Genomic DNA, 72,089 nt, shown 5'->3' with positions numbered 1-72,089 from the left:
TAGTATTATACTAGTATATATTATGACCATCATGATCATAAGGTAAGTAGATAAACAAAACATTCTAAAGTATTATCGTGTGTATAATTGTATATATATTTTTCAAATAATCTTTATTTCTATCGTATAACGTATAACCGTCACAGTATTTCTTTACAAATATAATAATTATAAGACAAACAAAACAAACGATAGATCAATTTGATTTGATATATTAGAATAAAATACGGACATCGTTCAAGGGATAAAATTTGTTTTATCTTCTTTTATTATATTAATACAAATTTAAAATTAAAATATTGTTTCGCATTATATTATCGTAAATATATTACTAGTGCTACGTGCGTAGACGCTTCATAGGCTTCATATTGCCTTCGTTAACATTTTTTTATGGTATTCAATTTTCTATCTTCATCTACATAATACACACACAAGTTTGTAAATATTAACGTACCGCAAGATGCATTTTTTTTCTAGATAAATATCAGTCAAGTTTAATAAAGATTTATGTTCTCTGTGATCTGTTTTCGACATTTTTTTATAAATCTAAAACCGAAAAACACGTAAACTATTCACATATTATTTCAATATATTATGTGTATATTATTTTATTTATTTAAAACATTATATTGATATAAGCGTTGTACAATATTATATTATTAGTGCACGTGATCATAGTTTTATTATCAATAATGAACGAGTCGTGGTTTGAAATTACGTCATACTGTGAAATAACTACCAACTGAGATGTTTTTCCCATGTGCAAAGTTTACTATTATTTTTATTTTTAGGCACAGATAATTTTTAGTCTTTTACTCGATTGGTTTTAATTTTTTTATTTTGCAACACCTACTTTATATTATGAGTCTCCAGTAACAATACTAGAAACTCAAACACATTGTGAAAATAATAAAACTTGCAGGTCAATGGATGTTAATTGAGTTGATATATTTTAATATAAAAATTGTTATACACATATATACCTAACCTTGGTATATATGTTTTAATTAATATAGATACTCCAGTGTGGACACTATACGTCATAATATTAATTAACATCGCATTATTATTTTTCCAGACAAATAAATTATAAAAAAAAAAACCATAATATTTTATTTATTTATTATAAATTACATAATTTATATCATACTTAATTGTTAATGAATCATAAGATAAAAATCTCAAAGATACAAAAACTGTATCCAAATTCCAAGTACTAGCACTAGTAGAATATTCTTATAGGACATATGTATTATATTATTAATTAAACATCAATATTTAAAAGGACGCTACACCCGTACCTATGTGTTGTTTCCGTCTTACAAACGTACGACACAGCAAATTTTCTTTCAGTAGAAACGATTTTGTGTTGTTATTTTTAATTTAGATCTAATTGAATTACTATCAAAATTTAAGGTAAGAATTTATCTGTTATTTCTCGTCGGTTTTTACGATATTTAAATTTTTAAGCAGGTTATAAGTACTTTTATACTTTGGTATTATACATAATAGATACCCATAATTTGTTAAAAAAAAAAAACAAAATATTGTGAAAATTCAACGAGAAATAACAGATATGCCTTACCTTTAAGTTTGATTTAAAGTCAATTTTCTCCAAAAATTAAAAACAACAACATTGGTTGTCCTGAAATTTGCTATGTTGTACGTTTTTAAAACGGATACAACACATACAGGTGTTGAAGTGTACTATTCTTTTAATCGTTAATATCTAATAGATGTGTCTCCAAAATGTTTTTGACGAATGGGGTAACAGATGTAACTCCGTTGTTATGTATTATAGCATTGTGTATTTAAAGTCATTGTGTTGGATTTAAAATAAAATACGACTACATCTACGATATTATACATATTATAGATTTTGAATAAATATGGTATATGGATGGTATGTAACTAATTTGTCAAACACATTCTATTTTTTACATCGCATTAATAATAAAAAAAAAAACTACTTTCAGTAAGTTATGGAATCTTTCAAAACCTACTGAATTAGGGGTCATCCTTGAAAATACGATATCTGAAAGAGAAATGTCTTTCACTCCATAAATGTCAATTTCAGTGGCCAAATGCAATAAAATAGAGGTGTCGGCTTCCCCAAGTTAAACCTTAAAATATTCCGAAGGGATGCGTATACCCTGATCGAGTTTGGAAGGGGCGATACCGTTAACTTAACGTGGTCACACAAAGATATTTTATGAAAATTATTTACATGATTAAACCATCGATTTAAAACGCAATAAAATACTCTATTTAAAATGAAAAAACAATTAATTTATTAAAACCTATACAGGTATAATTAAACAATGGTATAGTTATTATCATTATTCTGGAAATAGAAATATCATTATAAAAATCAAAATAATACATAATCTATAGACTACATATCTTAATGAACTACAATCATATTCATTGACATTTTCGTAGTTCAAAATAATGTACCTACATAATTAATATTATAAGCATACATATCGTAATAAACATATATCACATAATACCATAATACAATAAATATATGTATGTGATGATTATTTTTCTACGTTAATTCATAGACATGGATCACTTCTAAGAAACTCTTTACAAAACATTGCCAATCAATCTTTTTATGTAACAAAAACTCGTATTTTTTCCGTACATTTTTCATTAAAATAATTAAACCTTTTTTTAAATTAAATTGGTTATATTTTAAATCTAGTTAAGATATATCGTAAAAAATTGTTTTTTAATTTATTGTATTGTTTAATATTAAAAATGTTACTCGAAATCGTTTTTAAAAAAAATGATATTTATTTTTATTTATATTTATATAATACATGCCTCACTGTGCACAATTCAATTGCATCCTAGTGGCAAATTTCAATAATAGTCCATATCAGAAAACAAAACAATTTAAGTAAAAATTCAGATTTAAGTTAAAGTTTATGATCAAATTTTTATAGAAAAAAAAATAATATATAAGCTTGTTTTAAATTTAAATTGTTTGTTAATTAAAATTTCCAATTGTATAAAACAATAATTGTAAGGGAAACAACAAAAAATTAAAATTGTATAATTGTATAATGGACCTAAAAATAATTCGATTTCAATACATATAAACTAGAATAAGATACATATAAATCGAGGTTTAGTCATACTTAATTTTTGATTAGTTGTTTAGGCCGAATTCCACCCCCAAAAAAAATTACAAAAATTACCTCTCTAAAATATCGTGTTAGTATTATATCGTACTAATCAATTGAAATAAAACAGTTTTGATCTCTCATTGTATCAAAAATGTATAACAGACACAACTAGAAAATTTAAAATAAATTAAAACAATAACAAGTCATTGTAAGATTCCTCATGAGTTCAAAATCTAAAAGCATACATTATATTATTATAATACTAAGTTTAGAGCGATAGGTATTATGAAAAACAAAAACAAGTTTGGTTTTTTTGTGTGATGTATAAAATGATAACTATAATTTAAATAATCTGTCAACAAAATTACATAATTATTGCTGAACAAAAATATATTAAAACAAAATGCTATATGATTTATTTAATATTTTATTATTTATTTTGTATTCCTATAAAGTAACAAAATCACGTCAAGTTCGCTGCACCCCATATAATAATACAAATTTAGTCATGTACTCGTGTTAAACGTCAAGGAAAACAACAATCAGTGTTCTTAAAAAATAGACACTGTTGGGGATAGAGAAAAAGAATTTTTTTCCAACATATACACCTACCTGCTGGTAATAATTTGTCACATACGCCACACACGTACCTAACCGAAATGTAAACGTGTGTGGAGTATATCTTCCACGATAAAATACACAAACCGGAGGGGAATCGTGTTTGCCAATGCCCCATAATAAATATAATAATTTGATTTCGTAATTTCTGTTAGAGATGTCCAGGACGGCGTAGGGACAACCGTTTCTCGCCGCTTTCCCAAACATTATATATATATATATACGTATAGTATTATATTATGAAATTCAATAAGTGTAACCGAATCCGTTTTTCCAGACGACGACGCCGTCGCTGCCGACGCACCGCACTGGCAGGGTTGATCGAAACGGCACTCGTGAATTATACGTGCAAGAAAAATGTTCCCCTGAACGCGTATTACTCGAGTTCAGCTAAACCCTTCACGAAAAGATTCGATTGACTAGCGGTTCAGAAAGTGAGCACACTTGAACGTCTACTCCGTGGTCAGTTTAAGCCATAAATATGTAATTATTACATTACAAACCTAACCTTACTAACAATATCGTACGTGACGTTGGACAGGTAATATAGTAAAGCGATTTAAATACCAGTCACTTAAAACTTTTGTAAAAAAATATAAAAAATAAATAAATAAATATGATAATATAATAAAATTTTATATAAATAAATTATATCAAATAATTAAATAATATTTAATTATAACAACTGGCATGTGTTAGATATACAAGACAATAACTATACCATCGTGTGAAATGGACTTTAATAAAATAAGCATATCCAAATGGAAGTTTTAAAGTAAATAAAAACTATAAGAACGTAATCTAAATTATAATTTTTTTTGAAATAGCTGTAATTTTTAAAATGGCATTGTCTTAATTTTATAGACAATAATAAATTTATTCGAAAATTAATGACAAATCAATCAGATATTTTATTAAACTACTATATAACTAAAAAGGAATTTATATAGAAGAAAATGCATATAATATTATAAAATATCTATACATTTTTCTAAATTCTTAAAATTTAAAACTTTATTTGGTAATATTAAATGCAACAAAAATAAAAAAAACATTGCGTATAAATATTTCATCATTTTAAAGTGTTTTATATCGATATCTATTTTAAACGGCAAATAACTAACATACCCATTTGAATTTAAAACGAATAAAAATAAAATCAAAAAAATGAAATCATGCCAAAGCCAAACAATAAAAGAAAGGAGCTATATTCATGAACATTTAAATAAATTTGAACCATTTAACTATATTATATAAGTAAAGAAACCTAAACGATAGAGAGATGATTTAAAACATATATAGGGTTTCTTGACATCATTTTCCGTTTATTTTGTTGTAGCATATAATATGTTGAAATATATAGATGCATGTATAATATTTTTGAGTACCTACTTTTATTCAAAGTTAAATTATATTTTTTTTTAATTTAATGGGAGGTTCCGCAGTGCATGGTTAAAACCTTGCAAAAATGGAACTTTCCTCAGAAGTACTTTCCTTGCATTGTCATGCAGTTTTATTTATTATTTAAGTGGAAATGAATAAGAATGAGTTCTCGAATCTGAATATTAATATGTTATACATAATCTTGTTTTAAAAACTATTCATAATTTTTCATATCTTTATTTATGTAAAAATGTTGATTTATTTATGCAAATTTAAATACATAGAAAAATCGAAATTCTCCGTATACGTCATTATTCTATTGAGCAACAAAAGATGTTGTATAATCATACACAATTTATCGTGACTATTTAAGTATTGTCATATTTAAAAAACAAAGTTTAGTTACTAAAGAGTAAATTTATTTTCATTTAAATAATTTGGGGTAACAATATAAGTTAACAAGTTGTATGCAGTATAGGTATATTAAAGATTATAACTTAAATATTTCAGATATCTGGTACACTCAAACATTAGATTTATTTTTAAATTGTTAACTATAATTTCTATTAAATGAAGGAAACCGTTACCGAAGTTAATTAATACTTAAAAACCTTAAAATATGTATTATGCATTTATGCATTTAAAAAACAAAAATGCGCAATAAATAGAAAATATATGCTCTAAAAATTTGTAATATATAAAAATATATTGTACCTATTCATTATAATACCTATGTATATAAAAAAAAACTAAAATATAATGTTTTAATTAATTAATATTGTTTACTATCTTTAATATTTAATATACATTACCGAAATACTCCTTTATGACTTTATGATTTCAAATTAAAATAAGTGTCTGTTGTCTGCTAACAATGTTAATATGTCGAAAAAGATCTTTCTACGCTAACAGAATTATAGGTATATTATACTGGAAAAATAATAATTAATTTATCATGTCACTGTTATTTCATAAACTCTTCGGGTAATATATCTATTGAAGTAAATTTTCCATTCAATATTTTTAAATTTGTATTTAATTGTTTGTACCCGTAGCATTTTGTACTAAAAAAAATTTTTTTTTTTTTTATTATATTTTTCACTTTCCAATTGCACCTAGAGCTCTAATATTATTTGAAAAAATAATGTTTTTTATACAGATCGTTATATCTATATTATGCTATATAATTTTACCTAATATAAAAACTATCCAAGTGACGTGTATCTATATGATCTTCATTTATTTGAATACTCAAGTATACATGTATACACAATAACAATAAAATATGCAAAAATATGCAAATTAAAATTTTAAATACAATACCTTCTTGTGTTATGAAACATATTTGTATACCACTTACATATTTCTGCGATCTTCCTAGTCAAATATGAAAAACTAGAAGTATTCAGCTCTACTAATTATAAGTACCTGTCCTAGACAACTCTATCATATTATTTACCACGTTTTAGTAAATGGAGAAGCTTTAAATAATTTCTCAATTTTAATTATTTTATTTATTCAAGTGCTTTCAATAATATAAACTTAAAATTCCTAATTGTAGTATTGTCATTTTTTTAGTAAATTATCGTATAAATAATTAAATTATAAGTATACTCTTAATAGATACTTAGATATTAAGATATATATATATATATATATATATATATTTATAATTTAGACAAATATAACATTACACTTTAAACAACATTGTTGAACTATTATATTTTAGAATTACATAATAAGTTACATAATTTTATCAGTTAATAATAAGCATACAGTTAAATTGATATATGTATATAATTATTCCATCTGTTGCCAGTTACTACGGTAACTTTGTCAATATAAATTAAAAATGGCTTCGTTATTTCGTACATTACTCATTCATGAATGATTGCAGCAATACTAAAATCGAATGCCCGTGGAGTAAGTACCCAGAATCTCAGGGGTACAACGCCCACTATTAACTACAATAATGATGAGTCTCTAAGGGATCATATAATATGTAATGAACACCGCTAAAAATTATATTGCAAACAAGTTAGTAAAACTAATTTAAAACATTTTAGTACAATTTAAGCAAATCGATAATAAAATCAAATGATGATTTAAAATTCTGATCACTTTTAATTAACAACCAAAACTGTTAAATAAAATATTATGTGAGTTAAAAAAAAAATAATTTCGTTGAAAGAAGTATTATTTTTTACAAAAAAGTTTTCTAAACTTAAACATTCTGATTTTTAAAAAATATTTAAATTATACCAATCAATTTGTTGTTAACGGTTAAGTCATTATAATACTAAACGATATTACGTTAGTACCCATAGTTTAATGATATTACATATACACCTATATATAATCGTATACTTATACATTATATAGCGTAATAATATTTTCTAAGTATATAAATCAAATATACATGTATTAAATGTATCTGTATACGTAACAAAGATAATAAATTAACCGAAGAGTAAAATGAGTAAAAAAAAAAAATTGTAATTATTTATAATTTTTAAATTGATAACGTTCTTTTAAAAGAAATTGAAAATAATTTAAAAAAATAAAGAGAAATAAGAAATTAATTGTATTTTAATTCAATTTATATTATTACATAATATAATATGCTCATTATTCGTTTTCGGTTTTTGTTATCATTTCAATATTATGTAATTATATAGCTCTAATTAAAAATCTCTTTTCTGTTGTGAACTAAAAAAACGAAATCATATTTGAATCAATCCCAGATTTTGTCGAAATATATGTATTATTTGTTTATTGTTACTGAGTTTAATGAAGGATAAACACAGTTTATTAGCCGTAAAACAAGGTATAATTTATGTATAGGTTAAATAAAACTAAAAAATAAAAGCTTTTTATAAATCCAAGCAAAGCACAAATACAATAATCGTTATTGCCAAATAATCAAAAATATAGTAGCTAATTGATTGTATTATTTTGTGTGTAAGAAATTAAACATATTTAAAAAATAAAAACTTTTTCAAATATACGCTATGTAAGTGAATAATGATGAACTTGATTCGAGAGTGAACGCAATTGTAAGTCGTAGAAAAATGAATAGCAAATCGACAATAAATATTAAAAATATAGTATAGTACAGTGTTTGTCCTTATCGTCAATGGTATAATTTAAATGGGATTTTCCAAAAAAAATTTTTGTTAATCATTTCATATTTGATTAAATAGATCTATACTTGGTGCTTTCATAGTTAAACACTATTCACACGAATACGACATATTTTGTGTTGTTTTTTTTTAGTTAATCAATCGCATTTGTTTATATTCTACTATCAGATACCATAGTTTCGGTAGGTATATATATTTTAATAAATCAAAAAAAATTACACAAGTTATTCAGACACAACCAGGTATTACCTACCTATGTAATAATTACTCCAATGCGAAATCCGAAAAATACTATGCGTGATAAAAATTGTAATTACACTCCGTCCAGAAAAAACAATCCACAGAAAATATATTGTTATTTGTCAGTATAGGTCGCCTAATATTGTACTTAGTATGTAATAAAAATTAACGCGATTATTTTCAACTTACATAAGAAATCGCATTGCTTGGAAATACTTTCGTCTATATTTATATAATATACAATATACAGTGCGTCAATGCGCGTATAATAAGGTACCCATATAATATGTATGCATATATTTTTTTAAATCTATATAATATAAATAACATGAAATATTTCTACGGTGGAGATGGCGGGTCGCCGCACGCGCGTTAAGGCTGTAAGAGTGGGTTTTCCGTGGTGGTGGTGGTGGGGTGGTGATGTGATGGTGGTGGTGGCAGTAGCAAAGGGTCGGGAAAAACGTGTTAATTTTATCGGTGTCCTGTGTAAAATTAAATGGCAAAAGAAGAACTGACCACCACATCCCTCGGTCTACGCGCACACGGCACGTATAAACATGTATACATAATGTAATATATATATATATATTATATAAGCCCGTTTAGTGACCGTTTACCGGCGTGTGACACAAACTGATAAACAAAATGAAAAGGGCCAATTTCACAGAGGGCTGTGGGTGGAGGGCAGTGGCGAGAGGGTGCTGCTCTGCTGATGTGATCACCGGCCACTGGCACAGATCCCATAACCATGTCTATCCGAGCAAGCCACCGCCGCCGCAGCCAGTTTTCAAGAATACACGCGCTAGGTCGAGCGCACGTACAAACACACGCACACCGTTCACGCACATAAATTCCCCACTTACACGCGTCCACACACACACACGTATATGTATATATTGTATATATTAATTCGCACACACAGACGAACAAACGGACGGACTTCGGAGGCGGTGGCCCTTTAACCCTTTCGCCGGTTTAGCTTACAAATTATTATTATTATTATAATAATATTCTCCCAGGAGAAATGTAGAAAGAGAGAGAAAATGTTTACCCGCGCGTCCCGACGACTCGTTAAAACAACAAAATGAGCCCTTTAATGGATTAGTTCATTAGTCGGAAGTCATTGTTGTGTATGTTCAACTGATAAACTTTCGCCCACCGCACCCGGTTACCGGGGCGGCCGTGCAGGAACCGTTCGCGATGCCGTACACTCTCTCGCCGCCGATTGCAATTTTATGTAATATTCTCAGCAACCGCCGTACGTGTTTAACAAGCATTATAATAATATAACCCGACCACTTCGTTTTATTTTACAAATCGGTCTATTTGAATAGTTATTTAAATACGAGCACTCGGAATTACTCGTTAATTAGAGATAACCGATTTAATTACGGATTTTTCTTGCTAACGCCATCATTGCCAGTCGGAGGGCTGTAAAATCGTTTTGTTCGTCACGATGTTTGTCATTGATTTCAATTCACAACCAACAACCATTTCCGGCGTTTTTAAATTTAATTCATTTTAATTCCACTTCATGAATATTTTAAATTTCTTATATTTTTAAAGTTTTAAAATAAAATGTAGGAAAGACCGGAATGTATAAAAACACCGGGAAATTCGATCCCGAACAAACTTCGTCCAAAAATTCAGTTATATTTTCTGGAATTATATTGTTTTATATAAGTGTGATCGATACTATATGGACAAGATATGTACATATTTTAGTAAAAAAATTATATCTGTCTGCAATCCTTAACGTGTAATAATTGAAAATTATGAAGCGTACATTTTATACATCTACTCGTGTATACACATATTATATTATGCGTGTATGGCATAATATGTCAACGTGTATAAGACTAACTTTGAAAAAACAATTTACAAAATCATTAGCATTTAACTAGAACATAAGTGTCACTAAAGTTACACAAATTTATGGAATTTATAAAACCTATTTTGGTTTACTATATAGTCCTATGTAAACTGTGCATACGGATTTACCTAAAAGCCCATTGACTGCATACACCCCAATACCAATAACAATAATGATAAAATCTTTTCAGCCTTGAAGAGGATGTTTCGGGCTCTATAACTTAACGCATGTAATAGTGTAAAACATAACGCAGTGCCGAATAAGATCATTAATTTATCACTATCAATTATCACATTAGCCAGCATTGATATTTTATAGAACATATAAATACTATTATGACATTGTTATAAAATAATAATAATAATAATAATATGTAACATTGTTGTAGACATGTACTATGTTTATTGTACATTGTATACATTCGAATTGTCATATAATATATATATTTTTAAATACAAATGAAAATTTTAATGATGAAATATTATGTAATTAATAAAATCAACAACAATTAATCTAAACAATAATATATAATAATACCTATATAATAAAATTGTTATTTTGATGACAACATTGAGAACAATAATGTCTTATATACTTTAAATTTTTAATTACAAATATGTGTATTTAGGTTTACTATAAAATTTCAATTGCGTATATTATCTACCATTTGTATGTATACGTTATCCTTGTATAATATTGAAAATTTAAAACCGTAGGATATTAATTAATGTATAAGTTTAAAATAGTTAATATACAATTTGTGTACCTAAATTCACACTATCTATAATTGAAAAACATTTATGTTATACTATGTACGTGTCTATAATCGTTTGATGATAAATCATGAATTTAATGCGATTCATTCGTACCATTATGAATGAAAAGTATGTGATTCTCTGGGTCTGTTAAAAACACATCAATGAAATCCCTCTTTAATGTAGGGAAGGGATATTTAGGACCCTTGTAATAAACGCGGTTTAATCATTTAAAAGGATGATTCCGTAATAGGGTTATAATACAGTAGCAGTCCATAGAAATTATTTTCAGTGCGGTGTACCTACTGGTTAATGTCTATTAATTTGCAATGTTTAACCAGTAATTGGCTTTTGTAATTATTCAGGGTGGTACGTTCTCAATACCATTGTGTGACAAAAATACAAAATTATTCTTTAATTTGTATTTACAGCATAAACGTGATTACAAATATTATATCTTTGATACGACAAAAAAAATTAAATATTACAACTTGTATATTAAACGACTTAAACAGTTATGCTGAAAAAAATAAGACGATTATAAAATGTTTAGGAAAAAAATCGAAAGATACTTTGTGCACTACGCTTATCCTAACACTTATTGTAACATCACAAACCACGGATAATAAACGAATTAAAACTTATTGTTAACTTAAATATGTACCTAATAACTGGCTTTCCAATTATGGAAACTATTATAAGACATACATAATTATAAATATAAGTTTTAAACTGTTTAATATAGTTGGTATAGTGTATGCAATTAATTAGGCAATATTTAATAGAATGATGGTATATTACTCTCAAAATATAATATATTTATCAATAATAATAATATATTCAAATTAATAAAGTACATTAAGCACTTCAATATTTTCAAATACAATCAAAAGCAGAATCTCTGAATATATTACACTTAATACAATATTGTGTGAGGTCTTCTTTCAAATTATACATTTTCAATTTAACATATCGACTTATTACTGATGTCTTTAAATAAAAACTTAAACATTTTACGTTATAACCGTGGTTAGAATAATATAAATATATCAAAAGCATAACATTTTCGTAAAATTATTATATCAAAATTCATTAGTACACGAAAAAGGAGTTCCTAGTTCCTACCTAAATTTCAAATGACCATTTGAATTTCACACTATACGAAAATGTGAACAAAAGTGTGTTTTCAATAAAAAATAAATAAATAAATAACATTTAACACGTCTTCTGGAAATGTGAAATTCGTTTATATTATCAAGAGTTGTAAAAATCATAGGTATCCAACGCAAAACATTAGCTGTTGACGTAAAAAATAAAGCAAGTATAACTGGCGACTCTGGAATAAAAGGGGAAAAAACTAATAATAAATATGCTATACCACACGGTACAGAGTGGAAGGGCCATCGCCGTCGGTACTTTGTAAAGTACATAAAGCGTTTACAACGATGGTTAGGGGACTTATATAGGGTGGGTTTATTGTCGGATACGTACATACCTCCTCGTATCTTATCTTCCGGACCGTCTCAATTTTATAGCTTTCCAATCTGCAATCCCTTCCTTTTATAGTTTCCCCTCACCTTTGGCCACTGCACTGCTTTTTAAAAAAAAAATAAAGAATCGACCTCACTGATCGCACACACTCGCACAACTACGCCACACATATCCATACAAACACATATAATTCTACGTCTCCATTATATTATTACATTAATGCTCTTTATTACCGTGGTAATTTATCGGTAAAAAGAAACACTTTTTTTTAACGAAATACTTAAAAAAATGTCTTTACTTCACTATTTTACTATAAATTATACACTTAATACCTACACATATATCTATCAAAGTTATTTAAATATTGACATATATAATATAATATAATATAATATTTTATACTTTATTAGTCATTATACATTTTAAATAATCAAGAATTTCAATTGTTGTCGATTGTATTGAACAATAACAGTACAGCAAAATTGCGAGCTTTCTTTCTTTTTTTGACCCGAAAAATCAAACTATATTAGTATCATCATTTCGGAAACATCTTTATATAATATCATCTTATAACTGTTTTTAATCTAATACTATTGGAAATACGACTATGATTGTAAATATAATGAAAAAAAGTTAACTGACATAGTTTAGTTGAGCAATAATTATATTATACAAAGTGATTTTTTTCAACTTTAGATTTTATATTATTTAAGTAGTATGTTGTGGTGATAACAACTTATTTTTATTTTTTAATCATAATCACCCATTCTCCTGTACATTTTTAAATAAAACATTTTATTTAAAATGCATAAATATTCAAATAAATACGAGTAGCTTTAGAGTTATTTATTTTACTTTTTGTAATATGGTCAATAGCTCTATGATAATAAGTATGGACGATAAGAACACTATGTCTATGGCAATTTGAAAATCATAGTAATCTATCAACATTTTATACTATATAAAAATTATTTGGCTCTAATAAATAGTAAATACTAAATTAAATATTATATCTACTTCAGAATTTCGTAAAACTATTTTCAAAACAAAAATCTAACAATTAGCGTGTAATACAATGCTTAACGTTATTTCTATATGAGTTGTTAGTTAGTATTACTTATCAAGTTAAGTAAAATGTTTGTCCAATTTATAAGGTCCAAATAATTTTTGGTTCGTGTAATAATTAAAAATAATCGGGTTTTTTATTTTATCAAAATTGATTATTTATTCCATACCACACATCTAAATCAGCGTTTCTTAAACCGTGTTCCGCGGAACCCCGGGGTTCCGCGGAGATCACTTCAGGGTTCCGCGAAGCTTAAGTAATTTTTTTCAAAATTTTCAAGAAAATTACTTAAAAATGCCAAACTAAATATTAGGGTTCTCCACCTATGTATCGACAAAAACAAAATACCGCAACAGACTTGATGCTGAACCTAATATGTTAATACAACTTTCATCAATAAAGCCCAATATTAAGAATATTTGTAATGATAAAAAGCAATTTCACGCATCTCATTAAGTAATTATTATTAAAGTAATATTATATACAATTATTATTATTTTTATTATTTTTTTTAACACATTTTTTTTAATTAAATACCTGTAACACAATATTAGTATATGAAATAATTGTATTTTTTTTTTGCAAATAATCCTAAAAAAAAATCTTAAAAGCTAAAAAACAAAGTAGGGGTTCCACGATAAAAGTGGACATCAAAAAGGGTTACACGGATAAAAAAGTTTAAGAAACGCTGATCTAAATCAACAGTGGTTTTATCCGATTTAGTTACCCAAATTCCGTATTTGTCAATCGATTATCCATTTGAATCATGATTGTCATCAAACTTCCCAAAATCGTGACTGAACTACTGAAGCCAAATTTACCAACAACAATTTAGTTTTGTGATTGATCACCTAGGTGGTCGATCATCCAGTAATATTGCTTCCCGATGTTCAGAAAGATCACCTGCCCCGCTGCTTAATATTCAATTAGTTATTATTTGATTAGTCGGGCGATAATACATTGTTTCTAATCATTATTATTCACTACTATTGAAAATAAGATGACGATACAGACGTACTTAACCTTATTATCTTACATACGACACAAAAAAAATTAATTCTTAACCACAATAATATCCTTAACATTCAATAAATAGAAACCACAAAAAAATAAAGTTATTGCAGGATTCTTATTTGGATAAGTACAAAAATGTTTAAAATACCAGGCCAATAGGTTACTTTAAAAATTATTAATTATTGTACTACGTGTATTTGTAATTTTTTTTTTTCATTGTTCATTAAATATATGTTATAATAATATATTCTATCTATCACAAGAAATTTTTAAAAAATATGGTTATGAATGTTGGTATCTTACAATATTAGTATACCAATATCTTTTTTAAATTTGAGATATTAACTTATATGTTATAAATGTATTATGTATATTTTCATGTTACTTTATTTTTTCAATTGATAATATACATTGCTAATATAATACTTATTTGAGTTGACGTTTTTATAAATAAACTGTTAACTCGTATTGAGCGTTTTTATGCGCTGTGCCAATGTGTATGGAAATACGAACTGGTATCGACGAATTTTATTTTTTTATGGTTTTGGCCTTTTGTACTATTTAAAGACTTTTGATGTTTTCAAATATTTTTTGGTTCATATGGAAACGGTTTTTTCTTAGTCTGTATGTACTCTGTAACTTAAAAATATCATGTATAATATGTTTTCATCATTTTTTTTTTCAAAAATATCACTTTAACATTATTATTATATTTTCGTTTGTATTGGTAACTGATTTGGTTTTTAAATATCTAATGATGTATCATGATTACAAAGTTGATATTTTCATTAAATTACTAGACTGTTATTATTTTTTTTTTAAATTGTTTAAAAATTGTATAGGACTTAATTATCCCGTGTAAGAGTAAATACTATTTCATTACTATCAGATTACTTACTTTTTTAAGAGTTTACCATTATTTTTCCATTTCACTAAACATATCCGGTTTCTCATCTGCATAACTAAACTGAACACTCTTAATTCCTATGTCTTAATTTTATCCTCGTTGTTTGCCTTCTTCAACCATTATCGTGCACGTTAGGTTGTCTACTCACCTTCTTTTTCGGTACTAATATACATAATTATTATTATACCAGCCGTATTATCATACCGTATGACGTTATTGACTTATACTTTATAGGTTAAAACAACTAGTAATATTATATAAAATAATATTATGATATATTCAATTTGTTTTTATACAATTATTTCAGACTCGTCGTATTAAAAATAAAAAAAATAAATTACTAATAACATTATAAATATAATAAAATAAAATATCCTAAGATGGTTAAGTTAAAAATAATATATACCTGTCTGAACGCATAAATTATAAGTAACCAGATTTGGTAAAATGTATTTATAAATGAAGTTTTGTATGTAATGGTTTATCATTAAATTCATGTTTAATACACACAGTGAACAATTTAATGTATTCAATGATGAGGTACATTAATATTATATATACGTTAAAACGATTTCCCGGTTTTAAGTACCTACTTAAACTTTGATATATGCTTTAAAACAAATATTCAAAGCTGATATTTATAAATAATATATACTATATTATTATCATAGAGTTTATAAGATTTAATCATATATTGTTTGTTCTACATTTATTAAAATAATTACTATTTTTCAATTTTTGTCAGGTTTCATGCATAAAGAATTGTTTGAGTTTTTAAGAAAAAAAGAAATACAAAGGATCATTAATATTTTTTTTCATTTATTTAAAAAATGCAGTTGAATACATAGAAAAAAAATAAATTTATACCGTTTTAAAAAAAAAAGATTATTGTTCGTTATCACTTTTTATCGAGCTTTAACCGGGTCCGTATTTCTAAAAAATTGTATATTGTTAAAAAAAAGTTATAAACAAAAAATATATTAAAATATCTACTATCATATAGACGCGTACACGTATGTAGATAGAAGTATGACGATGCGTATCTGCTATCAATTTTATGAAGAACCTATAAATAAACTATAATATAGAATGAACTGTGATATTTTTTTATTATGTTTAAAAAATTAATTGCGTAGCACACATTTCTATATTGATTACGGAAATATCAAGTACCTATGATAAGAAAAATTAAAATTAAGCCCCCCCCCCTCCGTTAATCAAGTCTCTGGACCTACCTCGAGGAAATAAGACTTAGCACTACCTATACGTGTATTTGTATCATAATTTATCATTACCAGTATTACATTGTATAAATAAGATCGTTTGTCTTCAATCTTCATTTAAAATTTCTAATTCCGTCCAAATTTGAAATACAACTAAAATAAATGAAAACGTCAATAAATAACTTATTTATTACTCATTTTAACCTCTTTAAAGTATAAACCAGATCCAATTTACTACTATCGGGGCTCGGAAGTTATAGCACAAAAAAAAAAATTCATTTTTAGCGCTTAAATATTCCCATAAAAACATTAATATCAGCGCTATAAATAGCACTAAAAATTGGAAAATATGCAAAATAAAATTTTCAACAAATTTTTTTAAGCATGCAATTTAAGATATATTTAATATTACAGATTTTTAATGTTTTTCGTAGAATATGATGGTAGGTATCGACAGAAATACGACTGCAGCACGATAATACAACGAATCTAGTGATAGTGCGATAGTACGATGTGATTGACACGATTTTAAAATAAAACAATTTGTTTTCGTTCACATATTCGTAGGCGGCTGTTTGATAGGTTAACTAAATTTAGTTTTTAAAAATATGCCCATAAACAGCATTTATAACTCTAAATTAGCAAAATAGCAGTAAAAACCGTAAATATGAGAAAAATAGCAAAATAAAATTTCGTGTATAACATCAGAGAAGTGTGAAACATATTTGTATCTTACTTAGGATATTCTAAAACGAACCAAGAAAAATATGCATTTGCTTGGAACTTCCGAGCCCTGACTATTATTAACTATCCCCAAATATGAAAATCAAATCACTATTTTAACTACTTATCGTGTATATACATGAAACACACATCATTGTTAAATCAGTTATCGCTCCACTCAAAATTTAAAAATATTTCTATTTTTTTAAATCAAATTAGTGTTTGATTTTTTATACCAAAAATATTGATAATTTATTTGTATATTATATTTATTAAATAATGTCAACATCATTTAATGCTTTTTTTAATGCCATTTTAAATTATATTTAAAATGTGTTATAAAACATCATGTACAAATATGTATATAAATATAAATGCATAATTAAATTATTGTAATGTTTTTCTTACGAACAAATAGATACTCCATTTATAAAATACAACTAAAATATTACACACATTACACAAACAGCCCTGACAAACCTGTGAATGCGATTTCGGATGTGCACCAAAAATCGACTTTTTTCCGCTAAGATTATTTATCTATCTGTATATTTTTATGTTTTAAAAATTATTATCCTATTCTATCTTCGTTCTGCAATCAATTCACGATATCTACAAAAGTCGAGACAGTTGAAAGTTCATTGGTGACGGTTTCCTGTTTTTCAATAATCGAATCTTTTTCTAGACTAACGATGAGTTACGAGTATTCAAAGAAACCATCAACAATGGGTTTCAGTAAATTTTGCTTCCATAAAATTATTAAAATTATATACAATGTATATTAAAAGTAAAAACAATTAATATAGATTTTAAATTATTTCTCAAGTGACTTGAGTCAAGTCCTCCCCCTCCCATTACGAATTTAGAAAACAAATGTTTAGTAAATACTTAACATACAATTAGCGTGAATGTATGTGTGTGTGTGTAAGCGATCCACAGCTAAGTCTATCGCACTCACGGTTCTAAAATTCAATACATAGCCACGAAGATAACCCTATACTCAAGGATGTGCTCTCGAAGAAATTTTAAAATTTTGCATTTTAAAAGGTACTCACACAAGGATTTATCGGTTCACGGAAAACAAATATTTTTTTTTTGTCCAGGGTTGTCATTAGTAACATAAAATAAAATAGTTATTATGGTTGCATATAATTTTAGACCTTTATTTTATATTTTGTCAAAACCGCCGAAATGATAACCGTGTTAAAAAATGCTTGGCTTACATTTTAACGGAGTTTAAATCAGAGCAAATCCACTAGCATTATTTAATTTGTCACGGGCGAGGCCGTGCAGGAAAAACGTTCCTACAGCTCTTGAATTTACGTGGCCTACTTCGAAATCGTCTACTGAAAAGCCTAATTTTTAAGTATAATATATTGAAAAAAAACCGAAATTATCTCGTGCTATCCTTAAAACCGGAGTCTGCGCACGCCTATGTAATATTTATACTTTCTACTATAATAGTGCTATATAACCCGGGAACTACTACCACTATATACTATTATATAGCATTATACCCACTTTATACATACATATATATATATATACATACATATTATTATATACGTCTAATACACTGCTACTATGTTTATAATATCTATACTACCCTACGACGACGGCAAAAACACACGTGTTTCCGAACGTATATTATATACATATAATATGCGCCCGCGTATATATATATATATATGTGTGTGTCGAGTGTATACGCGTTTATTGGCCTTATTTGCGTTAACGGGTCCCTTTCGCGATTGGGGCGTAAGCCCTTTGTTAGCGTCGCGTCTCGCGGATGTCAGCAAAAGCACGCCCGGCTGACACGTCCTGACAGATATCCAACACGTATAATAATAGGTATACACCATACACGACACCGTTTTATAAAATGTATATATATATATAGATTATACCCGTGATATTATTATGTATAGTGTAGTATATTAACGCAATAATAACGCACCGCCCGGACAGTGCGTCGTGTACGGCCGCTGTCATCGCCGGACTTCGTAGTTTTTTGCTCTGCAAAATAAATATACGTAAACCTATAAAATATATACACGACGTGCGACGGACAAACGGGGCGGGAGTAAAAGAGATGTTGATGCGAACTCGCGTTACGTTATTTTAGGGTCGCGGTGACTCGTTATACCAAGGGCATAATAAATGATACACGAAAAACATGGAAGTATCCCTTGCACGCCGGGTAGATCAATTTTTTCAGCTAGTCCGCCTAGTGGCCGATTGTAACGTTGTACAGTGTTAATCTCGATTTAGGTGTTATAGAAATATAGAATCAAAAGTCAGTACACCATCAGTTACGTCTATACTCGTGGTCATCGGTGTAATCCAAACTTTTGAAGTGGCGTGTTTGATGGCAAGGCCCACTGAGCCCGCGAGCGCGCCCAATTTTTATTTAACTGTTTACTTTTAGTAGGGTTTATTTTTATCACGTGTAAAAACGTGTTCATTAAAATACATCAGATATGGTCAATATATATAGGTAATATTATTGTCTCACAAAAAATAAAAAAAATATCTTTTACTCTTTAAATTAAGTGTTATTTTATAATTTCGTTATTTTTTTTAAAAAGTCTACAAATAATAAAAACTGTCGCTATGTTATTTTATGTTTACGATTTTTTTTTGGTTTTAAGTATATAACTTTCTATAACTTCAAATAATTTTTACTATTAAACAAATTTAGTATATTACAGTTCATAAATATTGTTATACATTTTCGCTTTTCGAATATTTTCACAGTATTAACATTAATCATGTTACAGAAAGTATAAAACCATAATTAAAAATCCAAATATTCTCACCTCGTACATGATAGGCTTATCGATGTAGGCCCTACATTAATATTTTCTGCCACAACACCTTTCGACTGCCAAAAGTATATATATGTTAAGACCAATAGTTGCAATAGATAATATAAGCTAAATATATGCTCCTATTATCTCCTAATTTAGAATCTGAGATAATTTACAATAACCTAATGACAATGTATATACTTTTAATGAGTGATGTGTTATCTCGTGTACACGTGTTGTATAGGCATCTTATTATGCGCGCACTTATCTGCAAACGATGATGGGTTTCGGGTTAAACGACGAAGCGTTTATATATTCTGTAGTAGGTATACTTTTTGGATTCGCGCGTGTACACCATAGTCATTAATAAGTTTAAGTCATCGCCCGAGTCCGCTCTCCGTCTCCACCGGCTGGTCTACCTTTCTTTTTCTCGGCGGAGAAAAACGAACCGAAACAGATAGGGTAAAACTACGTGAAAGGAGTCAATGGCGTGTGCCCCTCGATATTCCATCATCTTTTTGACGTTGAAGAGGTTATAATGTTATACCACTGCCTGCGGGAGACTCGTGCATTATATAACGGCCGCCGCCTCCGTTGGCGTCAAATGTCAACATATAAATATTCAGCGGGTTTCCGGGGGACGTATTAATGAATGAAGATGAGGGTGCTTCACTATCGGTTCTGTCAAATGATACAGATTTTTTTACCTCTTTTTTTTTTTTATTTTTCATATATATTTATTATATATTGATGACGTTCGTATACTTCGCCGAACGATAATGTCTGTCATGTAGTGTTAATTTTGTAACGTCTTTTTATATTTATTTATTTTGAGATGACTAATAACTATAGATGGTCTAGGCATATATCAATATCAATCCATGTACCTAGTTTTTGTTATTCTTAACCTAATCAAACGACTACCCGTGACATCAATTTTCGTTATAACAAATTATTATCCTACTGCCCCTTTAGAGTATATAATTTGTATTTAGTTATTTAGTTTTACTGAAACATGCAATATTATGTGCAAAATGAAAATGTCGCCGAAACCTTTAGCTTTGGAGTACTTACCTATAAATAGTATATAACCATTCACGTTTATGTAAGTTGTATATATATTATTTGTAGAACGTTTATACATTGCAGACCACGCACGTAAGTTCAATCTATAATAATGGCGTATAAATAATGCATAATTAATGACAGATTTGTCGTCATATTCATTTGTTGTATACCTATAGTGGCTATATAACTATCTACCATTCCGTATTGGTTTTATTCCAGTTACAATCATAAATTATACTCAATATTCACATTAAAATTTTATTGCTATTGAACTTTTTAAAAACTATTGGATAGTAATAATTATTAAAGGTTTCGTTTTATATATGTCATACGCCATTTCTTATAAAAAAAAGTTTTTAAAATATTTAAGTAACCTGTAATTTTAAAACTACAAATAAAAACATTATATTTTAATGTTCAATTTGTTTTATTTAAGTTTAAAAGTTAAATATTATTTTTACATCAAAAACATCCACTGGTTTTAAACGGTCTATATTGACTCATATAATTGAAACCTAAAGCTTACTCATCGAAGCCGTACTAATCCAAGTCTAGGGTTATTTTACTATGAAGGTATTTATTTACTCAACAGTAGTTTAATATGAAAATTCATTGACTAACAAAACGGACATATTACATTTCTTAGTTAAGCATTAACTCAATTAACTACATTTTATTTTAATTTAAAATAGATACAATAATACAATTATTATTTACAGTGGGTATGTTATATTATAATGTATTGGAAACTAACATAATGTTTATATTTTATACCTATACAATTTTAATTTATTAATATTAATAAATATTTGTCAGTTTTTAAATTCTAAACATTTGATACACGTTTAAACATATACATAATTACTTATTTTGGTTTAACTTAAATCTAAAATTGTTAACTAAAAATATTCGATATCTTAATCTTATGTTAAAATGTATTTTAAAATAAACTTAATACGTATATATGTTATGGTAATAATGATCGACTTTATATGAAAATATTATATTTATTTTTAGTATCTTTAATTTTTTATATTTAAACTTAAATTTTCAATACAAAGTTATTTGTTTAATAATCAAGTACCAATTTAAGTTTTATTATATAAAAAACACATATTTATATTAATTATTTTAAATATATAGACGCAAACAATGCGGTATTATTATTGATTATATATTATATATTATTATAAACTAGCATTATTGTTTAATATTTATCCAATAATATATGCGAAATAACATACATTATACCTATTATAATATTCGATTATAATACATAAATCGTACGCACTTTAAGTATAATAAAATTTATGTTAAAAAACAAATAGGTACTTACCTATAAGAAAATAAAAATGTATCTGTAAATTTTTGATACAAAAATAGTATACTAGGATGCTTTAAACAGTATTATAAGTCAGATATTATTCGTTTTATAATAATATGATACTAGTCATACAAATAACTCGCATAAACGGGTGGGTGGGTCTTTCCTAACGAACATCAACCCAACTTACCCAGTATACCCACGTTAAACGTTTGACAAGGCATTCAACCCTCTTTGAATATTAACATTAAAGAAAAAATACTTATAAAGAAACTTCATTAACATCATGGTGATATAAAAGATATTCGAAAATAATGTTGGTCTTGATTAATGGTTATTAAATCAATGATTTAGATATGGGCCGTTGAAAGAAAAATTAAAGTATTTTAATTTTCATGTAAAGCCTCTAAATATTCAAAACTATGTAGTTTAATACAAAAAACCATATTTTTATACATATTATTTGATAGGTATTATAACTTATAGATATTTATAGGATTAATATAATATACTATAGACTACCTATACATAATAGGTAACTACACACTTTTTAGAATTAGTCATCTACCACGTACCAATTATACATACATTACCAGATAGATGATTTTACGTGTATTTTATAATAATATTATTGTGTATACGGTATGATGATAAATACAATTTAAAATTATTATATAATTTAATACACACATTTATATAATGAATTATATATACACTGTTTTCACCAATGGTATTTTTTAGTTGTAACACGTGAATATAATATAATATAATGTTAGTGAAATATATTCGATGAAATGCAATAGATATCTAAAACGATATTAGTTTTTTGTATAACAGAAGTGTTAGTATGTGTTACCGCCAGACCAATGCGTGGTTGCTACTTGTTATACAGCACATAAAAATACTGGCCTAGAGGCAATATAACATCTCGTTGGCAATCAATATGTTTTTTTCCAGACCTCTATACACTATATAGTTATGTAATACAATATAGATTTATACATAAGGCTCCTTTTATTTTATTGCTTAACAATGTTACGAATCCCAAAGAGATATAGGTACATATTTAGATATTGCACGAAAAGTTGACGATTGACGAAAAATGTAATAATAACTGACAACTGGTGTAACAAACATACATACCAGTATGATTGACTTATTGACCGAAACTTATACGAACAGAAGCAATAACTGATTAGATTTTATAATGATGTAGAGAATGTTGATACAAAATACCTTTACTTGAGAAAAAATTGAAATTTTAATCAACTACTTGGTAATTTAGGTGGTAAAACATGGAAATGCTAAGCGAAACTAAAATAGTATTGCTATTAGTTGTATGTATACAACTTTACAATATCATTATCCTTATCATAGCAGAATTTATTTTTAAAATCTTTCATAAAAAAGATAAATGTGTTTTGTATGCCTTTTTTCGTTTATATTTTTAAATAAAAAAATTATAAAATTAATAACACGTCAGATTCCGTTATAGACTATGAGTTAATTCGTTCTGTTATTTTTTTCGATTCGTGACACTTTTACTCAGCAACGATGTGTGGTAAGTTTACACGTTTTTATTTATTAATATTCGAAAGCTATTCTTTGATTCTATATAGACATATAATATGTATAATTGTTGAATTATATGACAAATATAGTCTTATGGGTAAAAATATATTAAAGATTTACTTGATAATTTATATTCGAAAACTCAAATTTGTAAATATTTTCTAATTGACGAATAAACTAAACTATCAATTTGCCATACCCTACAGACTACTATAAGTATAATATATGACATGTGACGTTTCAGTAAGTTCACTATTCGCCATTCGACGAACGTTGACATTACAACTCGAGCTTTATTTCAGGATATAATGAGCAAAACTTTTAGTTACCTATAATACTTCATAACTGATGGTTATTATAGTTTATATGAAAAATACTAACTAGAAGGAGACCAATTTCCATTTTAAAACGAATTATAGAGATTTGATTTAGAGAATCATAAGCCATAAGGGTATTAAAAACATTATAATTGAAACGAATCCTAATTATTAATTTGTAATAATAGTGTAATAAATATTTAAATATAAAACACAATACTAAAGCTGCACTTTTTTTAATTTATAAATATATTAGATTTTGATATTACATTTGCCAGTTAGAACATATGATAAATTACACATTACACAACTCAATTGTTAACTATGGGATTTTTCTTACAGCAGAGAAAATATACATTAAAAATAAATGTTGCGATTTCAGTAAAAACGTAGTATAGGTAAGCGTAAAGAACCAAGCCCAGAAAAAAAATATTTGTAACGGAATGAAATTTATAACTGTTTTAAAAGATAGGAAAATGTAATTTATGTAAGAAAATATTAGGGATGTTGATAAATTAAAATCGCTGAAGTAAACACACAGGAATTTATTGTGACTTTGTACCTACATTTTATTAATTTTATGTAAACCTTTTTTTAATTTTTTTTATAAAATTCGTTTTACTGTCTAACTATAATGTAGATACTTTAGTATAAGCATAAAGCTCATACATAAAGCTTTATTTTTTCTTTGTATATATGTTTCAGTATTTATTTTTAAGTGATTAAGTGATATGTAATTGTTGAGAATGTTGAGATATTAAAATGTAAGTTAATATATAGTGATAATATTAGTATAATATACTAAAATAATAATAAATCACTCATTACATTTTCGTTGACAAAGATAAGAGGTAGAGCAATAGAAATTTTAATACACGATACTATGTTATTTTTTTTCATATATAAGGTGTAACAAGACTATTTGACAAACTTCCATTACAAATGTTAATATTTTTTTAAATAGTCCTGTTGCACCCTGTATATAAGGCCAATTCCATTTTTCCATACAGAATAAACTAATACTTTCGGGTCAGTGCGGATAGTACGATGTACGACTATACCAGAGGGTGAGATGGGGTCTTGCATCCCTCTCAAAATATGTAACATTATACAGATTAAACAGCTCGTACAAAATAATGCAGTCAAATGTGGTTTATAGCATTCATAAAATTACACTTATCTAAGTTATCCATTAATCTTACAAACTTGAAAGAATCGAACTAATGTGAACTAATTAAAAGTATGAATATATTTAGAAATTAGAAATTGAAAATATTTTAACAAATATTCCTGGTTCAAATGGAAATAAAATTAAAGATAAATTTATGTATATAATTGAAAAAAAATAAAGGATAAAAACTATGAAATCTTAGTATGAAATCATGTCAGTTGTAGCAGTTGTTTACTTAGATATAACGTCTAAGCTATTGAATATTTTTAAACATACACCAATAACTAGTGTAGTAGAAGTAGAACGTATTTTTTCTTTGCACAAACACATTTTAAGAAATTAGAGATTTAATTTTAATGAATATAATTTGGAAATATATTTAATTATTAATTTAAATTCAAAAAAGTAACGCCACTGATTATTATAGATATTCAAAACAATAATATTATTCGGATAATAGATAATTGATAATTTATTTTTAAATGGATTGCACATACCTTGTACATTGTACATCCATTTACACATTAAAACGTTTTATAAATAATGTTTTTACTTATTCCATTATAGCTGCGGATTAATATTCACACTATCCAGCGAATAATAACAAACTAATAATAATGTATACATATACCTACATAAATATATAATATTATATTTTTTTTTTTTAATGAGATTTTAACAAGGATATCATAATATCTCGACAACAATATTACATATTCTTATTAAATTATAACGGTTCACCACAAACGGTACAAACCATACCAAAAAGTGCCTACTATCAGATATTATACATACTAATATTTACACAATACTACCATCAAGGCTTCAAACCAACAACTAATTAAAAATTAATTAGTCCTAAAAAATAATATGCCAGGACCCATATCAAATCTCTTTTACTCACTTTTACATCTATGAAATCTACTTCCATCAGGTATTCGGATCTGGATAACAATCAATAGTAAATACATCAAATCGGCTTTAAATGACCATTTCCATCAGTTTTAAAAAAAGTTTTGATTCCACTATTTTGGTAAAACCATTATATTTATATTTCATATTTTTGGAAGAAATTTTTCATTTCCATTTACTTATACGCACGTATAATAATAATAAATAATCGGTAAAAGAATTAATATAGTAGGTTAAATTTAAAAAAAAAAATGAGATTATTTGCAAGGTACTTACTTATATTTAAATGTTTGATCATAAAAGCTAATATGATCCATATGAAAATTATATTAATTACTTGTAGTTCAAATAAAAAAGTAAGTATTATTATTTTTTATTATTCCAAAAATGTCACTTAAAACAATAATAACTAATAAATCATACCAAAATATTATAATATATCATACTAATATTTAAGTCATATAATATTATATTGTATATAAAGATTTTACAAAACCTTAATTTTATATACAACTTATACAAGTAAGATTCTATACAATCCTTAAATAAAAGGAATGATACATTTTCATTGATATTTGATTGTGTCAATATATGTCGAAATGGAAATCAAACCTATTTTAATATATTGACAGAGACATGTATTTAAAATCTTGTCGAAAATAGGTAATTGTCATTTCAAAGATAAATTTTTCGTCTATTAATACATACAATGCTACAAATAAAAATCCATAATAGGTATTCTAGTCTTCAACAATACCTGCGAAATTGTATACTTCTATGATATAAATATCGTTTTTTAAACTTTTATATTTATTTGACTCCTAGGCGCATATTTTGTGTTTGGTACTCCAGCTAATTTTACCATTTTAATTTCTAGATTCAATACGGCAATATTACTTAATCAATTTTGACACATATAATACTTATAAAAGCTGTCCTGAGAATTTTACAAACTATATATTGTCTGTTAGTTGTGTCATGATTTAATAAATTTATGAGCCTGTACTAAGACATTACTATATAAAAACTATATCTAGTAACAAATTCCATTTTTATGATTTCATTATTTAAATCTGAACATAAAAGTACTGTGCGCGAATATATTTTATATTTTCTTGACGATTATTGTGACTTAACTTTTTCAATTAATTTTTCAAATAATACATCAAATTAAAATTATATATTTAAATACATTTATGACGTTGTAGCTGTAGTTGAAATTAATAAATATTTTTTTTATTACTATTATTTAATCACAAAGTTTACAGTGTTTCACCAAGCATGCATATTGCATGTAACTTCTTTAATTCTTAATAATGCATTTATTCAAATTCAGGATTTGTTCATATAATAATTATTTAAGATTTTTTACACGATTTAAGATGAATCCTGTGGTTACTACTCTTTACCGTAAATTGTTAAACAAATAATAAAAATAATATTTTAGGTATGTATCTAAAACGAAATTATAACGAGTAGGTTTTGAGTTATAAACTTAATATATCTACTAATAAAAACGATAGTTTATTATAGTTAAAAGTTAAATAAAAATAGTTATTAATTATTATGACCAGGAAATTTTTACAAGTTATGTATTAGTAAATAGAAAATGTAGAATACATTATTAACAAAACATTTACCTAGTTAATATTTGAAAAAATTAAAAATTGCAAAATCACTCTATGTAATACAATCAAATAATAATAAAAATAAATAACCTAATTTATTTTTAACTGAGCTCTGTTCAATTTTTTCTCTATATAAACTTAAAATGTTTGAATTAAATAATGTATTGTAACAACTTATATTTTGACGTTCTTAAATTTTACTTAACATACCAGTAATACTATTAATTAACTTAACTATAGTTTTCATTTACTTGTCCACCTTTGCATAGGTAATTTTATATTTATATTCCAATATTATATCTAATATGTAAAATCAAAATTTGTCAAGAATCCACGACTTATACTTATTATTTCACTACAAATACTCGTAACGAATGAAAATAAGTCAAAATGTACTCACATTTATATAAGGCACGCAGATACGTTTCATAAATTTATTACCACCTACATTGATAACATACACACATGTTTTTTATAAGTGGTATATTTTATAAATTTATAATATGTAATTTAATTATTTTTTGTACATGTGACATTAAATAAATATTTTAATTAACCTTTCGCGCTCAAACAAATTCGTATAAACAATATTAATTATAATTAAATAACGATTTTAGACGAAACATTTTACTTTGTATAAATCCATTTAAATTATATTTAATTTATACATTTCTATAACACACATACCCACACGCACACACAAGCATTTATATAAACACATATAATATTATGAAGTGTACATAATCATTAATTGACACACAAAACAATATTTTTTAAAGTCGTAAACATACGCATAGCAGGAAACTACAGTTTTAGCAGACTCATGTTTTTCGAAAACACGGGTAGTTTTGGATTGTGTACTATATGTACAAACTTTAATGAACGCTCCAAAAAAGTGATGATACAGAACATTATACGAATTTAACGTTCGTGTGTGATTGTGTTGAATATTTTTCGGATAATATTATACGTATTAATATTATTTATATATACAACATAATATGTTAAAAACATTTACAAAATTAAACGATCGACCATTTAGTAATATGTTATTAAAAAATAAATAATGATAATACGTTATTAAAATGTAAGCAGTCTAGTTGATATTGAATTGAAATAATTTCAAATCGTATAGTGATAATATTATCGTTTGTTTATTTTATTGAAAAGACCCGAAAATAAAATTAAAAAAGCGCAAATGCTGCGACACAGGCGATGACAGGGTTGTCTATCTACGTTCACGTATTTCGAAAGCAGCTGAAAACAATAAATTGGCGGGATGCGATGTTTTAGATCATGGTGTACAGTATGTACAATAATAATAAGTTGTCCTAATACTCATATTGAACTACATAACTGTATAATCAGTTAATTTTCTCCTTTTTTTTTATTTTTTACTTATAACATAGTAATATTTCTCCAATACTATATTTAATAAAATTATCTACCTTTAATAGTAATACCATGCGCTCTCGAAAAAAATTATTATTTAAAACTTATAAAATCAAATCTTATTTGTTGATTGTTCATACAACTATAAACTATTTTTACGTCATATATGATTAATTATTGTATTTAAATAATTCATTCACAAATACTACCATACCTTTAATTTATAATTTTTAATATTTCCCATTCCCACCTATTTTAGATTGATGTTTCTACATCTAAAAGTTATAAAAATTGTATTTTTCTTTTTTAACTAACAAACTACATTCAAATCATAATAATATATTTTATTTATTTTACTTTCGATTGTTTAAATTATTTTCTTTTTGATGCCTTTTTACGTTCGAGTTCTTTTTTATAATCTTTCATCTTCAATATAGATTTTAAATCATTGTACTTTTTTAAATATATATTAGCTTCCTTCCGTAGATTACTAATTTCGTTAATGAGATTCGTGTTTTCTTCCATTATTGAATAATAAAATTCAGTTTTCTTGCCAAATTCGTTTAACATGGCTCTCAAACTATCAATGCGGCGTTTCAAAAAATCATCCTGCCTGGAAAATTCTTCTCTCCCTTTTATTTCTTTTTCTTCGATTTCACGAATCTCGGTTTCGCTAATATGCTTCTTGAATAAATCCTAAACAATATTTATACATTATATTTTTTAACTTTTCTAATTCCAAATAACCATTCATTTTACAGTTATTAATCTTTTATTTTCAAGTGCACTATAAAAATCCCAAAAAGCCGCTTGTATGTCATTTTCCATTTGCTTGATAATATTTGACAATTTGTCTAAATGTCGTCTTTTTTTATCTAGTTGAAATTTTGTGTAAAATTCCTTACTTGATAATGTATTCAAAGATATATCTAAAGTTTTCAATGCCTCAATATCAACTTCGAGCTTCATGTCTATCTGTATATAAATACCGGTACAAAAATTATAATTTAAATAGCTGTCTATTTTTTAACAGCAACTTTTATAATATAAGTAAAATAATTTTTAGTTACTTGATCATTCGAATTTTTTATTTCTTGAATTTCCAATTCTAATGGTTCTGTGGTTTGTTCCAATGCAATAATATCTTCCTTTAGCACTTTCAAATCTTTTACTAGTAATGACATCTGTTGCTTAACATTTAGAATTTGAATATTTTTTTGCGGCATAACATCCTTGCATTGTTTTATTAATCTTGTCAAAACAGAAATTCTATTTTTTTTTTTTATGCTTGCCAGATTTAATTCTTCCATATCATTTTCAAGGAGTCCTATTGACCGCCTTAGATCCTCGATACTTTGTATATCCCTTTAACAGTGTTTAAAATTGATACACCATTTTCTTATATACTGTTATCTATTAATACGTCATGAAACTACATACAAGGTATATTTAATTTTATCCTCTGCTAAGGTACTCATAGTTTTAGAATATAAGTCTTTCAAATTATCCAGTTTATCGGTGAATTTATTTTTTATACTGAAAACATTTTCATCTACATCATTCTCGGTATCACCTACCAACATTTTAGTGTTATTTTTTTCATTTATCAGTTTTTCCTTCGACTGAAAACAATTCCATCAAATTTATAATTTTAAATACACACTTTATTAGTAAATCATATACCTGTATTATGTCTTCAATTTTTTCTTTAAGCTCTTTCTCGTAGTTACTTGCTGCCTCTTGTAATTCTTTGTCTAAAGTATTTTGCACTGCTTCTAAATTTCTGATTCGATTGAAGTAAATTATATATTATTATATTATAATATATAAAATCATAAAAAATTACTTTTTTAACCCAGAAGTCAACTGAAATCCGTGATTTTCAAGAATTGAAAATTTTTTATATTTGTATACTAATTGTTTATTATAATATGATTCTAAATTTATTGTACTCTGCTCATTTATTTCACTTAACTGATTTAACTCAAATTTAAGTTTACTTATTATATTTTTTTGTCTTTCTTGTTCCTCCTTAAATCACGTATATATTAATATTATTAATATTTTATCATATTGAATATAAAATCTATTACTTCATTTTTTTTAATAGTTTCATAATATTGCGTTATGTTCGCTTTATTTATATCTTTAATTTCCTGTATTTTTGATTTTATTGTTGAATTTATATTAATTGTATTTTCTGTCTCTAATTTATTCACTGCTGCTTCAATTTTCTTATTATTTTCATGCAATTTATCATATTCCGACAAATTAACTAGTATTTCATCAGTATATACATGCATTTTTTCAATCTTTCTAGTTTTATTCTCTATATTTTTTACCTCCCATACACATATATTTGAATCTTCTGAACAAGAAACCAAAACTGAGCCGTCTGTTGCTAAACACATCTTGTCGACAAATAAAAACAATTATCGATGATAGTAATAAATGACTAATTATATTTATTACATCAAAGGAAAATAATCATATAAATTCATAACCAATAAAATTATGAAATGTGTAATTTAATGTTACACGTATTTGTGTAATATTCTTGAGTGTATTTTAAATTTAAAATTAAATAAAACTATTATTAGTTAATATAATCTTTAAAGTAAGTATAGTCAATATAGTACTAAATAATTTATTTAATTTAATTTTTCACTACAGTCTGTTGATTTAATAAATTATTTTAATTTTCACTCATATTATGATAGATTAATTTTAAATACTTTTGATAAGCTACGTTTAATTTTAAAATGTTTTTTAGCCATTATATTCTAAAACAACCTTCATACCTAACATACCTTCTTTATACTATGACTATGGATTTTGAATTCTTTGTATTCGATTTGAACTCCCATAGGCAATATTACGGTCAATATAACACCATTTTCAGCTGCTATGAATAAAATCAAATTCGACTTAGAAACTGATACTGCATTCAATGGTGTTCCATAAAAATTCACTTCACGTTTAACCTTAAATAAAACATTTTTCAAAACGGTAATTATCTATCTAATTTACCTTATCTAATATAAGACTGTTTTAAATTACTATGACGCCACACTAGAATTCGTTGCATCTATATTAATTATTAAATAGTATATAAAAACATTATTTGGTATTATAATTTGAATTTGTTTATGTAATACCTCACTGATTGACTTTTTAACTATCTACCAACTTGTACAACTTAAAAAAGTTACAATGTCTACGCTTCGTTCATATCAATTCTGGAGATATTTAATTTTGAAACTTATTTTTTGTATAATACCATTTATATCATGTTATTTAAATTTAATCTAGTTAACAATTGAAATTATATCAGCATTAAGTAAATGTCAATAACGTTATTCTCATCTAAAAAATGAACTATAAAATTTGGAACAAGAAAAAAATATTTTGGTTCAATACTTCAATATTGTGCGTACCCATACCAGATATTATTATGGAGATGGCACATTTTAGAGCGACGTCTTCATAAACCAAACATGAACATAATTGAAAACCTTTCGGTCGTAGACTTCTTTCAAACTGCCGTCCTTAGCAATAACGAATAATTGATTAATGTCTTCTGCAACTGCCAAATCCGTATAGGCTGCTCCCGAGTAGGGAGCGATATGCGTGAGTACTTTTCCAGTTTTTGTGTCGAATGTACATATGGCACCAAAAATGTCATAAGCGACTATGTTCATATCGTGGTTGCACCAGACCAACTTTTCAATCTAGTTAGAGTTAAGTTTATAAATGGTTAGTATAATAGATGCCTCGGTTGCGAATTGAAGGGGAACCAGAGGAGCCCGTGGCCCCCTTCTTTCTAGGCAGTTATATTATATTTTTAACGCCTAATATCAAATCCTAAATTGTGTTTACAAAATTAATAATAAAAATGTTACCACTCCCTCCCAACCCACCAACAACAAAAAAAAAAAAAAAATTCGTAGATCCGCCACTGAGATGCCTATAAAGTTATCATGACTCAAAATTGTATTGACTAGGTATATAATATTATAATATAATGTTTAAAAAAACATCACTGTTATAGAAATATAGACTATTGTTTTTTAATTTTTTTTTTTTTAATGAAAACTTATTTATTTATTTACTAATATTTCACAGAAGAATAAACTGAACCTCACTAAAATAATTCAAATGAAAATTCTAAAATAGTAATAAAGAATAAATAACAAAATGCATTATATTTTAAATTATACTACGAGTGCATATCTAACGAACCATTATACATTAGCAATAAAATTTCATTTTAGAGCGTTAAATTTTAATGTATCGTGAATTTTAAAAAAAACAAACGAATAATGTTTTTTATTGTTAAATAAAACTAAAATCCATGACATTTTTATACATTTTTTAAACCTTTTTAAAGGATTTTTAATGTTTTATTTCTTTAATTTAAATTCTTTTTGACGTTTTTTTAGTGGTTCAAAATTTGTACCATACTTATAAGTTAGCCAGTTCTTTAAGTCATATATGCTTTATGAATAAAAACATCTGATACTTACTGGTCCCAAGTGTCCTAGACACGAAAAACATTTCACAAACATTAGCGAACAGTAGACATCTATAGCGCCCGGTTTAGCAACAGCAAACATGTGACCAGACCCGCTGAACGTAACCGCTGTGCAGTTCCTGAATGGGAAGATTTTCAACGGTACCAGATCGTTCATCTGTACCATCTGGAATTCTAAATGGTCCAAAAATGCTGCTAAGGAATAAAGCCCGGTAGGGTGCATCGAAACGATGCACACCGGTTTTGGGTAATGTTTAGACAGCAATAACGTACACTCCACATAGTCCCACACCTTGATGGTATAGTCCAATTTGCCGCATGTCATTAGAATCGGTTTCCATAAGCTCGTTGATAAGCTCTCCACTGTACCATGATGCATATCAACGCCAAGTGGTCCGGGTATGATTGGCAAATTCTGATGAAGAAACAAAAAAAAACAATAAACCTGTAGTGTAAAATACATTTATTTGCTGCACAGGTAAACCAGAATAATAGCATTATACCTATAGACATTATGCTAGTTATATCTTTATTGTGGTATATTGATTATATCGTATAATACATATCATTAACTGCAATTAATAAAATTATTTTTCGGAACGTCTTAGATGATGCTTCCCTAGCTAAAAATACGTTATAGGGTAGCATATACAAATCTAAAAAACTAGTTTTTTTTTATGTTATGTAAAAAATTTTAAATTATTTCTTATTTCTCGAAAAAAATATCTCCGGTATATTTTATTTCATTATAGTTAGGTTGGATTTTTTTTAGATTACTTCAAGTTTAGGATTTTTATATTGAGAAGTTTACTCTTTTTGTAGTTAAATTGTCTCTGATACATTTTACTTAATCTGTAAAACACATTTCCAATTTTAACTTTGAATATTTACTTGAACCCTAAACATTGATCTCGGAATTTAAGTAAAATTAATTTAATTGAATATTTTAATGTACCATCAGCTTAATTGATAAAAGTATTGAACGCTATAGTAGTCAAAGTAAAAAAAATACCATGTTTAAATTTTGAAGGCGATTTGTGAACACACTGCACAGGATAATCAAAAGAAGAAAATTTGAAAAATTGCAGCACTGAATAAAAATACTAGCCTTATAATGGTTTTCTAGCAAAACCACAAAATACGGTGGGGAATCTTTTAATTTTAGCAGCACCGAGATTTTGTCACTATAGATGTTCCTACGCTACGCGTTACAGGTATTTCTGTGATAACACCGATAGCAATAATAATATAAGAGTAATAGAAAAAAAAATATAGTAATGTATTGTCGTACAATCATCGTTGATTCGTCATCATCGTCGTCCAGTTGAGACAGTAGTGCCTGGTACAGTTGAGGCCGTTTCGTGATAAACGTCAATATCTTGCTATTGGGGCTAACGCATACGCTCTCTATGTAATGCATAGGTAACTCATCCTTTACTTCTACCTGCTGCAAGTACCGGTACTCTTCCTTAATAAACTTATCGATTTTTTCGTATCTGTGAAAATTAAAATCAACTTAGCCCGTGAACGACGTGAACGGTTACTTAAAATTCCATGTTGGACTCAAAAACTCCATCACTTTTCTAGTTGTCACATTTTAAATCCTTAAGCATATCTAACTTATCTAACTTATATATTATACAATATCATGAAATGATTTCATAATTGCAGGCATGAAAGCCAACACATCTAACCACTATATTTGTTAAATAACTTTGTACATCATAACTTAACTTTACTTAAAAAATTATAGTGAACTGTATAATATTTTATTGTACTACCGCACGTAATGTGTTCGCACGGGAATTCACAATCCAACTGAACTACATGTTATAAAATATAGTCCATATAATTATAACGGGAAAAATTATCAAATAAAACTTTACTATCGACTTCAGCACTAACAACATTTATAATCACCATTATAATATGATGATGCACCTGCCTAATCACCGATAATCGATCGATTTGAAAGATCCGTTACCGAGTGTGTGTGTGTGTGTGTGTGTGCGCGCGCGCGTGCGCGTACTTACTTCCGTCCTTCATCAATTTTCTGGAAATGATAGATGGTAAAATCACCAACCAACATCACCAGACCAAATTCAAATGTAAAACAGCTCCGAATGATATTATTCCGTGATGAATTAGCGAGCATTGTGGTCAGGGATAGCTGATGGGTCTCTGTCATTATCGTTGTCACATCGATTTCACTGATCGCGTCAACGCGGTATACAGCTTGTAGATCGCCGTTCTTGAACAGAATAACATTGCCGTCAGTGGTGCCCGCCAAACACCTATACAACCCCGTAAAACGCATAATCAATAAATATTATATAGTACATTACACCTTTAAGTAAACGCTCAAATGACAGACCTATTCTGCAAGTAAGAGCAAATTTACTTGAGGGACTTTTATCATGTCAGAAATAAAAATATTCAGTTATTTTTTTCTACACACACGGATAATTCAAAAATTGTCTTGAACTTTTTATTTTTTATTTAACATCTTTAAAATATTTATTCATTGTTTTTTAAAGGTCATTAACAAGGTAATTTCCAAAAATCATCAAAAAAGTACTTAAAAAAGGTTCACAAAAGCTTCATAGTAAGTACTAAAATAAGCATTTAAATACTAATAAAATAAATAAAAGAACAAATTATTATTCCCTTCCCCGTGTTTGAAAATTTCTGTCTTAATACATAAAAGATAGAATTAACATAAGGATAGAAAAAGAAGAGTGACCTGGGAGCAATGAGAGTGGCGATGGAAATAAATAAATATAGAAGGAAAGAAAGAAAGAAAGAGAGAAGAGGAAGATCAAAAAAGAGATACACAGAATAGAGAATATTAAAAAATAGGCGGTGTAGGTACTGATGTAGATAGAGCCCTATCTTCAATCTTAAATACTTTGTTGAACAAATATATTACTATTTAACTCTATAATAGACAAAGCATATATTATTATACTTGTTGAATATTGTATTTTCAACTTTTAATAAATTAATGTTGTTATAAATAATTGTCTCATAATATAATTAAATACATTGTTTTATATTATAGTTATAGTATTATAGTAACTTTATTACCATAGGCGCATAAAAGGGGGGCTGGGGGACTTAACTCCTTTTAATTTCTATAGTTATTCCTAAAATAAAAACTAATGATTTCACTTTCACTATATAATACGTAAAGTATCATAAAAGTATGCAGTATAGACCTGAGCTTCAGCGTTCAACCCCCCGTCCCAAATTTCGAACACTATTTTCACCAATATTTATTACAAATAGGTACATCATCGTTTATGATTATTAAAACAAAATACAAACCTATTTCTACTTAGACATTTAGTTAAGAAAATTATTACTATTATTGTTATTTATTTTTAATGTGATATCCACGAGCATTTTACTAAAGGTATTATTTGACAGACGCTGATCAATCAATAACACAACAGTTATTGTTTAATAAATTACATTGTTATGTAAATATAGATGCTATAGACGTATACAGTACCTGTCTCCGCACAACCAACAGACGCACGTAAAGTGTATGCCGTCAGCTTCGCGAAAACCATATTGTTGCCAATCCTTTTCGGGTTTGGTCATCAACCGAAACAACTCTTTGCCTACGAAACAGCATATTGCAGTGTCGATCGGATTCAATGCCACCTGCGGATATACGATTAACCAAGGCCGTATAGGTATGCAACGAACCATAGGTGGAAGATTGAATATAAACAAATGAGAAACATTTACAATTTTTTCTCTCAATATTTATTGTTAACTGTAATCAACTGCAGTATATTACTATATTATATATTACTCTGTTTCAAAATTAAAACATAACTCGGTACCGCATTTACTGAGATGGGGGATATGATGAATTGATCAATAATGAAAATGGTCAATAATCATCCGTCTATAACTATATGCTTCTAATAATAAGCGTTTTATTGCTATTTTAAGACAATAACTCGTGGATCCATAGTAAATGATAAACATTATAATATACAATATTTGAATACTCAGCAACCCGTATAGTACTTCTATATTACAGCTTAAAATGCAAAATATATTGCAGGGTGAGAGTGTGTATTAATTGGTGTGTTATAAGTACCTAATAAATAATGTAATACTCGTATACCTACTTACATATAAGATATAAATAAAAAATACATATTTTCGTTCTAAATAATTTCATTAAGGCAAAAATCAACGAAATATAGATAACAAAAAAAAATACGAGTTATCCTTTATTTTTATTCCAGCATAACTCACTACTGACTATAAGTGACAAACTCGCACTAGTGCACTACTCCAACGGTTGTCATTAACCATTAACCCTAAGGTTATGTTTAATGTTCGACTATTCGAAACTTCAAGTATACCGTATACCAACAAGCTATTACTGTGATTTTTTTTTAATTTAAAAATGTACTGTTTTAGTGGTTTCATTATTGTTAATTTATATGTGCATAGTAGTCAATAAATCATAATGAAATCACTAACCTCCTACATAACAATTTTTATATTTATTTATTATTTTACATATTTTCATTTGTCGCTATTTTTTATTTAAAAAAAAAACAATTTTATAAATAGGTATAATAGGTATATGCGTATACTTACTGATAATATCAACCCTCAAAATATTTTAGTAACTGTGGTAATGGCAATGATAAGTGTACACCCTACTCTCAAAAAAATAAATCCCAAGTACGCCACTGGCTTACCTATAATATTAATGTATTGGCTTAAAAAATAAATTACTTTAACACGTTTTCATTATTTATGAAAATATTTTTGATTTGAACGTTTTATCATGGCCTAATGTCTATAAGCAAAACATAATAGATTATAATAATATAATGTACCTATAACATGTATCCGTGTAGGTGTATAGTAAAGGGTAAAATTGAATTAAAAATAATGTATATTATTATTTTGTTTATATTAATTATTTAAAATTTATGAATCGAATAGATAAATACATTTCAATTTTTATATTATTAGAATATTTTTATTTTATTTTTTTTTATGTGAGAATATGAAAGTATATTTAATTATTGTATTAAAAAATTGTGATGTCCAAAATATGTGTAAAAATATTTATTATGAATTTGAGGATTGAATCCTCAATATATTAGTTAGCACTTAGTTTTATGTAAAAAACACCCTTTAGAAAATATTATTTTTATTTTTTACCTAGTAATTTTTGCCAAGTTCGCTACATAACACATAGATACACACACGACATGCGTTTAAATTCACAACTTACGTCAGACACAGGACCGTTGATCCGCACGTACGTTTCCACTGTTGAATTTCTCCAGCTGTAATAATACAACGTGCAATCCGACCCTTCATGACCGCCAACGACGAGGGCCGCCATGAAGATATTGTCCCACAAAAACTGAATTTTAGTGAACCGCCGCTGAAAGGTATTTTGTGATCCGTCGTCTTTGCCATCGCCATCTTCGTCACTGTCGTTAAAGTCCGGCTCCTTGAACACATGCTTCAAATCCAACGAACGCAGATCGTAAATGCTGATCACCGGTCTTGCGCTGCCATCGCCTTCTATCTCGTCCACTGTGTCTTTCTCATCTGTAGTTGCTACAGCCAAAACGTGGCTACAAGCCGTTCAGGGTACTTAGGTATAAGCAGTGATGTAAGAGATACTTAAAAATAAATATTAGTTTATAGCGATACTATGGGTACACGATACTTAAAATCTCATTAAATTAATACTATAAATTCAAAAAATGATTCAAAAACTCAATATTTTGCATCGTGTTTATTTTTAAAATATATTTTTTTAATAACGGTAACCTTAACGGATGAGTTTTATACATAAAAAAACATTCAAAGTTAAGTACAAATCTGTTCATTATCTGGATTTAATAATTTTATTATTATTATAAAATAATTTACTCCGATTATACACATAAAAATATAGATATAAATCAGCGTCGGTTTACCCTACAGACAAAATAATCAGGTTATTGGAGCGGCAAATTCACTGCACTTGAAAAATAAAATGTATTTATAATATTATTAAATTATAATTTGAGACGGCGGCAAATGTCCTGCTTGAAGGCGGCAAATTGCTTAATCCGCCACTGATATAAATATATATAAATGGTTATGAAATTAAAAATACAATTGAAAAAATGTGAAAAGCAGGTAACCGATCTGCTATATATTTATATATTTTTTTTTATTAATGTAAATGCTTCAACAACAATGGTAGTGAGCCTACTTAAATTAAACAAATAAATATAATATAGCCAGTTATAGCCATGTGCGCCACGAGGGGAGGTGCAAGAGGGTGCACTTGCACCCCCCTGGCTTTACAAAAAATTAAATTAAATTAAAAAAGTGTAATGGTATTAAAACTATTTTATTTTGCATAATTATCTATATTATATTATATTATATTACGTATTTAACTATTATTATTATTATTATTATTCCGTATATATGCATTATTTATAAATTAGCGTATACCTACTTGCACGATGCACCCCCCTGATAAAATTCCTGGCGGCGCCTATGGTTATAGCAGGTGTAGTTTATAAATCTGTACATTATATATATTATATACTATAATATATTATTATTTATTATACTACCAATCAGTTACATAGTTGATTTAGTTTTTTCTAAAAAACATTACATTTACGATTTACCTATTAATTATTATACTATTAATATTTAATATTACCTATAATAGTACCTATTATATTCAAATCGTGTAGGTATATACTATATAGATAATAATTGTTATACATTTTTGAGTCAATACCGTTTTTGAACTATTGTTTTTAAATTGCATTTATCTCTACCATAAGGTATAAAACGACTAGGTTAATCTAACCTAAGCACTGATATAATGACAAAGTCGGCAATACAACGTTATGACTAGTTGTTCTCCAGTTGGTAGGTTTCTATAGATTATAAGTGCGAGCATAGGCGTAACTAGGGAGGCTTGGGTGGGTTTCAGCCCTCCCCCAGAATTTTTGGGTACATATGAAGGTGCATATAAACATATTAGTATATTAACTTTATTTTTGTCTACAATATAACAAATATAATGTTACATATAAACGAATAACCATTCAAATCAGTTGTAAACACCAATAGAAACAATAAATAATAATCAAATTAAAAGAAATTTGCTATAAAACATTCTTAGGAATTTAGCCCACTTAACTTAAAAGACTAGTTATGCCTATCTGGCGAGGTACTTTATAATATTTCAGCACTGATTCTCAGTTAATTTTCAGAAAGTTTCGGATTAAATTAAACGTTATACACTACACGTCTACACACAAGACCGTAACTAGAGGGAGGGTCCAGGGGTCCGGACTCCCCTCCACCCAGAAATTTTTAAAAGTAAAAATATTTTAGTGATGAATATAGTTTATTGACTATATATTTTCAACGTTTATATATAAAAAATTTTGGACCCCCCCTGAAATTTTTTTTCAGTTACGGCCTTGTCTACACACAATAATAGGTAGGTACCTAATCACAATATGCACAGTAGTGTTTAACAGCATAAAACCGTTCAGCGTATAGGTGCTATACAACTAATACCATTTATTACAAATACTAATAGTGCCTACTCACATGAACTTTGAAGTATTTGTAATCAATGCTCATACTGGCTCATAGGCACATATAAAATATCGTTTGGTCAAAAAAATTAACATGCTGCTCGTGCAATCAGTGGCGGACTGCATAGATCAGGTCAATTTTCCTCCTCGTGGCTGTATTTTATATTATATCGGTGGTATGGGCCGATAGACGGGCGAAAGATCGTTCAACGATACGTTGGGTTAGATGTCACACGCTCATACTACATACTTGCTGGTGTTCAGGTCCATGGCCGTGATGACTTTCCGCGGTCCTTCGGGCAGGTTGATGAACCTCTGTGTGTTGTTCTTGGTGTTGTAGATGACGATGACCGACATGGCCGGGTACACGATCACGTCGTTTTTCCAATACAGACAGTTTCCCACCACGTTATTGGTCATGCCAAACACGAACTTGGGCTCGATTTCCAGGGTCGCCGACGAGCCGAAAAACACGTTCGCGGTCATTGTCGGGCCGGTATTATTGCAAAACTCTTTTTTAGCGTTACACAAACTATATTATGCAACGTTTGTGTCTGTATGGCTAGCTGTACAGAATGATAGGTACCTATTATTTTTCTTGTTGTCGTCGCGTTTGCCGAATTTTCCAATTCGATGCGATATAATAACATAATAATACTGTGCGCTGCGACGATAGTCGTACGTTTTGTATCGCCGTTTTGTTTCCACGACGCCGAAACGTTACCATGTTGTTGTTGTTGTTGTTTTTTTTTTTTTCCAATAGTACGGCCGTGTTAGATTGACACAGATTATATTCTAGGTTAGATGCAAAATATATGTATTTATCTTTTCCGATAACACACTGAAATTCTGTGCCGGATATCGTTGGTTTGTCGCGGGACTTTCATGACCAGCTAAGGCATAGGCGCAACTAGAGCTCTACTTCTGGGTAGGGTAGGCTAAGTTGATATCGGCATCACATTGGGCTTTGCCCCTACTAGTGTTGATTATTGACACTAACATAAAAAACTGAGTGGGCTTAGCCCACCCAAGCCCCTCCCCCCTTCCAAGTTGCGCCTATGAGCTAAGGGGAAGGTACCTAAATACATAGATTTTTCGAAACGTATTAAATGCTTAACCCTTCCGTTATACGAAATACGGAGGTGGGCAGGATGTACGAATGTAAGTATACTGTGCACACTGTTGCAATTTTTTTCTAAATAATTATCCTAATTCCTAGGTGTTTATATTGATACGTCAGTCTTGGCGTTTGAACTATCTTTAATATAATTTTTTTTTTATCTTGTGCAAAAATGTTATGAGAAATTTATTGGTTATTCGTAAAATGAATACACCTATGATCTAAAATTGCGCTAGCTCATGTGCAAATTCATGCATAGCGCCATAGTTTTTATATATTATACCAGCATGGTGCATACTGATTATAGGTGCATCGCAGATAAGGTACCTATTTGATCACCGCGCAACAACGATGATAGCTATTTTAATAAATCTATACTGTGACAGTAATCGAATTTGTGTTTAGAGATAGTGCGTTTCTTACGCGAAACAATTATAACCGAGCTTACAGAATGTGCTGTTCTGGTGGCAAGGTTTCGACTTGACACCTCTCAACGACCAGTTGTCGAGGGGAGGGGGACATAACTAGGTATTGTTTTCTTTTAGATTGGAGAATACCGTCCATTCAAAAGTTTTTGTACATCAAGAAATACAACAGCTGTTTGAAAATATTGACATTTGGAACAATAAAATATTCAAGAAAGTGTTTTCATGTCGACTTTTAAAGTTCAAGGACAAAATATATATCATTATAGTTACCGACAAACAATTATCGCAATTATTTTTTTGTGAACATATAAACGATACGCAGTAATTTCTGAGGTTGACTGTGAAATAGTAATCTTATTACAAAAATTAGGTGCTACCTAAAAAATAAGTATTGGTAAAAAATATTAAAACAACGTTGATCTTGACGTTGGGTCAGATACCTAACGGGTATGATGACGACTACAAATTAAATCGTATAAGTACCACTAGAAACACGCAGATGCATTTGGATATCTATCTACTCTATCTGTTTATACAGAAAAGGGTTCAAAACGGATAACCAATATCGATAGCGATTGCACGGGTAGCTACGTATTAACCGTAGTATTGTATTTTATATTTCCATTGAAACAACAGATTAATTTTAACTCGAGCCGAGCAGATAATACAGCCAGTTCTATATTATGTACCTGAATTAAGTTTTAAACGTTAAATATTTTTCCTACATAGGTAACCTAGAAAAAAAATGATGAATGCTATTGTTTTAACCGAAGTTCAATTGGATCATCATTGGTAGTAATTGAAAAAGTTTTTCTCTTTTAGTAATTTCCACTAGTAATTAAGTACTAGTCCCCATTAATGTATTTATAAACGCACATAAACATTCCATATGTCATACAAAAATATAAATGTTCAAAAGTTTTTGCTCCAAAATCCTTCATATTAGAATGGATTGGCTTATTATCAATCTTTAAATAAAAAACATTATCAGTGTTTGTAAGTTGGTTAATTACAACACTTAAATTGCTAAAAGAGTTATTAATTTATTATTAGTAGTAGTATGTGTATAATTGTATGATACATTTTAACGATCATAATGCACTTATAAAATATAAATTACTATTTAGTACTTTTAAGGATAATACTGGCTAAATCACTAAAATAGTATAGCCTACACCCAACATCACTAAATTGGTTTGGCTTAATGCGAATTTACCAGGTTCTGTCTTGTGTGATTGTAAGACAAGACAAATACAAATATTCCTCTTAATGAAAATATTATCCTTATACTTTTTTTTAGTGTTATTACTCTTTCATAACTAAAGAACAGAACCACTAAAAATGTTTATAATAAGTTACTATAGATGTTTAAAAAAATCAAATTTTAACTTACATTGTGAAAAAATATTACTTAATTGTATATTGGTATAATAAGTTAAATAAACAAAAAATATTTTTTATTTTTATTCAAATCTTAAAAACACATACACATACTATTATTTAGCACATTTAATTATAAAAAAAGGAACATAAAAAAAAAATAATAATAATAAAAAATAGGCTGTTAATTATTACATATTTTTATTTTAATAAAATTAGTTTGTATATTAAGATCATTTATAACAAATTAATAACAAAATTATTTAATCATAAGATCCTGGTTATGACAAAAAAAATATTGCCATGATAAAAATTTTAGATATTTTGTAATCATAATTTTGAAAAAAAATTATCTAATAATTAATAACCAATAACTTTTTCTTAAAACCAATTTTTACTGTATTTTAACAATGTAAATTTTTCATATTGTAAATTTCCAAAAAAAAAAAACAGATTACATTAGATTACATTCAAATAATAAGGTACAACTTTCAAAAACAGATTTTTATATTATACAATACAATTCATATTTCAATACAAAAATGTTTTCTTACTTAAACATTTATGTACTTATATTGATATTAAGTTAATTTAAAAGGATTTATTTTTTATTAATACATAATAAGTATAGATAGATGAAGTATAGATGGATATATATTTCTAATATTTATAAAAATTACTACAAAAATTTAATTAAAAGGTTGTAAACCTATTTTAAAGGATCTGTTTGATACCGTGATGGAGATAGCCCTATCAAAGACATTGCTTTAGAAAAATCTAAATCGTTAAATAGAGAACTGGCAATACTCGCTGAGGTTATGTTTGAACAATCACTAGTTGTAGGAACATCTTCTAATGTCAAACTGTTGGCATTACATGATTGCAAATAGGACTCTAAATGTTCAATCAAAGGATTTGGTGTTTGAAAACTTGATGTTGACAGCAAGAGTTGACGCGATGAGATCACAGCAATCAAATTTTGCAAATTGTTTTTGGCAGTATCACCTGAACTACCAATACAAACTATTTCACTTAAGAAATTCCATAAAAATCTGTGTATTGTATCATCTTTTGGAAATTTGTCCATTAACGAAATCTATAATAAAACACCATATTAAATAATATTAGTTATTATTTTTAACAATTGAAAAATAATGTATACCTTTAGTTTTTCTAAATAAGTCACATCGTTTTTGTATTTATCTTTAAAGTTAATTACATCTGGATCATATTTATTAAAATCAACACACTTTTTCTGAAAAAAAATAAATATATTTTTTTATAATATTTGATATGAAAAACCTAAAACATTTACAACAAACTAATTAAATTTAGGTTTATGCTTGATTATAACTTACTAATGCCATAACAATATCTAGTGTTAATGATTTTTCTGGTTTAGTAGTAAAATGCATGTTCATTGGACGTCCATAATCGTGTATTTCATTTTCAAATGACGGCAGTACCCAATAACATGTGATAGTTGAATCGAGGGTTGATTTTCCTTTATCATAAGGTGCTAAATCAAAATTTATGAAATTAAATCAATAATTTTCAAAAGAAATAATTAAACAATAAGAAAATATCTTACAACAAATGATTCCAACACACGGGATATATGATTCAACAGTCGGTCCTTTTATTTGTACTTCATAGTCAAGTTGGGCTTCAATATCTCTTAAGGTAGGTGTAGCGATTGTTTCAGGATGTGAATGATACCATCCAACTAGAACCATATTTTTGGCTGTAAATGTGTTTCTTATTTCTTCTTCAATCAATGAAGTGAGTTCCGCATCATGTAGACGACTTCTGAATGGGTATGCGTTTTTTACAGTCAATGCTATAAAATGTAATTTACATTGATAAGATATCCATTTAAAATTATATTAAATTGAAACACAAACTTTGTGTTGAAAAATCCCAATTTCCGGCGAGAAATCCAACAACTTCTGAACTCATCAAATGACAATGAAAGTCTAGTAACAATTTTGCGTTTGCTGATATATTAACATGAAATGGTTGAACTTTATTAATGTAAGACCAATCTGTACATTCCACTAATGTATTCAGATTTCTGTAAAATAATGTTATCATTCAAACTATTGGCTTATAATATTATAATAACTCAAAATAATAGAATAGTTATTAAGAAATGTATTATAAATTACAGTTATTTTATTTTAACCAAATTTAAAAATTAAACTAAATTGTTTTTTTTTATTTATTTATATTATGTTAAATAACTCAGTTTTCTAAAATGTATAGGTTATTACAATTTTTAAATATATGTATAGAAAACTTTGTAAAACATTTGTAATTGTAGTGTATTGAAAAAATAAACTTACTGATTACTAGATCTCGAACGGATTTCGCTAAATTTGATAGGTTCTTTTGCAACAGATGACTCAATTGATGGAGTCAATGGTAAAATTTCATTTTGAATCGCATATGTAACATCAGATTCTATATCTTCTACTAAAAACAGTTCTTTATTAACATTTATTATTATAGAATTGTTTTTACATAAAATAAGCAAATATATAAAAATATTAGAAATTCTGACACAGGATGTCATACCAGCATGTATGTGTTCATTGTTGTCTCCTTCATACAAAAAAAAAAAAAATAACGAATTTGAATTTGAATTCAAAAACCAATTTTAAGTTTATAGCTTTAATTTTAAACTGAATTAACTTATTATACAACTAAAAATAAACAATATATCTATATTTGTAAGATTGTCTTTTATTTTAGTTTTTAAGTGAGTTACAAGTAATCAGTGTGTAAATTTAATTAAATAAGTCCAAAACTCAATATCGTAAATCAATGTTTTTTTTAAAAAACATATAACTATAGCATAGAAAATTATATAGTTATGACTGATTACTTATTAGTATAGTATTATTAATAACATCAAACTTATTATAATATATGACCAAAATATTTTTAACAGAATAATGAAATATATATATTTGTAAGACCTGTGTAAAGTAAACTGTATTATGTACTGTATTACTATTATGATGTATACTTAATAAAGTAATAAATAACTAAAAATAATATGACTGATTAACAAATAACAATATTAATTAAATCAAACATTTATTAAATATATAATTGCATTGAAATAAATACATGGTAATAATTGCAAATCTAAATAATGTTTTACGAAGAATAATGAAACTTGAATTAATTGTAAACAGATAAGTTGTAAAATGCTTCCTTAATAAAATATAACTAGATAAAATAACTTATTAAAAGTAAGGGTCGTAAAAATCTTTTAAAACAATAATATTTTTAAAAAAAAATGATAACTAATAAAAATACTTAGTTTAGTTGGTAAATTTATCTAAAAAGAATTAAAATCTAAAAAATTTAAAAATGACTATTAAACCTTTATGTCACATGTGCCTCAATTGTTTTTATCAAAATAACTGTTTTTAATTTAAATTATAAAACAAACTGTTCCACTTAAATATTATAATAATAAACAGTTTTAAATAAATCTATATATTTAAATTCTTACCTGGAACTGTATTGTGTTCTATACTTGAAGATTCTCTTTTTCTAAAATATGCATGTTTATATGCATCCAATTTTTTACCTTTATACCGAATCTATGAATAAAAAATATTTATTTTAAATATTCTTATTTTATAAAAAATTAAATATACTATAATTTCTATTTAATACTAAGTACCTATATGTTATTACTTTATTAGATATTATATTCCGTATGATTATCATATTGCAATTATGTACAACTATAATATAATATACTACATTACTGCATAGTACCTACATAAACTTTAAAAGGTGAAACATGAAAATTTAATTACATTATATGACATGTACGCAAAAGTAAATTTAAATTGTTATTGACATCTATGTTTTTTATTATATAGTAATAATCATTATTGTTTATTAATTAATATTCTTATCATCACAAAATATAATTTCTTGAAAAATAAGCTACACCATTCGATGAAATAAAGTTTCTGTAATGCCTTTACTTTAATTTGAGATGTAAATATTAAAAATAAATACTTTCAATTATTTAATGCTTTTTAACATTATACTAATAAGCTATTATAAAACAGTTTTGTTAAACATGTATGTGAATTGTATTCATATATTTATGATTATTACATAATATGTTACACACATTTATTTGTCAATGTGTTAGCAAATAGGACACGTATATAACCCTAACCCATTCGGTTCACATGATAATATGCCTATAAGCTCAAAAAGACTAGATTAGTACAGTCTAAAGGCTTTGGATGGATCATTCACACGAACCATTTAGACAAGTTAACAGTCGATTAAACCCAATCAAGGGAGAGATAAGCATGTTAATGGGTAGAACCTTTTTACAAAACTTCATAAATTGTTTATTTTCAAATCATCCATTATGTTTTTTAGATCCTCTGTTTTCTAAATACCTGTGTTTCATCATTTAGTTAATTTGTAAATTCTTAATTCATACCAAAATTATAGGTCAGATCTGTTTACATATATATTTTGTTATTTTATGACTCAGATGTGCACATAATATAATGCGAGTGAAAATATAAGTTTTGAATATGATATGAAAAAACTATTAAAGATGCAATGTATTATGCTCTATTTGAATTAGAGTACATTAGGTGGCAAATGAAAAGATGAAAAAACTTTAAATTTGCATATGGATCCCAGATTTGGTTAGTCGGCACATTCACCATCCTCCCATCATATATGCAGATACAAAATTTTATACTTATAAATTGAAATTTTGAATAAAATACAGTAAAGGGCGTCAGTGACGTAATCAGGATTTTAAAATGAGAGGGGGGCAAACCCAAAATACTAAAAAAATAAAATCAACAATTAACAATAACATTTCATTTTTATACTAAGTTGATACAACTAATGGGGGGCATGGCCCACTGCCTTCCCCCATGGCTACGCACTGAGGGGTGTAGTTGGTACAATAGCAGAAATTCACTTTGGTTTATTAACCACGTGAGACATAAACACATGAGTGTGTTTAATGTATCTAATGATTGACAATTGTGGTTGAAATGTATTTTACTAACAATTCAATAGGATAAGCATATAAAAATGTATTATTAAGATAATATATCTTAATTAAATTTTTATGTTAATAAAAAAAATATATTTCTTTTCATAGAATTTTTTATTCTAATAAGCACATAACACTAATATTTAGTTAAATATTTGATTTTCTAATATTAAAATAATTTTTATTCAACCATGGCATTACAGAAATTTATTAGATACTAGATAGTATGCTTAACAAATAAAGTATTTTTCTTTAAGAGGACACCATTATGTCTTAAAACTGTTTCTCACTAAAGTAAACACAATAGACTATTAGAGATCCAAAAATAACTGGAAATTAAGACCCTATTGTATAACATATTGTTATACACCATAATACAAGCTGCATTGTTAATAACCAATGTTTAACCAAATGGAATAAATGGATAACATGTTATACAACAAAATAAGTATCGGGTTACTATAATTTAGAACCATTGATTTTTATACTATTAGACATAAGATACCTATCTGGTTAAATAAATTAATTGCAATGGGAGGCATGATACTATGAACTCCTCTACCTCTCCCCTTATAATGACTGTGTGCATATTGTTTTGTTAAATTTACTTTGAAATAAATATCTATAAATGGTATTGTGATTTTATTAGATACCAAGAACTATACCTATTTAATGAATTTTAAGTTGAATAAATATTTGTTTTTTTATGTATTTACTATGAATTGTACTTACTGATGACCAACCACAACCAGCTTTTTTTATTTTGTTAATTATACTTTTACAGTTATAGGCCCATGCACTAGGAGATGCAAATTCATTTAATGTCTCAACTGAACGAATTTTACCATCTGGTAATAAATCTCCCATAAATCTTTGACCCTAAGGAAAAATATATATATTAATTAACTTCAAAATGATATAAACTAAAAATTTTATAAAAAAAAATATGATTTAAAAAAATTTTAAAATTAAAATAAAATCATAACTTACATTTATTATTTTATACTTCTTGTTTTAATATATCTTTAAATAATATTACTTTTCAACACAATTTCAAAAACAGGAATATAAGTATTCAATCCGATTGAAAATTTACTCACACAGCATTAATAAACTCAAAAATAAAAACAAAATAAAAATTATTGAATAATAGCACAATAGAGAACATATATGAAAAATACACAATTGTTATGTATAATCGATATGCCGTCTTCAGTTTCAAACTTGTGCCACAAAAATAAAAATAGATTAAATAATAAAATACAGCATTACACAACATACGTTTATAGTATAATATAAATCAATCATAATCACAAACTAGCTACTGCAGTTAGGTATTACACGTAATGTTGTTAATAATACAAAAGGAAACAAAAACTAAAACCAACGCAGATCAACTATTAGCAAGTGCATGCCGCTCGATGGATGGGCAAATGGCAAAGACTGTTTTATATACCATGTACTCGAGTGACAAGACAGAATTGCCTGGTTCGAGTATATTTGTTTCCAACAGCATTTGCAATGTGACAGTGCGGCTGGTAGTACCGCGTACACGCCGCTTATTGGACCTGGGGGACGACGTCGTCGGTCCTACCGTCACGTCCGAGTCCGCCACCGCCGTCCCGTTCATCCCACAGCCGTTCACCATCTGAAGAAGTACATGTGAAAATAAAAGAAACAGGAAGGCGCGTGTCGTCGTCAAGTCCGATCGAGTGAATGCAAAGGCCGCGACGAAACAAAGATCGAGACAAAGGCCGCATAGGCGTACGAACGGGACCTATCACTGTTCGGAGCGCCGATAACGAAAAATCGAATTTGTACTCACCGGAAACGTGGACCGCAACGCACGGTTGGGGATCCGTAGACGTTACGTAAATTATCCGCGAAAAAATTCAAATTTAAATGATTGGAATAATTTAATGATAATATTGATAATAGATGCGCACATAACAATTATCAGCGACCGTCTTATCAATATTACACCACCGCCAGTCATAAGTTTACAACCACCGCGATCATCGCGCACCATGTTCACGCGACAACAGACGAAGCACGGAGAATTCGATTTTTTTCTCGTGTTGATAATATTCGTCATTCGATTCGAATATTTTATCACCAACGTGTCAAGTGTTTAAAGAAGAATACATTTTAACTAGTGCTGTAGTAGGTATAATGACTGGGCTTAAAAGAATACATTACATTATTACAAACTTAATAAATTTGTCCATAATGCTAATGAATTGTGGTTGTGCCAAAATGAACGAACTTTTAAACAAAATATAGTATTTTTAATATATTCGTTTTTTAACAATTTTTGTTTTGATTTTCTTAATGTTCAGAGAAGAATTTTGACCAATATTTAGAAATTATTCTTTTACCTAATCTAGGGTATATTGTTAATTCTTTGATCAACTGCTTATATAATTATTTATAAACTTCCATCGACTACTTTCATTTATAAGGATTTATCATTCATATTTACTAATTGTTGTCAGTTTTTAAATACTTAAAATAAATAATTAATAAATTAAATTGTGAATGTTTAATAATCAAAAACAATTTTAAATATTAATTCTTATCCTTCATCTCATATATACTTGTGTAATATGTTTTATTTTTTTTATATATATAAGTAAAATATAATAATATAAATACAATTTGCAAGTCCCCCAAGAATAATACTTTTAAATTATAATACAATAACTAAATTTTTATTCTTTATAAAAAATTTTTTTTTGATTTTTTGGTTTCTATATAAATTACTTAAGATAACCCTTGTATTACATTTTCAAATTTTAAGTACTATATGATTTGCATAATTTGAATAATAAAACACACGGTCCATGTAATCATGTAATACCTTATTTTAATTTTTAATGACTAGTTCAAATACATACAATTTTTCAATAATATAAACATAATACTTGAATAATATAATAAGAATTATATCATGTTAACAAAAAATGAATAAATACTAAATTATACACATCATTACATTCTTATTTTTATAAATATTTTGTTGCAAAATAATCATTCTTTTTTGTATAAAATATTCCCTAATAACCAGCCAATTACATATTTATTTTTTATTAACATCCTGCACTAGACTAAAAAAATATATTATATCTATTTTCACAGCCACAACGACAATTGTACTTTGAATTTTGATAAATGATTTACGTACAATAATGAATACATTTTTCATTGTTTTCTACTTCTACAACTGAAATTGTTAGTTTTACACTGTCCAACTTTTATGATGTTATTTTCAGTATCTATTTCTGCTAACAAATATATTTTTTTAATATCTGACATAAGATTTGTAGCTTGACTACTTTCTATCACTCCGATGTTGTGAATCGAAACAATTATTTAAATCAATTGTAATTAAAATAGTTTATTCATTTAATATAATACAGGTTATATTTCTAATACTGTAAAAAAATGTACAATAGTAAATGAAAGCGCTGAGGACTTATTGACTATGGTAATTTTGAAAATGCTGTGCTGTGAACTCCTTAAAATATATACCTTTTCTCCTAGACCTGAAGTCCATAATTTGGCTATAGCCTAACTGTTGTTTCTTTTTGGAAAGTTGTTATTGATAGGCAAAGTCTGTACAGGTTACTATTATGTAAGTGGTTAGGTCAAATCCTGGGTACATTTTATTTAGCTTTTCTAGTGTTTCGCGTAATATAACTTAACATATTAATTATGTTGTGGTGTTTAGTTAATTATATACAGTATGGAGTTTCACAATACTCTTGGAAATAATAACAAATACATCACTCATTACTACTATTAAGAATACTTGATTAGACAATCTGTTCATCACAAGTTGTAACAGTTAATAAAAACATATAACTAATGCAAATAGAGTTATAGTTTTATTTATATTATTATATTTGAATATATATTTCAAATATCAATAAATTATAAGTACCTAATAACTATGTATTGTACAGTTGCATTACACTCCAATCTAATAAGTTGTATGAAAACGGAACATTGTTAACTATAATAAAATTTTATAGTAATATTAGAAGTTATAAACTTCACAAGATCTTGAACATTTAGACTTTAGTAATATTATAATAAATCATTAAAACGTAGTCTTAATAGTTGCCCAACAAACCATGTCTAAATAAATCTTTTTAATCATGCAATAAACGTCGTATGTGACATGTGTTATCGTCTTTGTGTTGATTGCTTGATTGTCGATAAGTTATATATTGCATTTCTTTTCACTGTTAATTTAATCGTGAACATGATGTTCATAGTTAAATGTTAAATAATAAATTAAACAAATAAATGTTCATTATGTTCATGGATTTAATATCAGTTTCTTTATCACTCAGAAGCTTCTGTGCTAATGCGAACCACCGTTGACCGTTTCTCTCTCCGACGTATTGATAAAAACCATATGTTTATTGTTTACTGTTTAGTGAAGAGAAAAATAGAAAAATATTATGTCTATAATGTCAATGGTCAATGCCCCTACTCATGACTAAAGAATTCAGACAAGAGTGTATTATAATACAAATAATGTAATTGCAACTGCTCCTACCTACAGGTATCAACCATAGAACCCTGAACCATATAATATTATCTATGCTACTGTTGTACTATTGTTATTTGTCCTACAGTAGTTGTTGTACTATAGACTCTAGTACTGCATTTGCAGTATTCGCTATAAAAAAAATAATCATTGTATCACAGTATTGCACTATCGTCTATCATCTGTGTCCACTGTACTGTGAGCAAAGTGAAAGTTTGATATTGGATTACATCTTTATATCTTTATTCTATGGATTACATGTTAATATGTGATATTTATTACTAAACACAATACAACATCGTACACTTAATTGTTACTAATCTTGATATCGACGTTTCAATTACTAATATCGTAATTTTAATTTCATATTATTAGTTATCGCTTATCATCATTGCAATATAATACATTACGATTATTTAACAAAATTGTCTAGTCTCTAGTATTGCGTTAAATAAAAAATAAATAAAAGTAAAACCCATTACCAATATACTTACTTGAATAATATTATTTCCGCAGTGTTCATATAATTTACCATGTTTTTAGGAATCTCTAGTTTTCAAAAAGGAGTTTTATTTTTCCGAAGTAAATATAAAATTAATATCAACGTTCAATAAGAACAAATCTACCAATGTTTTTTATCGTTTATTTTTTAGATATATCAAAAATTAGTGCAATGTCTCAATATCATACACTAAAAATTGAAAATCCTAAAGAATTTGTTTATAGTGTCCAATTGAATAGACCAGATAAGGCTAATGCAATGAACAAAGCAATGTGGTTGTAAGTAATATTTTAAAAATTGCACATATATTCTACGATTGATATTTAAAGATATCTCTATGTAACCTTTATGGAAATTAAAATTTTTTTTCGCCTGTAACATTTAATGAGACCTAAAAAATGAATACAGATTAATACTAATAACAGTGAACTCTAATTAATACAGATCTAGAGTCTACTGTTATTAGTATTTTTTAAAATACTAACCGAAACTGAAACTCACAAAGTTCAAGTTTATTGTTGATATTAAACATAAGCATGTGCACAGGAGAAGTGGCTCCAAAATGTTCTGTCCCCAAAATCTTCTATCAAATTATTTAAAAAATATATATTTTTCATTTACATTATGCAAACAAAATACTAGAATAATATTGTACTATTATTTATCATAATTTTAAATTGTTTAATGATAGAAAGCTTTAACAATGGTTACTGGTTTGTTTTATGAAAATAATGACTGCACAACAGCATTAAATATATATCACAACCTCAAATTAGTAAAACAATTAAACCTAAAAGTACTTTTTAAACATTCAAATATTTGTGTTATTGTGTTTCCTTATTTTTTTAAAAGATACTAAAAACTGTTATAATATTTCTGTTTTAATATATAGTTGTATAAATCGATATGTAATATCAATAGTATTGTGTGAAAATTTCAAAAATTGTTAACTCATCTTGAGATCATAGCTAGAAAAAATTCACACAGATCCTAAGTACCCCAAGCTATTGCACTATTGCCTCCCATATTAAGAAAATCTATGCACGCTAATGATGCTAAAGTTATGTTAATTAAATTACTTACTAAGTGTAGGAAGTTAATTTTGAAAATCATTACTTAAATCTATATACTTCCAATTAAGCTCTTGTTTATTTGAGGTACCTAAGGAATTTAAACAATTAACTACAGAACAACAAATAATTTCTAATAACTTCTATAATTACGTATACTTAGCAAACAATATAAAGAACTAATACATAGATACAATGTACCTCAGTAAGACTAATGACAAAACACGTATAATACAAGTAAAGCATATTATAACCAATGGGCAATGTTATAAATTTATTTTCAGGGAAATAGGAAAATGTTTTAATGAACTAAATGAGAACACAGACTGTCGAGTAATTGTTCTTTCAGCTAATGGAAAATATTTCACTTCAGGTATAATTTAAATATTATATTGTATACTAATAATGTAATTATACATCAGACAATACTCTGTCTGGCGAGAGAACATGTTCCAACCTGACTAAAATCAGTTCTTCTGTTCATCCCTACACACATTCTGCTATAGTAGAACCAGTGTTGCGTGGGGATATACAGAATTAGTATGTTCTCTCACTGGATTGAATTAAGTATTTATTAAAATCTTGATCGATAACAAATAATTATTATGTTTTGATAAAAAAAAAAAAATCACCTGTGCTTATAATAAATAGTAATATTAAGTGTTCTATAATATAATAAATTTGCATTGTATTGAGAGGGTACAGCATAATCATTATATATTATACTCATTTTTTTCCAATAGGAATCGATTTATTTGACATTATGAATCTTGGCCAAGAAGTTGCAAATCACGATGACATTGCAAGAAAATCAAAAGTTTTACGATGTTTTATTAAAACTTATCAAGATTGTCTTACCGCTCTCGAAAAAGTATTATTTACATAACTATTCTTAAAAACACCATTAACAATTAAATATAAACAACTTAATTATTCAATTTAAGTATGTATAAACCTAATATAGAGCATTTATCTATTTTATATTATCACTTGTTAACATTCAAATTTTAATTGAAAAAATTTATTTGTCAGTGTGATAAGCCTGTGTTAACTGCTATTCATAATGGATGTATTGGTGGTGGAGTTGATCTAGTTTCAGCAGCAGATATACGATATTGTACAGAAGATGCATGGTTTCAACTTAAAGAAACCGAAATTGGTTTGTTGAACCTATAATTATTATTAATATTTAGTTTTTTAATTATTTGGTCATTTTTTTTGTTTGGAAGATTTAATACAAATTTTCAGCTGAGACCTAAATTAATAATTTTACATGTTTATTTAAATAGGAATGGCAGCAGATGTTGGTACACTGCAGAGGATGCCGAAAATTATTGGAAGTATGAGTACATTCAATGAACTAGCATTTACTGCTCGTAAATTTCATTCTTCAGAAGCCAAAAATATTGGTTTTGTGACTCAAGTTTATGACACCAAAGAAAGGTAATTTATCAAATTCTAGCATTTAAAAGTAATATGACAAGTTTGTTATAATTAAAGAAAACAAATTATGTATTTCTTTTAATTGAATTGAATTTTTATTTAGTTGTTTATCTTACTAATATATGTTTATATTCATTTTAAATGTCAGTTACTAAATAATAATTGTATTTTTTTATGTAATCATATATTTATAGTATGTTAGAAAATGTTATGAACATTGCTATAGACATAGCCAGCAAAAGTCCGGTAGGAGTCCAAATGACTAAAAGAAGCATAATATATTCACGAGATCATACCGTTCAAGAAGGATTGGATCATATTGTAAGTTAACAAGTATTAAAAATGAATAATAAATGAATAATAGTTGTGTACCTTCAAATGGTTTAAAATTACTTATTATTTAATTGCTTATTAGACTGTTATAAATACATAAACTGTTTAAACCATTTTTTTTTTAAATAATAAGTAATATTAATACATTCCTTGTGATCAGGGAATAATAATATTATCTGAAATTTGTAAATTCAAGTATATTACTAGGCTCAAATTGTTCTAATTAAATAATGGTATTGATTCTATGATATCCAATAACTTGTTTAAAAATGGTATATCAGTACATAGTATGTTCACACATTAAAATTTTACAAAAAACAAAATTTTAAAAATATATATATATATATTTAATTTACAGGGAGACTGGAATCAAATATTATTACAAAGTGAAGATTTCATCAAAGCGTCAATGGCTGTTGCAACAAAGGATAAAAAACCAATATTTTCAAAATTATAATTTAATTTAATTATTACCACTAAATTTAGTAAACTTATTTTTAAACGTAATTTTTGACATAAATCAATAATAATTGCTCTCATATATTAAGCAACAACCAATAGGTACCATCCAAAATTTAGTTTGATTTAAAATATTTTTATTTTATATTGTTGGTTGCTTTCAAAAGAGACAATAACACCTAATTTTTGTAAAATATTACTTAAGTAAATTGTATTATTAAAGCTAGTGTTATTACTCAATACTTTTAAAAATATGATTTCTTACAAATTTTAAATATATATTCATATTTGTTCGTAAATTATCTACACATTTTTTTTATCATATTTTTCCTTATTCTAAATCTTTATAATTATTTTTAACTACTACATTTAAATAATTCACATAATAGGTATTAGGAAGTAGTTAAAAATAATAAATTATCAATTACAATTTATAATAACATAAATACAAGCTGTAGGGTTGTAGAATCTGCAAACTTGTTATAACACTTTATCTATTCCTGATTTTTATCTATTATATTAAAACTAGAGTGGCTTGATAGAAGCACTCTAATTAAAACCAATACTTAAATTCAAAAAAATAAATGACTAAAAAGAATTTGAATACATTTAATTGATGAAAATGTTATCAAATTATAATGTATTAATTGTGTCAAATAAAGGTTTATTACACTTAAAAACATAGTTTTTTTCAAAATCATTGTCTATTGTATTAGTTCTTGTTAATGCCAACACTAAAGATTTATTTCACAGATGCACTACTGTGTATAGAAAAGCCAGAACTCATTTTAAATTATTAGCCCATAACGGACTGTACCTAATCTACCTATTTTATATTATTTATTATTTTAAAAAAAATACAATTTTAATTTTTGTGGTGATCATTTTTCAATAATATATAGTTCCAAAAATTTATAATTAACAATCAGAAAAATGTATTGATTGGAAAATATTAAAAACAATAAACTGGTAATTATATATACCCAAATACTGGCTAGAACAATTAATACAAATTAAGCAAAATAATTACAACATTAAATTGGAATATTACTGAGGGTGATTGAAATAACTAATAAACATTATTTAAAGATTAGACAACATATTATGTTGTAATTTTAATTTAATTTTTAAAATTATTATTATAGTATTTAATACATTTCTGTGTAGGTAATATTATCTTGATACAAATAATACGTGTAATATAATATACATGATAAGTAATTATTTTTGCTAACTTCAAGTTACAATATAAGAGCTTCTAATAATAAGTGTTCTATACTTAGTATCCTCTAGTTGAACCAAGAGTTTGCTTAAATTTCATACATATTTTTAATTATTATTTTCAGAAACTCTTTAAAAGCTCAAGACACGCTTACAAGATTAGCAAATAAGATATAAAATTATAAAGAAACTTATGGTTTCAAATAATTATACTCATTTATATGATTGACAATTATAAATAAATATATATATATATATATGTGTGTGTTAGTTTTAAAATAAAGGCAATAAAAATTAAATATAATATACATTTTTAAACAAACAATATTTAAAGTTGTTAAAAATTTCAGATCGATGTATTATATATAGTTGACTATTGATAATTAATCCATAATGCAGTAAATTAATTGTCGTGCCAATTTAGGTCCAACTAACATTTTATATTCTTTAATAACTTGTTCATCTTGATGTTTCTTACGACCAATTATTTTGTACGCTGAATAAGGCATCAATGAACCACGATATAGAACTAGAATCTATAAATCATAACGTTATCACATAACATTGTATATAAATTAGTTTCATTAATTATTTACATTATCTATTGTGAAAATATCATCTTCTTGAGTATCATCAGACTCGTTGAATATTGAAAACATTTTATCATCAAGTTTCGGAATGCATTTTTCAATTGCATGCCATGTGTATTTAAGTGGGCATAATAGGTAAGATGGACGAATCTTTGCCTTATAGCGCATTTTTGGACATGAATGTATGTAATAGCCCATATAGTAATACTTCAAATCAGGTGACATGTTGTGCAATTGTCTCACTAAACATATCTCCCTAAAACATTCTTAGCGTTAATAAATTTAAATTTAAGTAATATTTTATTATAAGCAATATTTAATTTACCTTAAAGAGCTGTAAGTTCCTAACACCATATGATGATAGTCTGGGTCGTAAAATAAATAGACAGATGATACACACTTTGGTAAGATATCTATTACTCCAACAGCTATTAGTTTATCACCAAGCCAGTACTGTTGATGAAATGAACCATACCCAGGATGATCGGGATGATTTGATTTTTCTGCCTAGAAAGAAAATTGTTAATATTTATTTGACTATAATGATGAGTGTGGAAGCTTTTATCAAATTGGTGGATCGATCAGACCGACAAAATTAAAAATAATTGAGCATAACACATGGCATGGTATTTAAGTCCTAGGAAATTAATGATACCTTCAAAGGTGAATCAACAAGAAATGATAAGTATTGCTCCATATTACAGTCATCTGGTGTTTCGTTGTGCACAGTTATTTGATATTTGGCAAATAGGGTAGCTCCAGCAGTGAAAGTTTGAGAAAATGCTTCTGTGCCGGTCTTGACCAAGGACACCTTACATACAAAAAATTTTAAAAGGTTAAGAAATAAAAGCTTACTTTCAGAGGTGAATCGACAAGAAATCGAATAAATTGTTCTCTTGAACACCGTTCAATTTTATCACCATGTATAACAGTTTGATATAATTGGTATACTGCAAACTCATCTTCAAAAGAATTGCTTGAAGACCTCATTGTTAATAATTTTATCTAAAATTGATTTTTTTTATTTAATTGCTAATCTTAATTTATATGAGATAAAAACGGAACATGTATTAATTTATTATTATATCTATAAATAAGACTACTTTAATCATTATAGTATTAAGATTTTTTTTCTTACTACACTCTTCTTTGACATGTAAATTAGATTTTATAAACTGAATTTAATTAGTAAAAGTGTGGATATGTAGGTATACATATTAGCTTTTAAGTCTTTTTAATACACTATTCTATAATTTATTGTAATGATGTGATTTATGTATTTAATATTGATTTTATTTATAAAATATATAGTATAACTATTTATTGGATACAATTCCAGAATTTAAAATTTAAATTTAAATTATTAATAAATTATAGCAGGATATTTGGTAGATTTAAAATTTATATTATTATTACTTTAAGTAACAATTACAAAATTTATAAAAACTAAATCCATACAGAGACAACAAAACAGTGTTAAGTATTTAAAAAAAATTTAGATAGTCACATCTGAGATGAAAAATTTAAATTTTCGTTTACTATTTTACTAAGCTTATATCAAAAATGATAAAATTTAAGCAAAATTAATGTATATAAGCTGTAACAAGACTGTTTAACAAATTTCCATTACAAATATTACCATATTTGTTAAATAGTCCAGTTACACTCTGTGTATTAAAAGTAGGTAATATATGTATTTATTAAACTAAAAAATAAAAATAAATTTTCAAGTACTATAAAATTCAGAAATTTCACATATTTTGTAGTGTGTTAATAGTTTTATTGTTAAATACTGATAGACCAATAACCTTAACGCTAGTGAGAAAATTAATTTAGCTAAAATCAATTAGTTAAAAATATGACAACAATAAGGCATCTAAAAAAAATTAAAGTCATACTCATTAAAATTGAAAAAATATAAATTGAATTAACATTGGTATGAATTTATAATAATACTATGAAATATCTGTAAATTAATTTATTACTATTAATATGACTACTTACTCTTAATTTTTTATCCCCATCAGTATATACTGAATCATTTTCAGCAATAAATTCTTCTAAACATTTTTGTTGAGGAGGTGAGATTTTAGGTACAAAATTTGGATCCTTGGCTAGTTTTTTTTGAATGCGTAAAAACTTTTTTTTTTTTGAACTCGGCAAATTTGGATCAGCTCCTTTACCTTTAATATTTAGATAATATATTAATATTATAAACGTTATTTTAGGTGTAAAATAAAGAAAAAACTTTACCTGGTTTAACTTTTTTAGTTTCTTTCTGAGTTTCAACGTTGAAATTTAAATTAAGAGGTACAACCATTTTACTATCTTCTGTGAATTAAAAAATATTAAAAAATTATTATTATTATGCATATAATACATAAAATTATTTCCCAATATGTAGTCTATCGCAGTTTTATTTACTACTTAACTATAAATTTGTGTATAATATGTGGTATACTAATCTATTATATTCTACTGTAGATATAACACATCATGACATCATTATATTATAGTATTATTGATAATTTTAAACCAATGTATACATTTTATCTTTATATTACCTAGTATCTATCATTAATAAAGGTAATCTACATTTCCGATTATAAATGAGTGGAGGCAAAGTGAGTATACTGCTGGCATAACAACAGTTTAGAATGTTTAGATGATTTAGTGTAATTTGTAGTATATTGAACTGTATAGTATAGTAGATTATAAATAACTTTTTAAAATGCTTTTAAAATAATTGTATAGCATATCTTTTACCAATAAATACACAGTTAAATACTTACAAGATTTTAGCCAAAAAAGTGGTGGTAAAAAAACAAATGTAAAAAAATTATCAATGAAAAGTACTAGAAGTTTTCAAGTGTAAAAAAGACTGCCAAACTACCCAATCAGCATGTAAAAAAAATGCATCTTATGCAAATTCAAATGACTAAAAATGTAATGGGCCGAGTCTCAGCAAAATCATAGAGATTATGTCTTGAGTTACCGAAAATAGATTTATTTGATTGTAAAATTTACGAGCAGATCTAGAAATACTGTTTGTGACTGGATGAATCTTTGTAGAAACATCATTGAATATCTATTTAACAAAAGACAATATTTGGGGAGTTTTAGTAAGATTGTTCAAATTAACGAATTCTGTGGTATACAGAAAAATAATAAAAGACAATTTTAACTTACTGGATTAAAAGCTGCATTTATATCCAAATGGGGAGATGAATAAGATACCAATAACAATATTGATATAAGAATTGGTAGACAGTGGGTATTTGAATTGTTATATTTTGGAAAATGGTTCAACGGATAAAAGATTTTTTATTCACAAGAAAATGGTTAACTAACATCACATCATACAATTCAAAATTAATTATGGAATAATGTGTACTAATTATTTAACAATTTTTATTTATGATTTGATTTGATTTAGTTCTAAGATATTTCTTTACAGTTTAGAAAATGTGTCATATGAATTAAGACTTATTACAAAATTAATTAACCAGGTATAGGTGGTGAGAATTAAATGAAAGTGGTAATATTTTTTATTTATTCTTAAAAGATATGAAAATATATTTTGTGGGTAATCCATAACAGCTTTAATTGTAAACTGTGAAAGCTTTTTATATACATTTATATAAAATTTAGGTAGACCATATAGTATTTATATTTATTATTATAGTAGGCCATATTCATTATTGGTAGAATGGTAAATGACATATTTTTTTTTTGTTGAACCAAGTATTAGGAGATAGCTATACATAAATATATCATTGAATATAGTTGGTAAGTTTAATAAGTTTTTTAATTTATATTACCTTTATTTGTAATAACTAAAGTACTATCACTTGAACCAATATCAGAAGTACTTTGTTCTTCATCAAATAAATAATCACTATTAGTAATTTTCATTTTATCATCATGATTTTGTATGTCTATAAGAAAACGATAAATTATTTATGTATATAACCTTGTTTAATAAAGGCTTGTCAATAATTATATAACATATTATAAGGCTTTAATAAAGAATTAATAAAATATTAATAATGTAAAACTAATTTACTAATAAATTAATATTATAAAGTTAAGATAATTATGAATGAATATGAAAAAGTATCGAACATAAACTCAATACAATAATGTCTATATCTAAACCAAAAAAGAAAGGAAAACAAATAAATTACCTTCATATTTCATGAGGGGTTCTCTTTCAGCTTGTTCAGTATTTATTGGATTTTTTTCATATTCTCCATTTTTTAAAAATGCAGTCACTCTTTTTATGATTTTTTTCTGTGACTTTGATATCTCAAAATTTAAAGCATCACATCTGTTTTATAAAATAACTAGATAATTAGTCATAAGTTAGTCATTAGACTGAAAAATAAAATTTTATTTTATTAAAATAAGTTTCAAGATAGATTAAGATAGATATCTTAAAGTTTTAACTTTTTTTGTCATACTATTAATATGATAAAAATTAAAACCAAAATCCACTCCTGGTCTAGAAAAAAAAATAATTAAAATAACTACATATAATCAAACATCATAGATTATACCTGATAGTGTAAAGTGGACAACAAGTCTTATCCATGATTGATTTATAACAATACTTGCCAGCACGTCGCCACCCACGATCAATCATATCTTGGTATGCTTCTACTGTAAGACTAGAAGCCCACATGCCTATCAATCAATCATATTATATAAGTAAAAAAAATGTATATTTAAGGTCATATAGCTACCAAATAGGTATGTACAATGTACTATAGTCTAAACTTACCATTGCTATAGCTAGAATTGTCTTTCTTACAGTAACCACAAGAGGATTTTTCAGTCAACCCATTATAAAATATTATGCTTTTTGCATTATTGTGTTGCATGATGAACAACCGACTTGGAAACTAAATTGTATTTAAAAAGTCTAAACGCACTAGATTTGAGTTCAAAAATTAAACACTGTGTAACCAAAAACTACACTTGGTTAGCTGTGCAAAGTATATCTACAGAGTTAAATTACAAACGCTAATATGTAGTCAATACACGACAGATTGTTATCTTCAGACAGCAGTACAGTAACACGTAATAAAATTAACACGGTGACAGTAGGTACGCTAGTCTATGCAGTATGCACAATAATGCTGTGCCCAGTGATCGCGATTAACATAATTATTTGTTATTATTTATAAATTTAGAAAATCTGTAATGTCTACAAGCTGTGCGTCTGTATCTATAATCTACTTCAGTGTTGATAATGAATGATAATAGAATTCCATTTCACAATATAAATAATGTAATCACCGGCTGTAGATAATATAAAATCTAGTCATAATGAATAATAATATAGACTAAAAGTCAGAGAAGGTCTTCTTAGATCAGACAGGGCCGTATTGGCGCATAAGCACTATAGGCATTGTGCCTAGGGCCTACGAACATTTTTGGGGCCTACAAAAATAAAATGTGTGATTACTATTTTTTTTGTTACAATTATCATGTTTAATACTTATAAATACGAGGGATAAAGACATATTCAAATTGGCAGTAGAATAAGTTTTTTTTTATGGTTTTAACAATTTAATTTTCTATATATTTGTAGACTGAGTAAAATTAATTGTTTTTAAAGATTTATTAAAATTATTATCATATAAAAGTTTAGATTTGATTTTTTTTGTTTTTAAAGGATTGACATCGAAATTCAACGCTTCATCTCCTAAACAGAAGGTTTTATATCCATTTAAATACTGGACAAGGCAGTGCTGTATAAGCGCATAGGTATTAAAAGCACTGTGCTTAGGGCCCCAAGGCTGCAACTGAAAAAAAATTTAGAGGGAGGATCCAACATTTTTTTTTAATATAAATACTAAATACTGAAAGTTTAGAGTTAATTAACTTTATTCATCACTATAAAATATTTCTATTTTTAAAAAAATCTTGAGGGACCCTTGGACCCTCCTCCAGCTACGTCTTTGCCTAGGGCCTACGATTGTATTAATCCGGGCCTGAGATCAGAGGTTTCCAAACTGTGGGTCACGAATCTCGAGACCTAAAGAGTTGAGTTTTGAAATATTTATATATACTTTTTTAAGATATAAAAATAAAATGTATAAATTATTTTTGTATATATGATATGAATATGATATTTTAAGTATGCATTCGAATATAAATTCAAATGAATACGACACAACTCATTTTTCGTGTAACACTGTAACTAGGTGGGTACATTAATGATCAAAAGTTCGAATTTAGTTTTATCAATTATCTGAATTGATTATTATCTACGAATCCACAACGATTGCAAATAAAGGTAGCTTATAATCTATAGACTTTGCCTAACAGTGAAACGTAACGTGTCATCACGACGGTACGACACTAGCATACTAAAAGTGTTTAGGTACTAGTTAGAGATCAACAATGAAACAAAAAAAAGATCATTATTAATATGTTGTCAGTTGTAAGAATTAAAATATGTAAAATTTTTCAAAATCGGTCTTAAAGTGAAAAATATAAAAACTTTTTCGATTTTTTGCCTAGTTTTTTTTTAACTATCAATAAAAATATTTTCATTGCTAAAAAATTATAAAAATATAACACAAGATTCATCATACATTTTTAATAATATAAATTTATAAAAAAATTGAGCGTAAATCTATACAAAAAAAAAATCTTATGAGTTTTTGAAGTCAGAATTTTAACGAATTTCGATAAAATCACAAAAATTAGCAATTTACTACAAAGTATTGTAGTTACAAATTCATACTAAGCATTAGTATTACAAAGTTAAAAGATTTGTGAGCATTTGAAGTTCAAATTTTTAGACTTGGTTTATTCAATCTACAATAACTACGAACTAGTATCCTCGAACGATTTTTATTAGATACTTAGAATTTTCAACAAATGTTTATATTATACACGCTACATAATATAATTTTCAAAATATTTTAGATCTTTTTAAAATATTTATGGCCATGATAAATTTTTGATTTTTTTTTTCTATAATTATCAATAAAAAAATATTTACTAAGCCAAAATTTTTAAAAATTTAACACATCTCAAATAACTTTTTCTTTTTTCTATAAACAAATATTAATATTAAATTCAAATTTTTAAAAAATGTTATGCATTTTAAGTTAACATTTTTATAAAATTCGTTAAAATCACGAAAATGTATAACTATTCCTAAAAGTATTTTGTGGAAAAATGGTAAAATCTTCGATTTCTATATAGCTAAGGTTTGAACATTTTAAACAATAATTCTAATAAGTCATAAGTAGGTACCTACTAGAACTAAAATGTCTAAGAAATATATAAACATAGTTGTTTAAATATATTACCTATATACTTGCAAAAATTCTCTCAATAAACGATTTAAAAATTCTCAAGATTTTTTTATATTTATTTGAAATTACAATTTTAATAAAATTAGTTTTAATCACGAAAATTTGGTAATTATTTTATAATTAAAAATGTATGAAGTGCTTAATTTTTATAACTAAGACTTGAAATCTTATTAGATGATTTTTCAATATAATTGATACTAGAACCGAAAAAATGTATGAAAAATTATATAATATATACTTAATATTTTTTATAAACGATTAAAATTAAAATTTGAACGAAATTTGTCAAATGTAAATTGTTTTGTGATAAAAAAGAATTAAAAACATTTAAGACTTGAACATTTAATACAAAGATCCTCATACGTTATTCTTACAGTTATTAAAAATATTATCGAAAATACTTAAGTATATAATCAAGATTTTTTGATTATAAATATTTAAATTTTAAGATGTTAATAAATTCGTCAAAATTGTGAAAATATGCAAATAATATAGGTATATTATTATTTATTAATAAATGTATAATACCTAGGTATCATTAAAAATTTATAGTGAACATACTTATACCTATTAGTTATATAGGTACTAATTATAAAAAGGTAGCCATTAAAACACTAATCATAGATACACGGTATACGCTACTTAGGTACCTATTGGAACTATATGTAGTAGAGCGACTGTTTTACTTGTTACGCTGTTACAAACCTATACAATTTTATAAATATTTGTATTTTATTGTAATCAGTATTCAGTGTATGCACTCATAATTTCAGAAAGTATATATATTTATTATTTGTGAGTTTGTGACCAAAAATGATATATTATTATTTATTATGGGTAATCTATTTACTCCTTCTCCGTTAATTAAATGTTTGTCGTTGATCAAGAATTGAGAATGCGACTAGTCGCAATGGTATCCTAGAAGGACATTTCGATTAGTTCTGGTTATTTTTTTTATTATTATTCGCACTTTCACTTTACCGCAGTTAATGTACTGCTAGTGGTTCATTCTAAACACATATTAGTGTGATACAAATAATCGTAACGTCAAGACTTTCCACAGCGTTTTGTTTACTTCGAATTGTTTATATTTACATAGATTTATAAGTATTAAGTATACATTTTTTTATACATTTAAATAGTTTTTTTTTTAATCAAATCTTTATTGAAAATGGCTACAAGTATGCTAGTAAATCCATGGTCTATGAATCCAACCAATTTTCGGTATGATCAAAGGCACTATAAAAAAGACTCGAGATTTGTAATGGACTTGTACACATTGACTTATGACTCGCACGAAAGTCTGGATTGCCATGGCGTTTTAAACAATATTGTAAGTTGAACATTTCAATATCTCATAATTTATACATACCTATACAAAAATATTAAATGCTTACATATTATTATAATATAGCCATTGCGATTTACGATGTTTAAAATATTATTTAATGTACGATATACATATGCTACTTAATGCTAGATAGAACGACAGGTGGCACATTTTATTTGTATCTTGTATGTGGGTCACGCATTTACATTTTTTACACATAAAATAATAACTGTAATAACTAATTCATATTATCAATTTGATCGGATATTGCATTAAACCACATAGATAATAGAAATAATACCTGACAGGTAATAATTAAAAGGTAACCTATATATAGATTTAATTTTTAATAAACTGTCGTCCTGAATTCTGACATTCAATTTATTTATTTTTTTAATACTACATAGACAATTAATGGCCTAATACAACAACACTAAATGGCTAGTGGTCATAATAATGATATTCAATTCTCGTTTTTAATTATTTTATAATAAATAGACTTCTCGAATTTATATTACTTACAACACAACTATTGAAGTTTATTTTCCATTTTCACATTTTACCCATTTCACTGTCGCACTGAACAAAAAAACCTTTTTCATATTTAAGAATCAAAATTGTTCAAATGTTCATAAGATATTTATGTTATAAAAAAATTATTTTATTAAAGTTAAATACTTAAAATACTTTAATACTTTTGTCAAAGTGTGTGTACTATTAACGTTTCTGTTTTTCGATCAATTTGACAGTATAGCTGTCTTATATCTGATATAGTTACTAATTAGTACCTACCTAATAACTATAAAAAATTATTATAAATATAAGAACCTATCTATATTAGTTTATATATTTATAAGCTAGATATTATAGAGTTGAAATAAATTATTGGTAAAGAAACAATATCATTCAATATTCATTGCTTAATAACTAATATATTTTCAGCTAAATTATATACCGACGTATATGCTATGTGTCTGAATGGTAATACATTTAATTGGCATGCATTATTATTATTGTAGGTACTTATCAATTATCAACATATTTAAAATTGGTAATAATATGCTTCTTTGTATCGCAGTGTCGTACAGTTGAATATTTTTAATAGGTACATAAATAATATAAATTACATTTAATGTTCTAATATTTACTATAATATTGATATCTTATAAAGGTAAAATTTTTTGAACGTATAAAAATATAAAAATAAGACAAAATGTGGCCTATTCTATACTCATATTTTAGAACGATTATTGTATGACGATAAAATAAGCTAAGGTCCTTTCAAGATACCTGCAGTAAATATTTACATTTACTTATACCTACAATTATGTTTTATTTAATAACATTTTTATTAAAATATTAAATACTATAATTAATAATTACTATAAAAATAGGGAAAGTAATAAAGTGAGATACCGTACTAGTATAATATAAGTTTAATCTGTCTATGTAACATATTATATAAATTATGACTTATACAAGAAGTATGAACTACGGTAGGTACACATATTAATTAATTGGAAAGTCAGTTAACTATCATAATTAGGTCTGATACTTATAAAACGCTATAATTTTAAGTATATAGATATATTTGCAGACTATATTATAGTCAATCCTAATAGATTGTAAATATGTAACTAAAATCCGAAATTGAAATTGCTTAATTTTGAAATCACTTTAAAAACAATACGTTTGTATCAAAAATATTGTATATTTAATACTTTTTTTAAATTATAAAATAAATAATTATAATATACGTAGCTAAAATCAGTCATCAAAAAAATCTAATAATTTACTTATATAGTTATATCATAAATGTACAATAATAAACATTTGATTACTAATTTAAAAATATAATTATTCTATTGTCTCCTCTATTCTGTTTGTTATAAATTTGATTAGCTTTGCTTAACCTTGACTGATTTGCATTTCAAAAATGTACAAAACCCGCATACATTGTCTGGGAAGTCCTTAACAAAGAATTATTAAATAATGAACAGTGACATAATTATTTTCAAGGTATCTATTGACTATTACCGAGAATAATATTTGACAAATAGTAAAAATTATGTTATTGGAATTTTTGGAAATTATATATATAACTAAATCATACTATAAAAAATAGTTTAAGCAACCCACATAAAAAGATTAATTATAAATTTGAAAGATATTTTTTATTTTTAAAACGAGGAAGTTGTTTTGCTATATAATAGATATATGTTTCGAACAAGCCTTATCATTGAGTATATCACTGACTACTGTAATGACTAGAGTCCGGATTTATATTCTGTTAAAATGCTTGAAATATGATGTTTATATGCAGCTAAGATTGATGAAATATTCCCAAAAATATTCTTAGTATTCTCAAAATATTCTGAAAATATTGATAATACTAACTAATAAGTAAAAAAAAAAAAAAATGCAATATAATTATTGATTATGATGATTATGAATTTATAGTTTATCATTTTTTATATAATTATATCTTATGTTACATTATGCAATACATTAACATAAAAAAAAAATATTATACAATATTTTTAAAGGGATGTACAATAATATATTTTTTAAGTAAAGTTAGTACGGCGGTCCGTGATTATTGTCTTATATATGCTGAATATCCTTTAATATAATCCAATGTTACGGAAATATGCTAAAATATTCTATAATATGTACCTACCATAAACTAAAATATTCTGAAATATTCTCTGAAGTCAAAATATTAGTAATGACTATGGTATCCATCAAATATTTGAATTAAATAACAAATTAGTGGACCCCTTCCTATGAAAAACAATTTTTTCAGAGACAGTGGTCAGCCTCTATTTCTAAGGATATTTTATAATATTTTTATATTACCTATTATTAATAGCAGGCAACTTAATTTTCTATTTTTAGGAACTAGTGACGTAATTGTGGAAAGAAAATGTGGTAGTGGTACTTGTCCCCTTGACATTTTTGCGGGAAAGAGCAAATGCATCATTTTGCCCCTCAGATATTCCAACAGTAGAAATCTTAAAATGTTTTGAAATAAAAAAAAAAATTCAATACATTTAACATAATAACATTTATACGATAAAATTTTTTTCTAAAATTATTGCATAATAAAATCAATAAAATACATTTATTTCAAAGTTTCTCCTGTTATATAATATTATATTGACGTTTAAAACATTTTTGCATTATAATAAGGATTACAAAAATAACCCAACAATATTATTTCATGAATTATTTAACCGAGTGATTACAGAACATGATTATTTTTAAACACTATTTTATTTAAAGAAGTTAAAGCATATTATAATTGATTTTTATGTATCTAGAAAGTAAAAC

The 72,089-nt window shown here is 26.5% G+C and overlaps 4 protein-coding genes across 8 annotated transcripts; 1 reads left to right on the top strand and 3 right to left on the bottom strand.

The window, feature by feature from the left end:
- Positions 1 to 30,139: 30,139 nt before the first annotated feature.
- On the bottom strand, positions 30,140 to 42,406 carry LOC113558027 (cilia- and flagella-associated protein 57-like). The gene is given in 15 exon segments (XM_026963556.1): positions 30,140 to 30,463; positions 30,527 to 30,742; positions 30,838 to 31,120; positions 31,175 to 31,389; positions 31,451 to 31,550; positions 31,614 to 31,798; positions 31,861 to 32,178; positions 32,578 to 32,751; positions 33,283 to 33,498; positions 34,294 to 34,716; positions 35,593 to 35,797; positions 36,335 to 36,595; positions 37,816 to 37,970; positions 39,580 to 39,931; positions 42,171 to 42,406. Coding segments are annotated over 15 exon segments (3,663 nt in total).
- A 3,025-nt stretch (positions 42,407 to 45,431) lies between these two features.
- On the bottom strand, positions 45,432 to 51,821 carry LOC113556636 (MPN domain-containing protein). 4 transcript variants are annotated; one of them, XM_026961711.1, is made up of 10 exons: positions 51,739 to 51,821; positions 51,370 to 51,561; positions 50,646 to 50,792; positions 48,375 to 48,465; positions 47,194 to 47,323; positions 46,753 to 46,922; positions 46,440 to 46,688; positions 46,207 to 46,367; positions 46,011 to 46,103; positions 45,432 to 45,944 (listed from the first exon to the last, which is right to left on the bottom strand). In XM_026961711.1, the coding sequence occupies exons 2-10, from the start codon at positions 51,559 to 51,561 to the stop codon at positions 45,558 to 45,560; spliced, it is 1,620 nt and encodes a 539-aa protein (XP_026817512.1). In that variant the 5' UTR covers positions 51,739 to 51,821; the 3' UTR covers positions 45,432 to 45,557. The 4 variants fall into 4 exon arrangements, with proteins under 4 accessions (XP_026817512.1, XP_026817511.1, XP_026817513.1 ...); XM_026961713.1 differs by lacking the exon at positions 51,739 to 51,821 and adding an exon at positions 50,904 to 51,027 and having other exon boundaries at positions 45,433 to 45,944; positions 51,370 to 51,508; XM_026961710.1 differs by having other exon boundaries at positions 51,370 to 51,820.
- A 2,732-nt stretch (positions 51,822 to 54,553) lies between these two features.
- LOC113556278 (delta(3,5)-Delta(2,4)-dienoyl-CoA isomerase, mitochondrial) lies at positions 54,554 to 58,468 on the top strand. Its single transcript, XM_026961131.1, has 8 exons — positions 54,554 to 55,053; positions 55,125 to 55,251; positions 56,328 to 56,416; positions 56,787 to 56,914; positions 57,076 to 57,202; positions 57,333 to 57,486; positions 57,681 to 57,807; positions 58,178 to 58,468. Exons 1-8 carry the CDS (start codon positions 55,005 to 55,007, stop codon positions 58,274 to 58,276), a joined length of 900 nt encoding a protein of 299 aa, XP_026816932.1. The 5' UTR covers positions 54,554 to 55,004; the 3' UTR covers positions 58,277 to 58,468.
- Positions 58,469 to 59,430: 962 nt separating this feature from the next.
- Positions 59,431 to 65,569, bottom strand: LOC113556251 (arginyl-tRNA--protein transferase 1). 2 transcript variants are annotated; one of them, XM_026961086.1, is made up of 10 exons: positions 64,873 to 65,569; positions 64,649 to 64,775; positions 64,277 to 64,419; positions 63,911 to 64,027; positions 62,343 to 62,420; positions 62,094 to 62,272; positions 60,945 to 61,094; positions 60,415 to 60,596; positions 60,096 to 60,345; positions 59,431 to 60,035 (listed from the first exon to the last, which is right to left on the bottom strand). In XM_026961086.1, the coding sequence occupies exons 1-10, from the start codon at positions 64,970 to 64,972 to the stop codon at positions 59,883 to 59,885; spliced, it is 1,479 nt and encodes a 492-aa protein (XP_026816887.1). In that variant the 5' UTR covers positions 64,973 to 65,569; the 3' UTR covers positions 59,431 to 59,882. The 2 variants fall into 2 exon arrangements, with proteins under 2 accessions (XP_026816887.1, XP_026816886.1); XM_026961085.1 differs by lacking the exon at positions 60,945 to 61,094 and adding an exon at positions 60,745 to 60,900 and having other exon boundaries at positions 64,873 to 65,565.
- Positions 65,570 to 72,089: the final 6,520 nt, after the last annotated feature.

The sequence above is a fragment of the Rhopalosiphum maidis genome, chromosome 3 (assembly GCF_003676215.2).
Source record: "Rhopalosiphum maidis isolate BTI-1 chromosome 3, ASM367621v3, whole genome shotgun sequence".
Lineage (NCBI taxonomy): Eukaryota > Metazoa > Arthropoda > Insecta > Hemiptera > Aphididae > Rhopalosiphum > Rhopalosiphum maidis.
The sequence above is the reverse complement of the archived record's forward strand: the minus strand, read 5'-3'. Positions and strand labels throughout refer to the sequence as shown.

Coding starts and splice junctions, on each gene's coding strand:
- LOC113556636 (XM_026961711.1), bottom strand. CDS start 51,561: ATGGTGAACGGCTGTGGGATGAACGGGACGGCGGTGGCGGACTCGGAC. Junction 50,793..51,369: donor TCTTGTCACTCGAGTACATG/GTATATAAAACA, acceptor ATTTTTCCTTAG/GGTCAAAGATTTATGGGAGA. Junction 46,104..46,206: donor TAGATATTGTTATGGCATTA/GTAAGTTATAAT, acceptor ATTTTTTTTCAG/AAAAAGTGTGTTGATTTTAA.
- LOC113556251 (XM_026961085.1), bottom strand. CDS start 64,972: ATGCAACACAATAATGCAAAAAGCATAATATTTTATAATGGGTTGACT. Junction 60,901..62,093: donor ATGGGGATAAAAAATTAAGA/GTAAGTAGTCAT, acceptor TTTGTATGTAAG/GTGTCCTTGGTCAAGACCGG. Junction 60,597..60,744: donor TTGTTGATTCACCTTTGAAG/GTATCATTAATT, acceptor TTTTCTTTCTAG/GCAGAAAAATCAAATCATCC.
- LOC113556278 (XM_026961131.1), top strand. CDS start 55,005: ATGTTTTTAGGAATCTCTAGTTTTCAAAAAGGAGTTTTATTTTTCCGA. Junction 56,915..57,075: donor GTCTTACCGCTCTCGAAAAA/GTATTATTTACA, acceptor TTTATTTGTCAG/TGTGATAAGCCTGTGTTAAC. Junction 57,487..57,680: donor GTTTATGACACCAAAGAAAG/GTAATTTATCAA, acceptor ATATATTTATAG/TATGTTAGAAAATGTTATGA.